Source organism: Salvelinus namaycush, unplaced genomic scaffold (assembly GCF_016432855.1).
Source record: "Salvelinus namaycush isolate Seneca unplaced genomic scaffold, SaNama_1.0 Scaffold1808, whole genome shotgun sequence".
In the NCBI taxonomy this organism is placed as follows: Eukaryota; Metazoa; Chordata; class Actinopteri; order Salmoniformes; family Salmonidae; genus Salvelinus; species Salvelinus namaycush.
Genome location: NW_024058573.1, coordinates 1 through 51,903, shown reverse-complemented (window position 1 = coordinate 51,903; position 51,903 = coordinate 1). Strand labels below are relative to the sequence as shown.

At 47.1% G+C, this 51,903-nt stretch overlaps 3 protein-coding genes across 4 annotated transcripts; 1 reads left to right on the top strand and 2 right to left on the bottom strand.

The window, feature by feature from the left end:
- Positions 1 to 13,644: 13,644 nt before the first annotated feature.
- On the bottom strand, positions 13,645 to 15,786 carry LOC120037665 (CCAAT/enhancer-binding protein alpha-like). Its single transcript, XM_038983661.1, has one exon. The coding sequence runs from the start codon at positions 15,492 to 15,494 to the stop codon at positions 14,523 to 14,525; it is 972 nt and encodes a 323-aa protein (XP_038839589.1). The 5' UTR covers positions 15,495 to 15,786; the 3' UTR covers positions 13,645 to 14,522.
- An 8,323-nt stretch (positions 15,787 to 24,109) lies between these two features.
- Positions 24,110 to 27,699, bottom strand: LOC120037664 (CCAAT/enhancer-binding protein gamma-like). 2 transcript variants are annotated; one of them, XM_038983660.1, is made up of 2 exons: positions 27,521 to 27,699; positions 24,110 to 24,894 (listed from the first exon to the last, which is right to left on the bottom strand). In XM_038983660.1, the coding sequence occupies exon 2, from the start codon at positions 24,765 to 24,767 to the stop codon at positions 24,243 to 24,245; it is 525 nt and encodes a 174-aa protein (XP_038839588.1). In that variant the 5' UTR covers positions 24,768 to 24,894; positions 27,521 to 27,699; the 3' UTR covers positions 24,110 to 24,242. The 2 variants fall into 2 exon arrangements, with proteins under 2 accessions (XP_038839588.1, XP_038839587.1); XM_038983659.1 differs by having other exon boundaries at positions 27,537 to 27,699.
- A 4,162-nt stretch (positions 27,700 to 31,861) lies between these two features.
- Positions 31,862 to 40,730, top strand: LOC120037666 (titin-like). Its single transcript, XM_038983662.1, has 5 exons — positions 31,862 to 35,005; positions 35,117 to 35,413; positions 35,647 to 36,234; positions 38,027 to 38,332; positions 39,823 to 40,730. Exons 1-5 carry the CDS (start codon positions 31,885 to 31,887, stop codon positions 40,134 to 40,136), a joined length of 4,626 nt encoding a protein of 1,541 aa, XP_038839590.1. The 5' UTR covers positions 31,862 to 31,884; the 3' UTR covers positions 40,137 to 40,730.
- The last annotated feature ends 11,173 nt before the right edge of the window (positions 40,731 to 51,903 follow it).

The window sequence follows — 51,903 nt, the reverse complement described above, 5'->3', positions numbered from 1 at the left end:
TCTCTCTCTACAACAGGCTAATGCCTCCATCCGGTGAGAGCCTCTCTCTACAACAGGCTAATGTCATTCCATCCGGTTGAGGAGCCTCTCTCTCTACAACAGGCTAATGTCCTTCCATCCGGTGAGAGCTCTCTCTCTACAACAGGCTAATGTCTTCCATCCGGTGAGAGCCTCTCTCTCTACAACAGGCTAATGTCTTCCATCCGGTGAGAGCTTCTCTCTCTACAACAGGCTAATGTCTTCCATCCGGTGAGAGCCTCTCTCTCTACAACAGGCTAATGTCTTCCATCCGGTGAGAGCCTCTCTCTCTACAACAGGCTAATGTCTTCCATCCGGTGAGAGCCTCTCTCTCTACAACAGGCTAATGTCTTCCATCCGGTGAGAGCCTCTCTCTCTACAACAGGCTAATGTCTTCCATCCGGTGAGAGCCTCTCTCTCTACAACAGGCTAATGTCTTCCATCCGGTGAGAGCCTCTCTCTCTACAACAGGCTAATGTCCTTCCATCCGGTGAGAGCCTCTCTCTCTACAACAGGCTAATGTCTTCCATCGGTGAGAGCCTCTCTCTCTACAACAGGCTAATGTCTTCCATCCGGTGAGAGCCTCTCTCTCTACAACAGGCTAATGTCTTCCATCCGGTGAGAGCCTCTCTCTCTACAACAGGCTAATGTCTTCCATCCGGTGAGAGGCTCTCTCTCTACAACAGGCTAATGTCTTCCATCCGGTGAGAGCCTCTCTCTCTACAACAGGCTAATGTCCTCCATCCGGTGAGAGCTCTCTCTACAACAGGCTAATGTCTTCCATCCGGTGAGAGCCTCTCTCTCTACAACAGGGCTAATGTCTTCCATCCGGTGAGAGCCTCTCTCTCTACAACAGGCTAATGTCTCCATCCGGTGAGAGCCTCTCTCTCTACAACAGGCTAATGTCTTCCATCCGGTGAGAGCCTCTCTCTCTACAACAGGCTAATGTCTTCCATCCGGTGAGAGCCTCTCTCTCTACAACAGGCTAATGTCTCCATCCGGTGAGAGCCTCTCTCTCTACAACAGGCTAATGTCTTCCATCCGGTGAGAGCCTCTCTCTCTACAACAGGCTAATGTCTTCCATCCGGTGAGAGCCTCTCTCTCTACAACAGGCTAATGTCCTTCCATCCGGTGAGAGCCTCTCTCTCTACAACAGGCTAATGTCTTCCATCCGGTGAGAGCCTCTCTCTCTACAACAGGCTAATGTCTTCCATCCGGTGAGAGCCTCTCTCTCTACAACAGGCTAATGTCTTCCATCCGGTGAGAGCCTCTCTCTCTACAACAGGCTAATGTCTTCCATCCGGTGAGAGCCTCTCTCTCTACAACAGGCTAATGTCTTCCATCCGGTGAGAGCCTCTCTCTCTACAACAGGCTAATGTCTTCCATCCGGTGAGAGCCTCTCTCTCTACAACAGGCTAATGTCTTCCATCCGGTGAGAGCCTCTCTCTCTACAACAGGCTAATGTCTTCCATCCGGTGAGAGCCTCTCTCTCTACAACAGGCTAATGTCTTCCATCCGGTGAGAGCCTCTCTCTCTACAACAGGCTAATGTCCTCCATCCGGTGAGAGCCTCTCTCTCTACAACAGGCTAATGTCTTCCATCCGGTGAGAGCCTCTCTCTCTACAACAGGCTAATGTCTTCCATCCGGTGAGAGCCTCTCTCTCTACAACAGGCTAATGTCCTCCATCCGGTGAGAGCCTCTCCTCTCTCTACAACAGGCTAATGTCTTCCATCCGGTGAGAGCCTCTCTCTCTACAACAGGCTAATGTCTTCCATCCGGTGAGAGCCTCTCTCTCTACAACAGGCTAATGTCTTCCATCCGGTGAGAGCCTCTCTCTCTACAACAGGCTAATGTCTTCCATCCGGTGAGAGCCTCTCTCTCTACAACAGGCTAATGTCCTCCATCCGGTGAGAGCCTCTCTCTCTACAACAGGCTAATGTCTTCCATCCGGTGAGAGCCTCTCTCTCTACAACAGGCTAATGTCTTCCATCCGGTGAGAGCTTCTCTCTCTACAACAGGCTAATGTCTTCCATCCGGTGAGAGCCTCTCTCTCTACAACAGGCTAATGTCTTCCATCCGGTGAGAGCTTCTCTCTCTACAACAGGCTAATGTCTTCCATCCGGTGAGAGCCTCTCTCTCTACAACAGGCTAATGTCTTCCATCCGGTGAGAGCTCTCTCTCTACAACAGGCTAATGTCTTCCATCCGGTGAGAGCCTCTCTCTCTACAACAGGCTAATGTCTTCCATCCGGTGAGAGCCTCTCTCTCTACAACAGGCTAATGTCTTCCATCCGGTGAGAGCCTCTCTCTCTACAACAGGCTAATGTCCTCCATCCGGTGAGAGCCTCTCTCTCTACAACAGGCTAATGTCTTCCATCCGGTGAGAGCCTCTCTCTCTACAACAGGCTAATGTCTTCCATCCGGTGAGAGCTTCTCTCTCTACAACAGGCTAATGTCTTCCATCCGGTGAGAGCCTCTCTCTCTACAACAGGCTAATGTCTTCCATCCGGTGAGAGCTTCTCTCTCTACAACAGGCTAATGTCTTCCATCCGGTGAGAGCCTCTCTCTCTACAACAGGCTAATGTCTTCCATCCGGTGAGAGCCTCTCTCTCTACAACAGGCTAATGTCTTCCATCCGGTGAGAGCCTCTCTCTCTACAACAGGCTAATGTCTTCCATCCGGTGAGAGCCTCTCTCTCTACAACAGGCTAATGTCTTCCATCCGGTGAGAGCTTCTCTCTCTACAACAGGCTAATGTCTTCCATCCGGTGAGAGCCTCTCTCTCTCTACAACAGGCTAATGTCTTCCATCCGGTGAGAGCCTCTCTCTCTACAACAGGCTAATGTCTTCCATCCGGTGAGAGCCTCTCTCTCTACAACAGGCTAATGTCCTCCATCCGGTGAGAGCCTCTCTCTCTACAACAGGCTAATGTCTTCCATCCGGTGAGAGCCTCTCTCTACAACAGGCTAATGTCTTCCATCCAGTGAGAGCTTCTCTCTCTACAACAGGCTAATGTCTTCCATCCGGTGAGAGCTTCTCTCTCTACAACAGGCTAATGTCTTCCATCCGGTGAGAGCCTCTCTCTCTACAACAGGCTAATGTCCTCCATCCGGTGAGAGCCTCTCTCTCTACAACAGGCTAATGTCTTCCATCCGGTGAGAGCCTCTCTCTCTACAACAGGCTAATGTCTTCCATCCGGTGAGAGCCTCTCTCTCTACAACAGGCTAATGTCCTCCATCCGGTGAGAGCCTCTCTCTCTACAACAGGCTAATGTCTTCCATCCGGTGAGAGCCTCTCTCTCTACAACAGGCTAATGTCTTCCATCCGGTGAGAGCTTCTCTCTCTACAACAGGCTAATGTCTTCCATCCGGTGAGAGCTTCTCTCTCTACAACAGGCTAATGTCTTCCATCCGGTGAGAGCCTCTCTCTCTACAACAGGCTAATGTCCTCCATCCGGTGAGAGCCTCTCTCTCTACAACAGGCTAATGTCTTCCATCCGGTGAGAGCCTCTCTCTCTACAACAGGCTAATGTCTTCCATCCGGTGAGAGCCTCTCTCTCTACAACAGGCTAATGTCCTCCATCCGGTGAGAGCCTCTCTCTCTACAACAGGCTAATGTCTTCCATCCGGTGAGAGCCTCTCTCTCTACAACAGGCTAATGTCTTCCATCCGGTGAGAGCTTCTCTCTCTACAACAGGCTAATGTCTTCCATCCGGTGAGAGCCTCTCTCTCTACAACAGGCTAATGTCTTCCATCCGGTGAGAGCTTCTCTCTCTACAACAGGCTAATGTCTTCCATCCGGTGAGAGCCTCTCTCTCTACAACAGGCTAATGTCTTCCATCCGGTGAGAGCCTCTCTCTCTACAACAGGCTAATGTCTTCCATCCGGTGAGAGCCTCTCTCTCTACAACAGGCTAATGTCTTCCATCCGGTGAGAGCCTCTCTCTCTACAACAGGCTAATGTCTTCCATCCGGTGAGAGCTTCTCTCTCTACAACAGGCTAATGTCTTCCATCCGTTGAGAGCCTCTCTCTCTCTACAACAGGCTAATGTCTTCCATCCGGTGAGAGCCTCTCTCTCTACAACAGGCTAATGTCTTCCATCCGGTGAGAGCCTCTCTCTCTACAACAGGCTAATGTCCTCCATCCGGTGAGAGCCTCTCTCTCTACAACAGGCTAATGTCTTCCATCCGGTGAGAGCCTTTCTCTACAACAGGCTAATGTCTTCCATCCGGTGAGAGCTTCTCTCTCTACAACAGGCTAATGTCTTCCATCCGGTGAGAGCTTCTCTCTCTACAACAGGCTAATGTCTTCCATCCGGTGAGAGCCTCTCTCTCTACAACAGGCTAATGTCTTCCATCCGGTGAGAGCCTCTCTCTCTACAACAGGCTAATGTCTTCCATCCGGTGAGAGCTTCTCTCTCTACAACAGGCTAATGTCTTCCATCCGGTGAGAGCTTCTCTCTCTCTACAACATGCTAATGTCTTCCATCCGGTGAGAGCCTCTCTCTCTACAACAGGCTAATGTCTTCCATCCGGTGAGAGCCTCTCTCTCTACAACAGGCTAATGTCTTCCATCCGGTGAGAGCCTCTCTCTCTACAACAGGCTAATGTCTTCCATCCGGTGAGAGCCTCTCTCTCTACAACAGGCTAATGTCTTCCATCCGGTGAGAGCCTCTCTCTCTACAACAGGCTAATGTCCTCCATCCGGTGAGAGCCTCTCCCTCTACAACAGGCTAATGTCCTCCATCCGGTGAGAGCCTCTCTCTCTACAACAGGCTAATGTCTTCCATCCGGTGAGAGCCTCTCTCTCTACAACAGGCTAATGTCTTCCATCCTGTGAGAGCCTCTCTCTCTACAACAGGCTAATGTCTTCCATCCGGTGAGAGCCTCTCTCTCTACAACAGGCTAATGTCCTCCACCCGGTGAGAGCCTCTCTCTCTACAACAGGCTAATGTCCTCCATCCGGTGAGAGCTTCTCTCTCTACAACAGGCTAATGTCTTCCATCCGGTGAGAGCTTCTCTCTCTACAACAGGCTAATGTCTTCCATCCGGTGAGAGCCTCTCTCTCTACAACAGGCTAATGTCTTCCATCCGGTGAGAGCCTCTTTCTCTACAACAGGCTAATGTCCTCCATCCGGTGAGAGCCTCTCTCTCTACAACAGGCTAATGTCTTCCATCCGGTGAGAGCCTCTCTCTCTACAACAGGCTAATGTCTTCCATCTGGTGAGAGCTTCTCTCTCTACAACAGGCTAATGTCTTCCATCCGGTGAGAGCTTCTCTCTCTACAACAGACTAATGTCTTCCATCCGGTGAGAGCTTCTCTCTCTACAACAGGCTAATGTCCTCCATCCGGTGAGAGCTTCTCTCTCTACAACAGGCTAATGTCTTCCATCCGGTGAGAGCTTCTCTCTCTACAACAGACTAATGTCTTCCATCCGGTGAGAGCCTCTCTCTCTACAACAGGCTAATGTCCTCCATCCGGTGAGAGCTTCTCTCTCTACAACAGGCTAATGTCTTCCATCCGGTGAGAGCTTCTCTCTCTACAACAGGCTAATGTCTTCCATCCGGTGAGAGCCTCTCTCTCTACAACAGGCTAATGTCTTCCATCCGGTGAGAGCCTCTCTCTCTACAACAGGCTAATGTCTTCCATCCGGTGAGAGCCTCTCTCTATACAACAGGCTAATGTCTTCCATCCGGTGAGAGCCTCTCTCTCTACAACAGGCTAATGTCTTCCATCCGGTGAGAGCCTCTCTCTCTACAACAGGCTAATGTCTTCCATCCGGTGAGAGCTTCTCTCTCTACAACAGGCTAATGTCTTCCATCCGGTGAGAGCCTCTCTCTCTACAACAGGCTAATGTCTTCCATCCGGTGAGAGCTTCTCTCTCTACAACAGTCTAATGACTTCCATCCGGTGAGAGCTTCTCTCTCTACAACAGGCTAATGTCTTCCATCCGGTGAGAGCTTCTCTCTCTAGAACAGGCTAATGTCCTCCATCCGGTGAGAGCTTCTCTCTCTACAACAGTCTAATGTCTTCCATCCGGTGAGAGCTTCTCTCTCTACAACAGGCTAATGTCTTCCATCCGGTGAGTGCTTCTCTCTCTAGAACCATCTAATGTCTTCCATCCGGTGAGAGCTTCTCTCTCTACAACAGTCTAATGTCTTCCATCCGGTGAGAGTCTCTCTCTCTACAACAGGCTAATGTCTTCCATCCGGTGAGAGCTTCTCTCTCTACAACAGGCTAATGTCCTCCATCCGGTGAGAGCCTCTCTCTCTCTCTACAACAGGCTAATGTCTTCCATCCGGTGAAAGCGTCTCTCTCTGTCCAAAAACTCCTCTGAAATCCTTGGCCTCCTCTCACAGATTCACTCATGCCAGATGAAAACAGACACAGAGTATTATGGATGCAACTGTTGTGATGGGTGATCTGTATATTAAAGGGAGTCTCGAGGTTCTCCTGAGTTAGAATCGGGCTGTTCACCCGTGATACAAGTCAGTATTCCACATCCGTCTATGTCTGAGGACGTCGGGATACGGCACGGAAACCGACCACTAGGGGCAACGGTGAGCGATGTTACCTTGATGTAGGTTTCGGTTTTGCGTTGTGGACGGGGATGGCAGAGAGACGTGAGCATCCAAAGGTATGTTGGAATCCAGCTTTAAAAAGTTTTTTTTTAGTTTTAAGCCTATCCTAACCCTTAACTTAATCATTCGGGAATTAATGGCTAACCTTAAGAATTCAGAGTTAATGCCTAAACTTAACCTTAAACACACAAATTCAACGTTTGGAACAACGTAAAAAATGTTACGTACGAGAAACATGGGTAAACGTCTAATTGTGATGTGAGACTGTGAGAGCTGGTTGGTTAAAATACCTCATGATAAGCTGTAGACAGAAACTATTTACCAAGAGAATTTTAATTTATATTTTTCATAGTTGTCTATTTACCACCAAAAACCCATGCTGACACTAAGACCTCACTCAACAGGCTGTACAAGGACATAAGCAAACAAGAACATGGTTATCTGATCTGACACTTGTCGGATGTGGCAGGGCTTGCAAACCAACAACGACGAGCTAAATGCCTTATGTCCTCGCTTCGAGTCAAGCAATACTGAACCATGAATGAGAGCACCAGATGTTCCGGACGACAGTGTGATCTCGCACTCTGTAGCCGATTTAAGTAAGATCTATAAACAGGTTAACGTTCACAAGGCCGCAGGGCCAGACCTATTACCAGGACGCGTAATCAGAGCATGAGCTGACCAACTGGCAAGTGTCTTCACTGACATTTTCAACCTCTCCCTGACCCAGTCTCTAATACCTACATGTTTCAAGCAGACCCCCGTAGTCCCTGGGCCCAAGAACGCCAAGGTAACCTCTGTAGCCATGAAATTCGCATCAACACCATTACCCCAGAAACCCTAGACCCACTCCAATTTGCATACCGCCCCAACAGATCCACAGATGACGCAATCTCAATTGCACTCCACACTACCCTTTCCCAACTGGACAAGAGGAATACCTATGTGAGAATGCTGTTCATTGACTACAGCTCAGCGTTCAACACCATAGTGCCCTCAAAGCTCATCACTAAGCTAAGGAGCTAAGGACCCTGGGACTAAACACTTCCCTCTGCAGCTGGATCCTGGACTTCCTGAACGGGCCGCTCTCAGGTGGTGAGGGTAGTCAACAACACATCCGCCACGCTGACCCTCAACACAGGGGCCCCTCAGGGGTGCGTGCTTAGTCCCCTCCTGTACTCCCTGTTCACCTACGACTGCGTGGCTGTGCACGACTCCAACGCCATCGTCAAGTTTACTGACGATATGACGGTGGTAGGCCTGATCACGACGACGATGAGTGTACTGCCAGGACAACAACCTGTCCTTCAACGTCGGCGAAGACAAAGGAGTTGATCGTGGACTACAGGAAATGGAGGGCGATTGACATTCGACGAGGCTGTAGTGGAGCGGGTCATGAGCTTCAAGTTCCTCAGTGTCACTTAGGATCTATCATGGTCCAAACACATCAACACAGTCGTGAAGAGGGCACGACCTATGACCCCTCAGGATGCTGAAAAGGATTTGGTCCTCAGATCCTCAAAATGTTCTACAGCTGCACCATTGAGAGCATCCAGACTGGCTGCGTTGGTACGGCAACAGCTCGGCATCTGACCACAAGGCGCTACAAGAGGGTAGTGCGTACAGCCCAGTACATCACTGGGGCCGAGCTCCCTGCCATCCAGGACCTCTATACCAGGTGGTGTCAGAAGAAGTCCCTAAAAATTGTCTCCCAAGTTATAGACTGTTTTCTCTGCTACCGCACGGCAAGCAATACCGATGCGCCAGGTCTGGAACCAACAGGACCCTGAACAGCTTCTTCCCCCAAGCCGTCAGACTGATAAATAGTTAGTCCGGGTAGCTATTGGTTAACTATTTAACTATCTGCACTGACCCATTTTTGACTCATCACATACGCTGATGCTACTGCTTATTACCTATCCTGTTGCTTAGTCACTTTATTTTTAGTTATATGTATATATGATATGTACATATCTATCTCAACTACCTCGTATCCCTGTACATTGACTCAGTGCTGGTACTTCCTGTATATAGCCATGTTATTACCTGGTACCCCTGCACATTCACTTAGTACTGGTACTTCCTGTATATAGCCATGTTATTACCTGGTACTTCCTGTATATAGCCATGTTATTACCTTGTACCCCTGCACATTGACTCAGTACTGGTACTCCAGTATATGGCCATGTTATTACCTCGTACCCCTGAACATTGACTCAGTACTGGTACTTCCTGTATATAGCCATGTTATTACCTTGTACCACTGCACATTGACTCAGTACTGGTACTTCCTGTATATAGCCATGTTATTACCTCGTACCCCTGCACATTGACTCAGTACTGGTACTTCCTGTATGTAGCCATGTTATTACCTCAGTACTGGTACTTCCTGTATGTAGCCATGTTATTACCTCAGTACTGGTACTTCCTGTATGTAGCCATGTTATTACCTCAGTACTGGTACTTCCTGTATATAGCCATGTTATTACCTCAGTACTGGTACTTCCTGTATATAGCCATGTTATTAACTCAGTACTGGTACTTCCTGTATATAGCCATGTTATTACCTCAGTACTGGTACTTCCTGTATATAGCCATGTTTTTACCTCAGTACTGGTACTTCCTGTATATAGCCATGTTATTACCTCAGTACTGGTACTTCCTGTATATAGCCATGTTATTACCTGGTACTTCCTGTATATAGCCATGTTATTACCTGGTACTTCCTGTATATAGCCATGTTATTACCTGGTACTTCCTGTATATAGCCATGTTATTACCTGGTACTTCCTGTATATAGCCATGTTATTACCTGGTATTTCCTGTATATAGCCATGTTATGACCTGGTACTTCCTGTATATAGCCATGTTATGACCTGGTACTTCCTGTATATAGCCATGTTATTACCTCAGTACTGGTACTTCCTGTATATAGCCATGTTATTATCTGGTACTTCCTGTATATAGCCATGGTATTACCTGGTACTTCCTGTATATAGCCATGTTATTATCTGCTACTTCCTGTATATAGCCATGTTATTACCTGGTACTTCCTGTATATAGCCATGTTATGACCTGGTACTTCCTGTATATAGCCATGTTATGACCTGGTACTTCCTGTATATAGCCATGTTATTACCTCAGTACTGGTACTTCCTGTATATAGCCATGTTATTATCTGGTACTCCCTGTATATAGCCATGTCATTACCTGGTTCTTCCTGTATATAGCCATGTTATTACCTGGTACTTCCTGTATATAACCATGTTATTACCTCAGTACTGGTACTTCCTGTATATAGCCATGTTATTATCTGGTACTCCCTGTATATAGCCATGTTATTACCTGGTACTTCCTGTATATAGCCATGTTATTGTTACTCATTGTGTATTTATTATGACTTTATTATTAAGTGTTATTACTTTTCTATTATTTCTCTGTTTTCTTTCTCTCTGCGTTGTTGGGAACGGCCTGTAATTAAGCATTCCACCGTTAGTGTACATCTGTTGTTCATGAAGCATATGAAAAATAAACTTGTATTTGATTTAGTAATCTACTGTGGTGGACGTGAATGGATACCAGCACAGACGGCTGACATTTTGGCTCAAAATGTGTCAGTTTCACCCACCATATATCAGAGATCACAGTCCAGTATTCAACTCAGTTCTACACATTTTCTTTTAGGAGCCGTCGTCACTAGAGAGCTCTTCACATGAATCACAGGAGAACTGAATGGGGAGGAATATTGGCGCGGCACACTGAATGGGGAAGAATATTGGCGCGGCACATACTGTTGGCTGACCGTGGATCTATCTCCCAGATGTGTATGGGCCAGGTCAGGGCAGATACATCACACACACACACACACACACACACACACACACACACACACACACACACACACACACACACACACACACACACACACACACACACACACACACACACACACACAAGCATACACACATACACACAGACACACACACACACATACACAAGCATACACACACACACACACACACACACACACATACACACACACACACATACACATACACATAAACACACACACACACACAAGCATACACCCACCCACACACAGACACACACACACATACACAAGCATACACACACACATACACACACACACATACACATACACATACACACACACACACACACACACACACACACACACACACACACACTTACACACACACACACACACACACACACACACACACACACACACACACACACACACACACACACACACACACACACACACACACACACACACACACACACACATAGGCCCTCCCTAGCAGTTTGGAAACAGTAATGATTTATAGAGTGAATCACAGAGCAACTGATTGTGTGAAAACAGTCACAGAGTAAGAAAGACAACACTGATTCTAACTAGGTGGACTTCACTTCTCCAGGCCCAGTTTTAGATATACCCGGCACATTCTTCTGGACTTTATTTGGTCAGTGATTTTGTGACGCGACAAAGGCCACGGTATCTTATAGCTGGTCTGTTTACCACAAGGTCCTGAAGAAGAACCAACTCTGGGAGAATTTAAAAAGTATACAAAGAAACAAAGCAGTGTTTCCATGTTGTTTCTCTAGTGTTGTTTAATCTAAATACCCCGGTGGCGCAGCGGTCTGAAACATCTCAGTGCCAAGAGGCGTCTCCGTAGTCGCTGGTTCGAATCCAGGCTGTATCACATCCGGCCAGTGATTAGGAGTCCTGCAGGGTGGAGCACAATGGGCCCAGCGCTGGCCGGGGTAGGCCGTCAATGTAAATAAGAATTTGTTCTTAAATGACTTAACTGGTTAAAAAAAGGATTAAAATAACAACAAGAAAATTATCCAGAACCTGGGACGGAGGGTTCTTAGCATGTGAACTTTATTAACATCCTGGGACGGAGGGTTCTTAGCATGTGAACTTTATTAACAACCTGGGACGGAGGGTTCTTAGCATGTGATTTGCCAGGTAGAAGAAGACATGAGAGATCGGTTATCAATATGGTGAGCTGGACTAGCAGGCCAATAGTTATCAGTACGGACTAACAGGCCAATGGTTATCAGTATGGTGAGCTGGACTAACAGGCCAATACAAAGGCCCTTCACACAGATACATGACATTGTATTGTAATTTACATCAAGATGAATACTGGTGTTATTCTCAATGAGTGACTGATTGAGAAGGATGGACTGTATCTCTCCAACTCTCTTAATGAGTGTTGTATTCAGGGATCGGACTGATGACCTGGCTGATTGATTAGGGGTGATTGATGTGGTTGTACACTGATTAATTGCACCGATGGAGGCTTGAACTGAAAGGAACTGTTTATAAAGATTTGCCAGTGTTTAGAAAGTGAGCATCTCCATTAATGTACAAGACGGTTTCACTAACTGGTACTTTCATTGGGATTAAAAAAAAGTCATCTATATTTCTTCCTGTGTGTGTCTTACTGCCTAATCTAACACATATATAATGTATTACTCTAGATAGGCCCAATTGAAATAGTTATATTTGTTATTTTATGTCGTGTTATATTATTTGTCACTTCAAATGTTTGCTGCTGTAGATTTGTATTTGTTTCGTTTGGGGGGTTATTTTACAGGGGTTATTTTTTGCCTATTCAAAACGGAATGTGAAAATCATAAAGTTTAACGATTTAATAGGACTATCCGTAGTGCTTGATAAGCGCCATCTACCGACGTTAATCTACCGATGAGTGTAATCTACCGACGGTAATCTACCGATGAGTGTAATCTTTCATGGAGCTAAATGACGTGCTGAGAGGTAAGTGAGACAGTGAGATCTGTAGTCAAAAGTGGTATTCTAGCTTCTTATCGTATCCAATCGTTTTACCCTAACTTGATAATAACCTACATTCAATCATTAACTCCAGGGGTCCAAGGTCCAGCGAGTGTCCTGAATGAATCCTGTGCGGAATGCTGTGGTCTGTGGAATGTAGACTGGTATCCAATGAACTATACAGCCTTATCCTAAATGCAGATTCAAAGAAAATGTGGAAAATTTAAACCCCTTTGTGTAAAACACATCAAACCAAGACGAAATGTTCATATGAGACGATGCTCTTTTATTAAAATTCATACTTTTTTTTGGCATTTATCATATAGGTTCATTTTACAATTTAAACATTTTTCTATAACATTGGCAATAGCAGTTTGTAAAAAATAAACTACAAAAAAGTGCTTCCTTTTCCTTAATGTAAAGTCTCTATATCGTGGCATTTGATGAATAGAATCCAATAAGAGTCTAGAACATTCTAGAACATGTATAGAATCCAAAAAGAGTCTAGAACATTCTAGAACATGTATATAATCCAATAAGAGTCTAGAACATGTATAGAATCCAATAAGAGTCTAGAACATTCTAGAACATGTATATAATCCAATAAGAGTCTAGAACATGTATAGAATCCAATAAGAGTCTAGAACATTCTAGAACATGTATAGAATCCAAGAAGTCTCAGCCAGTGGTAAAGTCCAAAGTCTTACTTCACAGAGAGAGAGAAGTCAAAAGGCACTGAAGGATGACATCAGGCTTGTAGGAAGGCTGCTCGGGGGAAAGAACAGTGACAGGCGAGTTGACACTGTGGAGAAGCAAGCTTCAAACAGTATTTCACAGCTCAACCAGTGAGAAAACAGGTCAAAGGGTTGATCTTCTTCGTGTGAAACCATCAGACAGAAGACGAGGGCAACAAACATTGCATAGTTATACTTTCTTTGAAAGAAAAAAAAAGGTGCAATCTAGAACCTTTTTGAAGAACCCTTGTTGATTCCAGGTAGAACCCTTTTGGTTCCAAGTAGAACCGTTTTGGGTTCCATGTAGAACTCTTTCCACAGAGGGTTCTACAGTACATGGAACACAAAAGGGTTTTACCTGGAACCAAAAACTGTTCTCCTATGGAGACAGCCGAAGAACCCTTTTGGAACCCTTTTTTCTAAGAGTGAAGAGGAACCCTTTTCACATTTTATTTTTTTAATCAATAATACATAAATACAAAGCTATACTTTGAGTTTATAAAGAGTTTTATTTACACTGAGAGGCGTGTTCAGATTAGTACCCAAACATATGGAAGAAATACAATGTGCCTCATTCGGTTGTATTTTGAAGACATTTATAGCGCACACAACAAAACGGCTCGTGAAGAAGCAGGTACCACAGTAGAACACATTTGCAGTCGTTTGCTGTGGCATTTAATTCAGTCCATAGATCTCCCCGATGTGTGAATGCTGAACACAGCAGACAGCAGCAGGATATATAATGCTATCTCTGTACCTTATATGGGCTTCCTGTCTGAACACCAAGAAATGGGAAACATTCTGATCACCGCTCAGATTTTTTTATATATTTTTTTGCTTTGCAAAAAAAAAATTACTTATTTGGAAAGCTGTGTGCACTTTACAGTTTAATAATATACTGTAAGCTCTATAAGTCAAATGCACAAATGTTTAGTTTAGTAAGACAAGAACACGGTATTGAGATGTTAACGTTAAAACATGAACATCGAGCAGGCTAGTGATTATTGTTCCTTTGCGCCTTCAGCTGCACTGATATGTGGTTGTTGCGTGGCTAAACACACAATGTTATATAATAAAAGGCACACACACACACACACACAAACACACAGGTCCACTGTTCAAACGTGGAGAAATGAGCTTATTGTTTAAGTACAGAAGGCATGTGTACCTCAGCTGCCCTGTCTCTCCTTAATGTTTAAGTACAGTAGGCATGAATACCTCAGCTGCCCTGTCTCTCCTTAAAGAAACAAACTGTTGCAGTCACAATCTGTCAGATGAATCTATAGCGCGGCAGGCTATACCCAGGAGACGTGTACAAGTAGGTGTTTAAAAGTCATAATGTAAAAAGCCACTATAGTCCGTGTTCACTGGCAGTTGGCCATGGGTTTGAAAGATCCATCGGGAAGTTGTCTGAAGATGCCCCTTAATGTGTCCAGTTCTCGGGTAAGATGTTCCACTCTCTTCCGTAGTCTTTCGTTGTCCGACGCCAGCTCTACCACTTTATGCTGCGTCTCTACATTGCGCATTTTCGCCTTGTCTCTACTCTTCCTCACCGCGACGTTGTTCCTCTCACGCCTCAACCGGTACTCCGTGCTGGCCTTGTCGACACGCTTTTTGGATTTACCCCGGTCTCGGTCCCGGTCTCGTTCGTCGCGTCCCATCATCTTCATGGATCCAACGGAGGACATGCTGCCATCCCTGTGGTGTGGGCTCGGAACGGGAGTCGGTGGAGGCGTCGGGTGTCCCGGTTGGAGAAGCATGGTCGTCTGAGCGCAGTGCGCAATCTGGTACTGGAGATGGGATAGGTGCTGTGGGAGATGCTGGTGGGAATGGTGGTAGGTGGGGGGCATAGAATGGCTAATTTCGTCTTCTTCTCTGGGCTCTTGCTTTATCGCCACAGGTCTGATTCTCGTCGACTGGGTGTCGTAAATGGGTTCAAGTTTAGATGTGTCCATATACCCGGGCATACAACCATAGCCCTGCTGCTGCTGCTGGTGCTGCTGCTGGTGCTGTTGGTGGTGCGCCCCCGGGCCAGAGCTCACCCCGTGGGGGTAGGATTCGTACTCACTGTTCGCCAGCTTGAGTTTCTCTTGCTTCGAGCTGTTGTGGAATAGATCAGCCAGGAACTCGTCGTTGAAGGCTGCGGGGTCGATGTAGGCGCTGATGTCAATGGAGTTTTCGTTCTCACACATCTCGCCGAGGTCTCCTCCTGCTCCGGCGACGGGTCCAGCAGCGGAGGGGTCTTTGTAGCAGTAGGCGCTTTGCTGACTCTGACTCTGGACTTGGCTGGTCATTATGGATCGTGGGGCGACCTCATAGAGGTTTGGTTGCTCCATGGAATATCTATAACCCGCCAGACATGGTGAGGAGCTGCGGGAATCCAGCTTGCTCACAGTACCGGAGGAAGCCGCACTGGCTAGACGAATAAAACAGGACAGCTCCTTCACAGGTAGGAAGTAAATCCCTAACTCGCCACGAGAAGCTATAAACTAAAAGTCTTGAATAAAGCCTGGTGACTTTCCCTGGTACGACTGGTTTCTCGAGAATATAGTTCAAACGTACACTGTTTGAGCTGCAGGTTGAACTACTCCACGCTGCTGAACCTCACAACTGTCAAACGACTCTCCTCTCTCCTATATATACCGAGTGAAGGGGGCGGGACGCGCGATATGCAGGGTCCTATTGCGCGCCTTTACGCAGCAGTAGGGTTATAGTACGCTAGACTGGAGATCCAAGGCTCAAATCACTTTAGACCTGGAGAATATGTATTGAATTTAATAAATGGGATCACTTAAAAAATGCTTTTGAAATATTAATACTATATAATTACAAACACATTTGATTTGACATTATTTAAATATATTTTTTAACTTGTATAACAAATTTGATTTATTTTCTAATATATAATCTCATCCGAACAGTTTCACCGTTACATTTGAGCACCAAACGTCCCCAGCAGAGCCATGGCAACAGCATAATTTCAATATAAAACAAGTTATTTTAATAATTAAGTCCCAAATATTTTACATATTTCACATGACATATTATTTGGTTATCTAACATGCTGTTCCATCGACGTTTCTACTAACGGTAAAGCAGATATAAATGACGTGTATAATATATCTACTATTTAAGCATAAGCTATTTCATAATGTATTCATAAAAAAATATGTTTTATTTTCTTTTATCTACATATTCTCTTTTCTCTTTCATATGTATCAATACGATGGAGGTGGAGGACTAACGCCAGTTTTCACAACAGATTTGGTAGAAACACAATAAATATTGGTCAAATAATAAGGTTGGCCTAATAGTCAAACTAAATAGGACAATATGCAAATACATGTGCACAGTGCCACACATTTATCAATTCACAACATTTAAATCAATACTTAAATTTGATTCTATGTGCAAAAAAAAAAGGTGCGCCGATGAGAATCATGTATGAAAGTACACGGAGCAGTAATCTCTCTAATACACGGAGCAGTAATCTCTCTCAGTTGTAATTGACTAGATACCTGAGACATCAACTGACAGTGTCCGCAGCACGGCACGCAGTTTGCGACTGGCTGCTTCCTCTGCGGAAGAGCAGGCTCGGCTACCTGTTGCGCGCTTTTCGATAGACGAGGGGATTAGCCAACACACCGGATCGGGGGGGGGGGGGGGGGGGGGGGGGCGCTCGTCACCCAGCGTCGTGAGTTTACTATCTGGGGGGGGGCTTGCCTCGCTCCGTAACGGATAAATACCTGATCAAATGTGAGAGACAGATAGATCGCCCTGGTTTAACTGACGCACGACTCTCTTTACTCAGATCGTTAACATTTCAAAAGTAAAGAGACGCAAACGGCTCGAGTCCAGTGGAGGCTGGTGAGGGGAGGACGGCTCATAATAATGGCTGGAACGCAATAAATGAAAATGGCATGTTTGATACCATTCCACCAAATTCTGCCGCAGCCGTTACCACGAGCACGTCCTCCCCAATTAAGGTGTTAGCAGCCCCCCGTGTGATTGGAGTCAGATCTGAACCTCGTCAAAACGTTAACAATAAAGACAGCCGCATTAGTTTATTAGTAAGGTTACACGACATATAGGAGCATACAATACTTTGGTGTTTTACACGTTTTTTATTTTTTATTATTTTCGATTAAAATGGTTTATGTGCATACTTTCATGTTCATCATAAACTTGTTCTTGCAATGTAAAGTTAATGAGGAATGAAGTAGGCTACTCTAGCGAGAGAACCCGTGTAATAACGTGACATGGGGTTGTGTGAGCGTAACCAAGGCACAGAGGAACCAGGCACCAGCCAGACTCATGTCAACGGGCAGGGAGCTCCCTCTGTTGTTACAGCAAGGGAAACCCCTTCCAACCGAGCACAAATGGAGAGAGGTATTTCTTAGCTCTCGTCCAGGGGCGTTACGAGCAGCTCGCTTAGCGGCGACAGCACGCCGCACGTAACACCCTGGACCAGAGCTAGGTATTTCTCGCAGTCGCATATAACGAATCAAAGGCAACGGGCCTATTCAATACGTCTAGCCGACTTGGAACGTCTTAGCTTACTATTATATACCTTCTACACATTAAAATGTTTTTCTAAAATAACCTACATCTTTAGTACTGGTGAAAAACTTAAATTAGACCAATAAAGACTGATTGAAGGCCAGGCAGAGCAGGGCCGATGTTAACACGCTGATCACAGCGCACTGACCCCTTTATCAGATCTACGTAGATGTTATTACACGTCTCAATCTACAGACTCCACATGGAAGATACACGTCATCTCTCTGAGCAGGAACATGGAGGGAAGACCCTTCCCAGTGGACACTGGAAGGCTGCAGGCAGGTTCTCTCTAACACCGCTGTTGTAATAGACCCTATTGAACCATATCTCAGGTCTATTTAGGGTCTGAATAACACTGCGTCAATGATTCAATACGTTATCTTGACTGAGAGCTAAAGATTTATCCTCCAATCCTTAAACATGATTTATAAGTTTAGGCAGGGGGGCGGGGGCACCGAGAGGGAAGGGTGAAGGGTGATTATTGGCAGGTAGAATCTTGACAGGGCTCACCATGAAGAGATACAGAGTGAGGTAGAGGACTGAGAGGTGAACCGCTGCGATGAAATGTTTGCTTTGTGTCGAAGGCTGTTTAATAAGGTAGATGGTGTACTATTGTCCCTCCCCATGCCCCAGAGTGGTGGCTCCACCCTGTTCTCTGCCTGGGTGTTTGCACAGGTCTTAAATAAGCTGTGTTCATTGACTCAGCGTTCAGAGCCAAACAGAAATAGAACTTGGCTCTGTGCTCACCTAGTGACAGAATGACGAGCTAGCTAATCAAAGGCCTCACTGAACAAAGCTGGCTTGCTCCCTTCTCTGTACAGAGCTGTTTACTGAGCTCTGGTTGGAACAGTGAGTCAGGAGTGTGAGTTAGATAACCAAGTCCCCCTGGATAAGTACCAAATGGAACCCTATTCCCTATATAGTGCACTATTTTAGACCAGAGCCCTATGGCACCCTATTCCCTATATAGTGCACTATTTTTGACCAAAGCACATAGGGAGACCCATAGGGTTCTGGTCAACAGTAGTGCACTACATAGGGAATAGGGTGCCATAGGGCTCTGGTCAAAAGTAGTGCACTATATAGGGAATAGGGTGTCATTTGAGTGTGTGATGAGTCCAGTTGAACACCTTGTTCTGTATTTGGGGGGGGGGGGGAGTACATGGTCATATTGGTAACCAGGTTTATCCGTCATTTCTCATCCATTTCCTGCTTTGTAATAGTTTGGAATCAGACAGTCCATTAAATGGATCATAGATCGTCTAGAAGCTGAGCTACTGAACCAGCAGTTCTAATGTGAAGGGACACGTAGTTAAATCCTTTATATCTAGATCTGTAGAATGACCATCCATATCACTCAGACTGTCCACACTGAAATCAACCTGGTTGGCACCAAGGGGGGTTTTATTTTGCCCCCCCTCCCCCCCCAAGTTCTCTGAGCAAAAAAAAAAAAGGGGATTTTTTGTTGTTGTTGGACATAAAAGACTAAAAACACCAGCCAATCAGCTCCAAGTGATTTAAATGTTGTAAATCTGTTCCCACGTATAATAGAGATATGTGATCATATAGCGCCTTGCAAAAGTATTCATCCCTCTAGGTGTTTTTCCTATTTGGTTGCATTTACAACCTGTAATGTAAATCGATTTTTATTTGGATTTTATGTAATGGACAAACACAAAATAGTCCAAATTGCTGAAGTGAAATGAAAAAAAATTAAAACTGAAAACTGGTGTGTGCATATGTATTCACCCCTTTTGCTATGAAGCCCCTAAATAAGATCTGGTGCAACCAATTACCTTCAGAAGTCACATAATTAGCTAAATAAATTCCACCTGTGTGCAATCTAACTGTCACATGATCTGTCACATGATCTCAGTATATATACACCTGTTCTGAAGGGACCCAGAGTCTGCAACACCACTAAGCAAGCGGCACCATGAAGACCAAGGAGCTCTCCAAACAGGTCAGGGACAAAGACGTGGAGAAGTACATATCAGGGTTGGGTTATAAAATTATATCCGGAACTTTGAACATCCCACTGAGCACCATTAAATCCATTATAAAAAAATGGAAAGAATATGGCACCACAACAAACCTGCCAAGAGAGAGTCGCCCACCAAAACTCACAGACCAGGCAAGGAGGGCATTAATCAGAGAGGCAACAAAGGGAACAAAGATAACCCTGAAGGAGCTGCAAAGCTCCACAGCGGAGATTGGAGTATCTGTCCATAGGACCACTTTAAGCCGTACACTCCACAGAGCTGGGCTTTACGGAAGACTGGCCAGAAAAAAGCCATTGCTTAAAGAAAAAAAATAAGAAAACACGTTTGGTGTTCGCCAAAAGATATATGGGAGACTCCCCAAACATATGGAAGAAGGTACTCTGGTCAGATGAGACTAAAATAATTTTTTTTGGCCTTCAAGGAAAACGCTATGTCTGGCGCAAACCCAACACCTCTCATCACCCTTAGAACACCTCTCATCACCCTTAGAACACCATCCCCACAGTGAAGCATGGTGGTGGCAGCATCATGCTGTGGGGATATTTTTCATCGGCAGGGACTGGGAAACTGGTCAGAATTGAAGGAATGATGGATGGCGCTAAATACAGGGAAATTCTTGAGGGAAACCTGTTTCAGTCTTAGAGATTTGAGACTGGGACGGAGGTTCACCTTCCAGCAGGACAATGACCCTAAGCATACAGCTAAAGCAACACTCGAGTGGTTTAAGGGGAAACATTTAAATGTCTTGGAATGGCCTAGTCAAAGCCCAGACCCCAATCCAATTGAGAATCTGTGGTTTGACTTAAAGATTGCTGTACACCAGCAGAACCCATCCAACTTGAAGGAGCTGGAGCGTGTATTACCTTGAAGAATGGGCGAAAATCCCAGTAGCTAGATGTGCCAAGCTTATAGAGACATACACCAAGAGACTTGCAGCTGTAATTGCTGCAAAAGGTGGCTCTACAAAGTATTGACTTTGGGGGTTGAAACGTTATGCACACTCAAATTGTTTTGTCTTATTTTTTGTTTGTTTCATAATAAAAAAATATTTTGCATCTTCAAAGTGGTAGACATGTTGTGTAAATCAAATGATACAAACCCCCCCATAAAATCTATTTTAATTCCAGGTTGTAAGGCAACAAAATAGGAAAAATGCCAAGGGGGGGTGAATACTTTCGCAAGCCACTGTATACAAATGTAAGCAAGGTCTGAAATGATTATGTTTTAGTGAAATATTATCTGTTTGGGCTTCTTGCGGTTAATTTGCACAAATGATTTGTAATTATGTTCAATTAATGCAAATTAATTACTTAAAAATCATACAATGTGATTTTCTGGATTTTTGTTTTAGATTCCGTCTCTCACAGTTGAAGTGTACCTATGATAAAAAATTACAGACCTCTACATGCTTTGTAAGTAGGAAAACCTGCAAAATCGGCAGTGTGTCAAATACTTGTTTTCCCCACTGTATATGTATATATATGTATATATATAAAATGCTAAATTCAATTGAGATGCAGCCTAGCGTATGTGTTTACAATTCCCATAAAACATTGATTACACACACACACAAAAACAAAATGCTTGGTTGGAAAGTTTGTACTCAATTTTAATTTACAATGCACGTTACCCCAATATAATCTTATAAAAAAAGAGCAAGTCTAGCTAAGAGAAAAATGCTGCCCAGCAACATTCAAACCAACACAAATATTCACGGAAATATTTTCATCAAATTTGTCACAATCTTTTTTACAAAATATTTTTCTATCTTGAATTCAGACATTATTTTAAATTTCGTGTGATCTCTTCTGTTCCACAACAACAGCAACCCAGCACATGTTGAAGACAACGGTTTCAATATGCCCAGATCTGCTATCGTTTCTCTTTTTTTTGTAGTGCAAAACAAATGACATATTTGAACAGTGCCCCCCCCATGCAAACCACTTCCATCATGCTGCTTTCTAAAATCCAAGTTGTAGAAAAACGAAGAATACAAACAAACAAAAAACAATTTGAAAAAAGGCCCCTGTTTGGTGTGGCTAATACTGGTAGCCTGAGGTACGGAAGTCTACAACAGTACTCCAAAAGGCCCCCTGGATGTTATATAGTGCACTGCCTGTTGACAAGGCTCTACTCAAAAAGTAGTGCACTATAATAGGGAACAGTGTGCCATTGGGGACGCACACCCTATAAAATCACAGACACTCAATGTTGACTCCTCTGGCCAAATACACATCATCATCATCATCATCACAACATCAGAATATGCCGTTGTTTCAGAGAAGACAATCCTATGGTAAGACAATTCCCCACGGAGCTGGATAATTACTCAAGTCTGACAACAGAAACAAACACAAAAATCAGTCTTGCCTTTTCTTTCTGTACATTCTGATGGAAAGATTCTTTCTGTACATTCTGATGGAAAGATTCTTTCTATACATTCTGATGGAAAGATTCTTTCTGTACATTCTGATGGAAAGATTCTTTCTATACATTCTGATGGAAAGATTCTTTCTGTACATTCTGATGGAAAGATTCTTTCTATACATTCTGATGGAAAGATTCTTTCTATACATTCTGATGGAAAGATTCTTTCTATACATTCTGATGGAAAGATTCTTTCTATACATTCTGATGGAAAGATTCTTTCTATACATTCTGATGGAAAGATTCTTTCTATACATTCTGATGGAAAGATTCTTTCTGTACATTCTGATGGAAAGATTCTTTCTATACATTCTGATGGAAAGATTCTTTCTATACATTCTGATGGAAAGATTCTTTCTATACATTCTGATGGAAAGATTCTTTCTATACATTCTGATGGAAAGATTCTTTCTATACATTCTGATGGAAAGATTCTTTCTATACATTCTGATGGAAAGATTCTTTCTATACATTCTGATGGAAAGATTCTTTCTGTACATTCTGATGGAAAGATTCTTTCTGTACATTCTGATAGCCGCTGACTGAGCCTGACACCACTGGAGACGGGAGCCAACGTGCATCGCTCTGTTCTAGCTAGCCCCGTGGGCTAATTAGGAGTTAATTTAGCATCCCCAACGCCCAGAACAGAACAACAGGACAATGAGCCATTCTATCTTTCTCTCCAGGTTTTAGGGAGAAAGGCTTAACTTGGGTTTAGCAGTGGTCTGTGACGCCATGCGAAACGTCTGGAGTTTAAACCCACGGAGGTGCATGATAGTCTGGGCTGTCTAGTCTGGGACACTCCTTAAAAACGTGAACACACCTCTGTCCCGTCTGCATCCCAACTGGAACCTTATTCCTTATTTAGTCAACTACCTTTCCTTTTTGTTGAGACGAGCGACACATAGGGGTCAAAACTAGTGTACCGTCTAGGGAACAGGGCTGCTATTTGAGACGCCGCCCCGGTCTAGGGAACAGGGCTGCTATTTGAGACGCCGCCCTCGGGTCTTATCTGGGTCTCTGACTGAACGGGCTGTGTCTGAAGCCTGTGGAACTACGGGGGTAAATAAATACAGTGACTGACTGTATCTCACACAGGCCTGAAAAACCTAACTTGACATCATGCACAGCTCCCGTTTGACGTCAACAACTACACGTCTTGCGCAACAACAACAACAACAACAACAACAACAAATAAAAGGTTTAAGCGTTCTGATCTTAAGTTAGGTTTTGGGTCCAATCCGATCCTACCTCTTTGTATTTGACTCTTAATATTTACAGTCCCCTTCTACCCAAAAGAGCTCAAAGCACAAGTAAAGCGCATTCGATTAGGACACAAAGAAATATATATTTTTAAAAAATATTTAAAAAAAAATGTACAACGTGTCTGACGCCGCCGGACATCCAAAATAGACATACATCATTCTGATTAACTTCAGACGTAGTGAAAGTACTGACAATACTAAATGCCAGACGAATGTTAGCTAGTTCACCAAACATTCTTTAAAAAAAGGAACAAGAAACCAAAGGGAAAAAAAGCTATACTCCCCCACCCCCGCCCCCCCCACATCATCTTAACTAGTGAATAGTTTATCTTGTGACACAACACAACAGGGTCTCTTTAGAAATGTATCCAAATAGTCAACAACAACAAAAAAAAAGGTGGACAATTCCTGACCTGAAACTCTTTAAAAAATCTCATTATTGTGAACCAATCTGAAAGCACAGAGAAAGACAACAGTGAAATCTCTCTGCCAGTATATATCATCTCTGGGAGGAGAGAGAGGAAGAAACTCCAGTACGGTTAAGAAGCAGTGGCGAGCTGTCTATCTACCATCACCATGGTGACTCAAAAATGGCACCCTATTCCCCATGTAGTGCACTACTTTAGACCAGAGCCCTATGGCACCCTATTCACTATGTAGTGCACTACTTTAGACCAGAGCCCTATGGCACCCTATTCCCTATGTAGTGCACTACTTTAGACCAGAGCCCTATGGCACCCTATTCCCTATGTAGTGCACTACTTTAGACCAGAGCCCTATGGGGAATAGGGTGCCATGAGGTATCCTATTTCATGTCCCTGCCCTCTTCTCACTGGCTGTTGTTATTGTTGTTACAAGCCCCATTGTTGTTGTTGTTGTTGTGGGCGGGGCTGGCCCCCTCCGCGCCAGGCGCTTGGACGTTGTCGGCCAGGTTGTGGGCGTGTTCCAGGAAGAGGTCCTTGAGGACAGACAGCTCTTTGCCGAGCAGCTTGATCTTAGCTTCCAGCCTCTCGTTCTCCTCTTTCAGCTCGTTGACACGTTGCTGCGTGTCCTGCGCCTTCTGCTTAGATCTCATCCGGCTCTTCTTAACCGCCAGGTTGTTCCGTTCCCGCCGCTGACGGTACTCGTCGCTGTCCTTGTCCCCCGACGTCTTCTTCATCTTGCTGGGTGGTGGGGTGGCCTTGCCTCCTCCTCCTCCTCCTCCGGCTGGGGTCACAGGGACTAGCTGGGGTACCCGCTGTAAGCTTCCTCCTGGTGGTCCTGATGTTGTTGCTCCACTAGCCTGGCCCTGGATCACACTAACAGTCCCCCTGTTCTGCTCCGTGTTTATCTTCTGCTGCGACCGCTTGCTCATTTGGTTTGGATCTGACGACCACTGGTCTCACCGTCCGTCTGCTATGACTGGCGTGCTGGTTGGGCGACACTCTGGATGAATGGGCTTGGTGTCTGGATGCACTCCTGTCGACTGGAGTTACTGGGGTCTGGAAGGACAATGGAAATGAGTTAAGAAGAAAAGTGTAAGAAACACATGTTGAAATGAGGCTACACACAGGTGACAGCTAAGAACATTCTAGAATATGAGCTTTTAGTCAGAGATACTTGAGTCAGGGTAGTCATGGAAACAGCACTTTTAGTTAGACCTACTTGAGTCAGGGTAGTCATGGAAACAGCACTTTTAGTCAGACCTACTTGAGTCAGGGTAGTCATGGAAACAGCACTTTTAGTCAGACCTACTTGAGTCAGGGTAGTCATGGAAACATCACTTTTAGTTAGACCTACTTGAGTCAGGGTAGTCATGGAAACAGCACTTTTAGTTAGACCTACTTGAGTCAGGGTAGTCGTGGTAACAACACTTTTAGTCAGACCTACTTGAGTCAGGGTAGTCATGGAAACAGCACTTTTAGTTAGACCTACTTGAGTCAGGGTAGTCATGGAAACAGCACTTTTAGTCAGATCTACTTGAGTCAGGGTAGTCATGGAAACAGCACTTTTAGTCAGACCTACTTGAGTCAGGGTAGTCATGGAAACAGCACTTTTAGTTAGACCTACTTGAGTCAGGGTAGTCATGGAAACAGCACTTTTAGTCAGACCTACTTGAGTCAGGGTAGTCATGGAAACAGCACTTAGTTAGACCTACTTGAGTCAGGGTAGTCATGGAAACAGCACTTTTAGTTAGACCTACTTGAGTCAGGGTAGTCATGGAAACAGCACTTTTAGTCAGACCTACTTGAGTCAGGGTAGTCATGGAAACAGCACTTTTAGTCAGACCTACTTGAGTCAGGGTAGTCATGGAAACAGCACTTTTAGTTAGACCTACTTGAGTCAGGGTAGTCATGGAAACAGCACTTTTAGTCAGACCTACTTGAGTCAGGGTAGTCATGGAAACAGCACTTTTAGTCAGACCTACTTGAGTCAGGGTAGTCGTGGTAACAACACTTTTAGTCAGACCTACTTGAGTCAGGGTAGTCATGGAAACAGCACTTTTAGTTAGATCTACTTGAGTCAGGGTAGTCATGGAAACAGCACTTTTAGTTAGACCTACTTGAGTCAGGGTAGTCAGGGAAAGAGCAGGACTCAACCTCAGTAGCACAATTGGTATTTATTTAACCAGGCAAGTCAGTTAAGAACAAACTATTATTTACAATGATGGCCTACCCTGGCCATACAGCCTGGAATCGAACCAGGGTCTGTAGTGACGTCTCTAGCACTGAGATGCAGTGCCTTAGACCGCTCCGCTACTCAGGAGCCCCATATAATTTCTTGTCATCTTGATTTCACCAGAAATAAAGTCCTTTGTGTAATTGGTCAGCTGCTCAATTAAGATCTGGGTCCATATGAGTTATGAGAAGAGATGCTGGAACGAGGAACTCCACCCTCTCTATTTACAAGTTAAGGGCAAGTCTATGGGTCAAATGCCCTTCCCATAAGAAATTCAAAATATTCTATCCATCTGTGAAATCATGATTTGTCCAAATAACCAGCAAGGAAAAAATCCAAGCACTGGAACTATTGGTGCCCGTATTGGTGCCCGTATTGGTGCCCGCATTGGTGCCCGCATTGGTGCCCGCATTGGTGCCCGCATTGGTGCCCGTATTGGTGCCCGTATTGGTGCCCGTATTGGTGCCCGTAGTATGAAGACAGATCTACAGTTCCATTTATGTTCAGTCTGCCCCGCCAGAGATGACTTTTATTGTAAAACACATGATGGGATTTATGAAAACAAGCTCCATTGTTGCGAAAAACTTATCTAGAATATATAGCTAAATAATATTGCGCATTTCATATTGACATTAAAATGTTGATGGATTTTTTGTTGTTGTTGTGTAAACAGATCTGAGACAAAGTGGTGGGTATCTGGTTAAGTCCCGACCATTGTTATTCTCCTTGAGGGAATTCACCCACCAAAACATTTAGCTATATCATCACGAACATATGTTATTCTCCTTGAGGGAAAGTGAAAATCCTAGCTAACGTTAGTCTGGTCACACAGGGAGTTGTGTGTATGTGACATCTCCCTCGGTCAGTTCAGCTGTCTGCTAGTTAGTGTTGCCTGTGATTGCATCATCGCATACCTCCCTCCGTACATGGCAGATATTCTTTGTGCCACCGGAGAGGGGAACTCCGTAGCCATGCAGTGGTAAGCAAAAAAACGGACGTTTTGGGATAAAAATTGTGCCGGTGAATTCACTAAACACTAACACACAACGTTTTGACGTGAGACTAACTAGTTAACTAACTAGAATGTTTATGGAAATACACAAAAAAAGCTAGAGAGTGAAGTGATTTGGCAATAGCAGGAGGCGTGGAGGTTGGCTAACGCGTTAGTTTGTTAGCTAGCTCGACAACTGGCTAACACTAGCTAGCAGCATTTCCCACAACCCAAAATAACATCACCTAACGTCAAAACCACACTTTGGACGCCCATCACTATATACTTTTAAAATGGTTTACTAAACAGCGGTGTGATAAACCAAACTAAAGTTTTATTTTAAGCATGCCTGGCCACAGTTGTTGTGTGACTTAGCACGATTGACTTACAGCTTGTGGATTCCATTTAGCCTAGCTAGCTATACCCTTTTCCATAGAAGATGACTTGGAAAAACATACCAAATCAACGACGTACCTTGTCTGCTTTTTTAAGGTGTCGTCAATTGCCCATCAAAGTATAAAAAGTTGGGAGTAAATGTCCGTTTTTTCGTTGACCATATAAGTTAGTTGATGAAGTCTGTGTTTTTTTTTGTTTAGTACAATGTACCTAAGAGCTGCTCGAAGTATTGCGAAATCGTTTTGACCATGTAGGGGCATCTACCAGCTGAGCCAATGAGCTTCGGCGGTGAGGATGGGTGACGCAATAAACTGCTTGAGTGATAGGTTGAACAGCCAATGGGAGAACGGTGTTTGCACTTAGCTAGTGTTATTTATGTCATATGAAGAAAATATATGTCATGAGTTCACACAATTAATTAGTTCATTGCGAATGACCTGTTTCGGGAAGAGGCGCAAAATTCCAACAGTTGACATAATTTTTTTTATTAGTTCAATTATTTTTTAAATACTTAAATATACAACATTGCTCTTGATATATCATGTAATAACACAGTTGTGCATGTAAATAGCCTGCCATGTGTGATCTCCCCATCTTTGGTGTAGTAGCATCATCTTGGATCATCCACATGGTGCAGCCTATCACACAGACACAGATTCTTATTAAAGTAGCCTTCAACTAAAACACTGTCCTCTTTTGGCAAAACAAATCATTTTCAAAACATAGATTCTAGCTTTTTCATTACACACATCTCTCTCTCTCTCTTTCTCTCTCTCTCTCTCCTTCCCTCTCTCCTTCCTCTTCAGTATATTCCTGTGAACAACAGACCATAAAAGTATATCGTTTTAATACACGTATCAGAGGGAGTGATTCGTTTGGCTAATATGATTGGTCAGAAGTGGTTAACCCACTGTTCCTAGGCTGTCATTGAAAATAAGAATTTGTTCTTAACTGACCTGCCTAGTTAATGTGGAAATATTGCCATCTTCACCTGTAAAATCCTTGTAAATCAATCCTATAGCATATCTCGACATTATAGAATATTTCTGTGTGACAGACCACTAGGTGGTGCTAGACTATGCCACCACTTGAATTGATGGGGAGCCATGGGGAACTCCAAAACATATAAGCCTTCAATTCAATGAAGATAATCAATCAATATGGGGCGGCAGGGTAGCCTAGTGGTTAGAGTGGAGGGGCGGCAGGGTAGCCTAGTGGTTAGAGTGGAGGGGCGGCAGGGTAGCCTAGTGGTTAGAGTGGAGGGGCGGCAGGGTAGCCTAGTGGTTAGAGTGGAGGGGCGGCAGGGTAGCCTAGTGGTTAGAGTGGAGGGGCGGCAGGTAGCCTAGTGGTTAGAGTGGAGGGGCGGCAGGTAGCCTAGTGGTTAGAGTGGAGGGGCGGCAGGGTAGCCTAGTGGTTAGAGTGGAGGGGCGGCAGGTAGCCTAGTGGTTAGAGTGGAGGGGCGGCAGGTAGCCTAGTGGTTAGAGTGGATGGGTGGCAGGTAGCCTAGTGGTTAGAGTGGAGGGGCGGCAGGTAGCCTAGTGGTTAGAGTGGAGGGGTGGCAGGTAGCCTAGTGGTTAGAGTGGAGGGGTGGCAGGTAGCCTAGTGGTTAGAGTGGAGGGGCGGCAGGTAGCCTTGTGGTTAGAGTGGAGGGGTGGCAGGTAGCCTAGTGGTTAGAGTGGAGGGGCGGCAGGTAGCCTAGTGGTTAGAGTGGAGGGGTGGCAGGTAGCCTAGTGGTTAGAGTGGAGGGGCGGCAGGTAGCCTAGTGGTTAGAGTGGAGGGGTGGCAGGTAGCCTAGTGGTTAGAGTGGAGGGGTGGCAGGTAGCCTAGTGGTTAGAGTGGAGGGGCGGCAGGTAGCCTTGTGGTTAGAGTGGAGGGGTGGCAGGTAGCCTAGTGGTTAGAGTGGAGGGGCGGCAGGTAGCCTAGTGGTTAGAGTGGAGGGGGGGCAGGGTAGCCTAGTGGTTAGAGTGGAGGGGTGGCAGGTAGCCTAGTGGTTAGAGTGGAGGGGCGGCAGGTAGCCTAGTGGTTAGAGTGGAGGGGCGGCAGGTAGCCTAGTGGTTAGATTGGAGGGGCGGCAGGGTAGCCTAGTGGTTAGAGTGGAGGGGAGGCAGGTAGACTAGTGGTTAGAGTGGAGGGGAGGCAGGTAGACTAGTGGTTAGAGTGGAGGGGGGACAGGTAGACTAGTGGTTAGAGTGGAGGGTGGCAGGGTAGCCTAGTGGTTAGAGCGATGGACTAGCAACCGAAAGGTTGCAAGATCGAATCCCTGAGCTGACGAGGTAAAAATCTGTCGTTCTGCCCCTGAACAGTTAACCCACTGTTCCTAGGCTGTCATTGAAAATAAGAATTTGTTCTTAACTGACCTGCCTAGTTAAATAAAGGTAAAATATCACTTCTGATTATACATATTTATCTTTCTCCCTCCATTTCTCCCACCTGCTCTCCCATTTTCTCTCTCTGTCTCTCTCTCTCTCTCAGTGAACCTTTTGCACCTGGTATTCCGTTTGTGTCATCAGTAACAAGAGCGACCATGGAAATCGAGGCACCGACAGCATCAATGGATCCGAAGTTTAAGGATGGCATCGTCGTCCATGCTGGTGAAACGTTTGTTATCGGAGCAGATATTCTGGGGACGCCACTCCCCAGAGTCAAGTGGTTAAAAGACGGAAAAGAAATTGATAAAACTGCGCCAAGAACGGAAGTCGTAAAAACGTTTGAACGCACCGTTCTAACAGTTTTAGATTGCATCAGAATAGATGGCGGACAGTTCGTCCTGAGTCTCAGCAATGTGGCTGGAAAGAAAGAGATACCTGTCAATGTTAAGGTTCTTGATAGACCTGGTCCGCCTTCTGGTCCAATGAAGATAACTGGTGTGACTGCAGAGAAAGCCACGCTTCACTGGTGTCATCCATTACAAGATGGCGGTGCCAGTGTTTCCCATTATATCATTGAAAAGAGGGTAACCAACCGCGTGTCATGGACTGTAGTCCAACCGGAAACCCAAGCAGTCAGCTACAAAGTGACTAAACTTGTACCTGGCACTGAGTACGTCTTCAGAGTTAAAGCGGTGAATAGGTTTGGCACCGGTGAACCTCTTGAATCAGACCCGGTTACCGCATGTTGTCCTTTCAAGCCGCCCAGCGCTCCTTCCACACCCGAAGCAAGTGCTATAACAAGCGACTCAATGGTCCTTACATGGAATCGGCCAGAAAACGACGGTGGCTCAGAAATAGATGGCTACATCGTTGAAAAACGTGATAAAGACGGTGTTCGATGGACAAAGTGTAACAAGAGAAGACTTAACGATATCCGGTTCAGATGCACCGGACTCACCGAGGGACATTCCTACGAGTTCAGAGTATGTGCTGAGAATTCTGCTGGTGTCGGAGCGTCAAGTGAACCAACAGGATATATCAAAGCTTGTGACCCCTTGTACCCACCAGGTCCTCCTTACAACCCCAGGGTGACAGACCAGTCAACCACAACCGTGTCCATCTCATGGACAAAACCCATCTCTGATGGTGGAGCAGCCGTCAAAGGATATGTTGTTGAGAGGAAGGAAGTAGCGGAGGAAGAGTGGACAACCTGTACACCACCGACTGGTGTTGAAGAAACACACTTCACCGTGAAAACACTGAAGGAAAATGGAGAATATAACTTCCGCATCTGTGCAATTAACACTGAAGGAGTTGGCGAACCAGCTGATGTCCCAGGGACTGTCGTGACGTCTGAGAGATTTGAGGCCCCTGAGATTGAACTAGATTCAGACCTTAGGAAAATGGTGTCAGTTCGGGCGTGTGCAACACTACGTCTGTTTGTCCCATTCAGAGGAAGACCTGAACCTGTAGTCAAGTGGTCCAAGATGGAAGGTCCTCTTACTGAGCGTGCACACATTGAGGTCACAAGCACCTACACAGTCCTCGTCATCCACACTGTCGACAGACTTGACACCGGCAAGTATACGTTGACTCTTGAGAACGTCAGCGGTATAAAGTCTGTTTTCGTTAATGTCACAGTGTTGGATTCACCAAGTGCCCCTGAGCACATTGAAGTCAAGGACATTACTAGAGATTCTGTATCACTGTCCTGGGATCCTCCACTGATTGACGGCGGAGCTAAGATCACACATTACATTGTGGAGAAGAGAGAAGCTCAAAGACGGGCCTTTACCAGTATTTCAGATAACTGTGGACGAAATAGAATGAAGATTGACAACCTTATAGAAGGGGGACTTTACTATTTCCGTGTACTAGCTGTTAATGAGCTCGGTGTGGGTTTGCCAGCGGAAACACCAGAACCGATCAAGGTATCCCAAGCTCCTTTGCCTCCCGGTCAAGTTACTGTTGTAGATGTTACCCGCGACAGTGTGAGTCTCGCATGGGAAAAGCCTGACGATGACGGTGGTAGCAGAATCAAATGCTACATAGTGGAAATGCAAACCAAGAGCGATGGCAAATGGACTTTGTGTTCTGAGATAAGGGGATTGAGATCAACTATCGATGGGCTCTTAACAGGTGAGGAATATTCATTTAGGATTAGTGCGGTCAATGAAACAGGCAAGAGTGAACCTAAGCTACTGGGAGAGGCTGTTGTAGTAAACGACGACACAATGGAACCCATCATAGATCTGATATGCAACTCATTCAGTGTCAAGGCAGGAGACGATCTGAAGATCGATGTTCCATTTAGAAGCAGACCTGAACCTGAGGTTTCATGGAACAAAGATGGTGTTGAATTGAAGGAGACAGCCAGGGTTAGCTTTCTGACATCTAATAACTCATCAAAAATCACTATCAGAAACACAACCCGGGAAGAATCGGGGAACTATGAGATCACCTTAACCAACACAGTTGGTAGAAAATCAGCCATAATAGCTGTTACCATCTTGGATAAACCTGGCCCACCTGGTGCAATCAAGGTAGATGAAGTCTACGCTGACTATATTTCACTGTCTTGGGATGCCCCACTCTACGATGGAGGATGTCCAATCAGCAACTACTTAGTAGAGAAGAGAGATATTATCACTACAACATGGAAGACTGTTTCAGCCACAGTTGCCAGAACGTCTATTAAAGTTCCTCGTTTGACACAAGGCACTGAATATCAGTTCCGAATTGCAGCTGAAAACCGCTACGGCATGAGCCATGCTGTGGAGTCCGCTTCAGTTGTTGCACAGTACCCCTTCGAGACACCTGGCCCTCCCACTACCCTCCATGTTGCCCAAGCTACAAAGTCCTTCATGTTGGTTACATGGAATGAACCAGCCAGTGACGGTGGAAGTCCAATCATCGGTTATCACCTGGAAATGAAGGACTATAGCAGTATTCGCTGGACGAAGACTAACAGAGGACGTCTCATTGCTGAAACAGAATTTAAAGTGAATGGCGTTGAAGAAAGCTTACAGTATGAATTCCGTGTTTCTGCTGAGAATATTGCTGGCATTGGACCGTACAGCAAAGCCACTGAGCCAATAGCTGCAAGAGATCCATGTGATCCTCCTGCTAACCTCACAGTCACGGACATCACAAGAACTTCAATTTCTCTTACTTGGTCCAAGCCAGAGAATGACGGTGGAGCCAAGGTGACTGGCTACATTGTCGAACGCAGGGAACTTCCAGATGGTTGTTGGCTGAAGTGCAATTTCACCAATCTCCAGGAAACCTGCTATGACATCGAAGGCCTTACGGAGGACATTCAATATGACTTCCGTGTTATTGCAAAGAACTCTGCTGCAGTACTCAGTGAGCCATCACAATGTACAGGTGCCATCACAGTCAAGGATAACGTTGTTCTACCTTGCATTGTCTTGGATAACAAGTATAAGAAATTAGTCATTGTCAAAGCTGGAGATGTTTTGAGAATCGATGCAGATGTTTCTGGGTGCCCACGTCCAGTCATTTCATGGTCAAAGGATGGTCAAAGTATTGAGACCAAGGCAAGAATAGAGATCACTTCAACACACACTACCACCACATTACTAGTCAGAGACACTATCCGAAGAGACTCGGGTCAGTACACTGTAACAGTGCAGAACATTGCTGGTACAAGGTCCCTGTCTGTAAACTGTAAGGTTCTGGACCGCCCTGGACCATCCTCTGGGCCGTTGGATATCACTGGTCTGACCGCAGAGAAATGCACTTTGACCTGGGGACCACCTCAAGAAAACGGTGGTGCAGAAATTCTGCGCTATATAGTTGAGAAATGTGAAACCAGCCGTGTCACCTGGACTTCGGTACATGAAGACGTGAAGGCGACAACATGCAAGGTCACCAGTCTGCGTAAAGGAAACGAATATATCTTCAGAGTAAAGGCAGTGAATGAATATGGAGAAGGAGAAGCCTTGGAGAGTGAGCCAACCAAGGCCACAGATCCATTCACTGTCCCTGCTGCACCAACAGATGTTGAAATCACCAGCATATCAAGTGAGACAATGACAATCTGCTGGAAAAGACCTGAGTCCGACGGAGGAAGCAGCATTTCTGGCTATGTTATTGAGAAACGAGAGAAATCTGGATTGCGCTGGGTACAGGTGAACACGAAGCCTGTGAATGACCTTAGGGTCAAGGCATCCAATCTCTGTGAGGGATGTGAGTATGAGTACAGAGTCTATGCAGAAAATGTTGCAGGCTTGAGTCCCCCAAGTATTCCTTGCAAACTGACAAAAGCGGAGGATCCACAATTCCTGCCATCCGCACCAGCTAAACCCAAAGTCATTGACTCAACCAAGACTTCTGTAACTCTTTCATGGAATAAGCCGTTGTTCGATGGGGGAGCTGCTGTAACGGGATACTGTGTTGAGTATAAGAGAACGGATGAAGAGGACTGGTGCGTCAGTGTTTCAAACACAGAGAACACTGAATTCACTGTCGTTGGATTGACATCTGGAGCAGAATATGTATTTGTTGTCAAATCCATCAACAGGATTGGTGTCAGTGAGCCAAGCCCTCCTACTGATCCACAAGCAGCCGAGGACAGAGAAGAGGAACCACAGTTTAATATCAGCAATGAGATGCGAAAGACTCTTCTTGTAAAGGACGGCACTTCATTCACCTTAACTGTGCCGTTCAGCGGCAAGCCTGTTCCTAACGTTATGTGGGACAAGGCAGATGTTGACCTGACAGCGAGGGCCAGTATCCATACCACTGATACCGTCACGTCTATCACAGTGGAACAAGCAACAAGAGATGACTCTGGAAAATATACGGTGACTTTACAAAACGTTGCTGGAAAAGTCACATGTACATTAAACGTCAGGGTTCTTGACTCTCCTGGTCCACCGTGCCGTGTTGCGGTCAAGGATGTTACCAAGAGCTCTGCAACAGTTGCCTGGGATACCCCAGAAAACGAAGGTGGTGCTGCTGTCACCAACTACCTTGTTGATATTCGTGAGGTGAGCAACAAGGGATGGACCAGAGTCACAGATTCATGTCCTCGTCTGACCTACAGAGTGTCAGATCTACAAGAGGGAGGAGTGTACTACTTCAGAGTCACTGGTGAAAACCAGTATGGAATCGGCTTGCCGGCTGAGACCAAATATGGAGCAATGATTACAGGTATGCTAGACCTGAAAATCCAAATGTAAGCTTTACAATATGTATATTTTTAAATTTCATTTTAGTATGTTATTTTCAAAAAACTGTAGTTTTTTTTCTTCTTGATTTCAGAAAAACCCAGCCCACCACAAACCATCGAAGTCACCGAGATCACCAAGGAAAGTGTGTCCCTGTCATGGATCAAGCCTGAGAATGACGGAGGTAGCAGAATCACCAGTTATCGAGTCGATGCTCTCGAGAACGGTCAGGATAAATGGGTGAAGTGTGGCGTCACCAAGACCGTCCACTTTGTGGTGTACGACCTGAAGGAAGCTACTCAATACTTTTTCAGAGTTCGTGCTGAAAACCACGCTGGATTCAGTGACCCTACAGAAATGGCTCTCCCTGTGTTAGTTAAAGGGCAACTTGGTGAGTTGTTGCCCAGACCTACATTTACAGTTACTAAGGGTAGAGAATTGCTGAGCATAACCCACGATAGGTAGGTTACTACATTCATAACCCACGATAGGTAGGTTACTACATTCATAACCCACGATAGGTAGTTTACTACATTCTGGAAAACTAATTCTTACATGTGGACTGTTTCATTTTAAATCTGATATCCTCAATGAAATAACAAGTCTTCGTCTATCTTTCAACAGAACCTCCTGAGATGAACATGAACAAGTTCCCTGACAATATAGTTTACGTCCGAGCGGGATCAAACCTGAAATGCCAGATCCCACTTACTGGGAAACCTGCGCCAAAGATATCTCTTTCGAAGGACGACGTGGTGTTGAAGTCAACGATGAGATTCAACTCTGAAGTAACTCCTGAATATCTGATCATCAGTCTTCGTGAGAGCGCTGCTACTGATTCAGGAAGGTACGACATATGTGCCTCCAACACCAGCGGAGCCTCCAGGTCTTTTGTGACCATTGTGGTCCTGGATAGACCCGGCGCCCCAGTTGGTCCAATTGGAATGTCTGAGGTGACAGAGGACAGTGTGAGTCTGACGTGGCTTCCTCCTCGTTATGACGGCGGAAGCCCCGTCACAAACTACATAATAATGAAACGAGAAACGACAAACGCCGACTGGACTGAAGTCTCCTCGGTCGTTGTGAAATGCGCGATGAAAATCATGAAGCTCATAACAGGACTGGTGTACCAGTTCAGAATCAGGGCTGAAAATCGCTATGGCATCAGTGAGTACGTCGACTCTGCAACCGTCAAAGTGGATCTCAACTACAGTAAGTTTTATACTCTATTCATGTTTTATGTTTGTATTTTATATACATATATACATGTGTACAGTCATGGCCAAAAGTTTTGAGAATGACACAAATATTAATTTCCCCAAAGTTTGCTGCTTCAGTGTCTTTAGATATTTTTGTCAGATGTTACTATGGAATACTGAAGTATAATTACAAGCATTTCATGAGTGTCAAAGGCTTTTATTGACAATTACATGAAGTTGATGCAAAGAGTCAATATTTGCAGTGTCGACCCTCTTTTTCAAGACCTCTGCAATCTGCCCTGGCATGCTGTCAATTAACTTCTCGGCCACATCCTGACTGATGGCAGCCCATTCTTGCATAATCAATGCTTGGAGTTTGTCAGAATTTGTGGGTTTTTGTTTGTCCACCCGCCTCTTGAGGTTTGACCACAAGTTCTCAATTGGATTAAGGTCTGGGGAGTTTCCTGGCCATGGACCCAAAAGATCGATGTTTTGTTCCCCGAGCCACTTAGTTATCACTTTTGCCTTATGGCAAGGTGCTCCATCATGCTGGAAAAGGCATTGTTCGTCACCAAACGTTTCCTGGATTGTTGGGAAAAGTTGCTCTCGGAGGATGTGTTGGTAGCATTCTTTATTCATGGCTGTGTTCTTAGGCAAAATTGTGAGTGAGCCCTCTCCCTTGGCTGAGAAGCAACCCCACACATGAATGGTCTCAGGATGCTTTACTGTTGGCATGACACAGGACTGATGGTAGCGCTCACCTTGTCTTCTCCGGACAAGCTTTTTTCCGGATGCCCCAAACAATCGGAATAGGGATTCATCAGAGAAAATGACTTTACCCCAGTCCTCAGCAGTCCAATCCCTGTACCTTTTGCAGAATATCAGTCTGTCCCTGATGTTTTTCCTGGAGAGAAGGGGCTTCTTTGCTGCCCTTCTTGACACCAGGCCATCCTCCAAAAGTCTTCGCCTCACTGTGCGTGCAGATGCACTCACACCTGCCTGCTGCCATTCCTGAGCAAGCTCTGTACTGGTGGTGCCCCGATCCCGCAGCTCAATCAACTTTAGGAGACGGTCCTGGTGCTTGCTGGACTTTCTTGGGCGCCCTGAAGCCTTCTTCACAACAATTGAACCGCTCTCCTTGACGTTCTTGATGATTCGATAAATGGTTGATTTAGGTGCAATCTTACTGGCAGCAATATCCTTGCCTGTGAAGCCCTTTTTGTGCAACGCAATGATGACGGCACGTGTTTCCTTGCAGGTAACCATGGTTGACAGAGGAAGAACAATGATTCCAAGCACCACCCTCCTTTTGAAGCTTCCAGTCTGTTATTCGAACTCAATCAGCATGACAGAGTGATCTCCAGCCTTGTCCTCGTCAACACTCACACCTGTGTTAACGAGAGAATCACTGACATGATGTCAGCTGGTCCTTTTGTGGCAGGGCTGAAATGCAGTGGACATTTTGGGGGGGGATTCAGTTTATTTGCATGGCAAAGAGGGACTTTGCAATTCTTTTGCAATTCATCTGATCACTCTTCATAACATTCTGGAGTATATGCAAATTGCCATCATACAAACTGAGGCAGCAGACTTTGTAAAAATGTATATTTGTGTCATCCTCAAAACTTTTGGCCACGACTGTATATGTAACATATATACTTGTGACAGACCACTAGGGGGCGCTGTACTATGACACCCCTTGAACTGATAAAGAATACCTGACAACGTGTTATTGTACAGGGTAAAAGATACGCCCCCTGTATCATACCGATTTAATACTAAATGTTATTTTCTTTCGTCTCTAGCCGTCCCCGAATCTCCGTCACCCCCTATCGTTACGTCTGTAACCAGAGAAAGCATCGCCGTCGCCTGGACGGAGCCGGACTGGAATGGAGGAAGACCACTAATTGGATATCACCTTCAGATGAAGGACAAGAACAGCATCCTGTGGCAGACGGTCAACAAAACCGTTATCCGTGCCACACACTTCAAAGTGACAAACGTCATCATTGCTGGTCTCATCTACGAGTTCAAGGTAGCAGCAGAAAACTCAGCTGGATGCAGTCCCCTTAGCAAGATCTCAGACGCTGTCCTGGCAATTGATGCTTGTGGTAAGGCGACTTGGTTACTTTCAGTAGTGGTTGGTCCATCACATTTCTTTATCACCTAGTGGTTGGTCCATCACATTTCTTTATCACCTAGTGGTTGGTCCATCACATTTCTTTATCACCTAGTGGTGGTCCATCACATTTCTTTATCACCTAGTGGTTGGTCCATCACATTTCTTTATCACCTAGTGGTTGGTCCATCACATTTCTTTATCACCTAGTGGTTGGTCCATCACATTTCTTTATCACCTAGTGGTGGTCCATCACATTTCTTTATCACCTAGTGGTCGTCCATCACATTTCTTGATCACCTAGTGGTTGGTCCATCACATTTCTTTATCACCTAGTGGTTGGTCCATCACATTTCTTTATCACCTAGTGGTTGGTCCATCACATTTCTTTATCACCTAGTGGTTGGTCCATCACATTTCTTTATCACCTAGTGGTTGGTCCATCACATTTCTTTATCACCTAGTGGTTGGTCCATCACATTACTTTATCACCTAGTGGTCGTCCATCACATTTCTTGATCACCTAGTGGTTGGTCCATCACATTTCTTTATCACCTAGTGGTCGTCCATCACATTTCTTTATCACCTAGTGGTGGTCCATCACATTTCTTTATCACCTAGTGGTTGGTCCATCACATTTCTTTATCACCTAGTGGTTGGTCCATCACATTTTATCACCTAGTGGTTGGTCCATCACATTTCTTGATCACCTAGTGGTTGGTCCATCACATTTCTTTATCACCTAGTGGTTGGTCCATCACATTTTATCACCTAGTGGTTGGTCCATCACATTACTTTATCACCTAGTGGTCGTCCATCACATTTCTTGATCACCTAGTGGTTGGTCCATCACATTTCTTTATCACCTAGTGGTCGTCCATCACATTTCTTTATCACCTAGTGGTGGTCCATCACATTTCTTTATCACCTAGTGGTTGGTCCATCACATTTCTTTATCACCTAGTGGTTGGTCCATCACATTTTATCACCTAGTGGTTGGTCCATCACATTTCTTGATCACCTAGTGGTTGGTCCATCACATTTCTTTATCACCTAGTGGTTGGTCCATCACATTTTATCACCTAGTGGTTGGTCCATCACATTACTTTATCACCTAGTGGTTGGTCCATCACATTTTATCACCTAGTGGTTGGTCCATCACATTTCTTGATCACCTAGTGGTTGGTCCATCACATTTCTTTATCACCTAGTGGTTGGTCCATCACATTTTATCACCTAGTGGTTGGTCCATCACATTACTTTATCACCTAGTGGTTGGTCCATCACATTTCTTGATCACCTAGTGGTTGGTCCATCACAGTGTGGCGTAGTCAGCAGGATTGAGTTATATCTGTTTATCATTAAAACCTCACGTTACACTTGCTTTAATTAATTTTTTTTTCAATATCACTGTGTACTTCCTTTAAACTTTCTATATATTAACAACTGTATTTTAACCTCTAAATCTTTTTGTTGTTGCAGAGCCTCCAACCAACGTCCGGATCACCCACATCAGAAAGACTTCCATCAGACTGGAATGGCTGAAGCCTTCATACGATGGTGGAAGCAAGGTCACAGGATACCTGATTGAGAAGAAAGAGGGCGAAAGAGACAGGTGGACCAAGGCCAACTTAACCAACGTTTCTGACACACACTATACGGTGACAGACCTGGACGAGTGTGCGGTTTATGAATTCAGAGTCGTGGCCAAGAACGCAGCCGGGTCAGTCAGCGATCCGTCCGCCACTGCCGGCCCGGCGATGTGCGTGGACACGGACGCTTACGAAGAAGATTAGATGGGTTTTATTTTTGAGATAGTTGATTTTGTTTTAATTGTCAGATGCTATGCTAGTATTGTTGTGAAAGTGGTGGAAGTTGTTAAAATTGCAGTTGTTTTTTTCTTGATGTGAAATTGATGTGGTTACTGAAATAGCTATATATTTTGATTGGTAGAAGATATTTCTGTTTTGATAGCTGATTTTAATAGCAGAGTAGGTTTGATATGCTCCTATAATTGTCTTGACTTGTTGGTGTCAAAATAGTTGATTTGTGTGTGAAATCACAGTGTTTACAGTGGATAGAAGGTTGGGTGTCATCGCTTGTTTATTCATGTTTTTTGGAGTTTTAGAACGTTGAAGAAATCCCATGAAAACATATTGATCAGCCCGTGTGGACTGTTTGCACATTTTTACATTTGATTGGTGTTGATAGCTTTAACGGTTTAAGAGAAGAAATCAAAAAGGCAGAAGTGTGTGTGTGTCAGATAACGGTAGTGGTGTTACCTCTACTCTCTCGGCAGGTAGCCTAGTGGTTAGAGTGGAGGGGAGGCAGGTAGCCTAGTGGTTAGAGTGGAGGGGTGGTAGGTAGCCTAGTGGTTAGAGTGGAGGGGTGGCAGGTAGACTAGTGGTTAGAGTGGAGGGGTGGCAGGTAGCCTAGTGGTTAGAGTGGAGGGGTGGCAGGTAGCCTAGTGGTTAGAGTGGAGGGGTGGCAGGTAGCCTAGTGGTTAGAGTGGAGGGGTGGCAGGTAGCCTAGTGGTTATAGTGAAGGGGTGGCAGGTAGACTAGTGGTTAGAGCGTTGGACTAGTAACCGGCAGGTAGCCTAGTGGTTAGAGCGTTGGACTAGTAACCAGCAGGTAGCCTAGTGGTTAGAGCGTTGGACTAGTAACCAACAGGTAGCCTAGTGGTTAGAGTGGAGGGGTGGCAGGTAGCCTAGTGGTTATAGTGAAGGGGTGGCAGGTAGACTAGTGGTTAGAGCGTTGGACTAGTAACCAGCAGGTAGCCTAGTGGTTAGAGCGTTGGACTAGTAACCAGCAGGTAGCCTAGTGGTTAGAGCGTTGGACTAGTAACCAGCAGGTAGCCTAGTGGTTAGAGCGTTGGACTAGTAACCAGCAGGTAGCCTAGTGGTTAGAGCGTTGGACTAGTAACCAACAGGTAGCCTAGTGGTTAGAGTGGAGGGGTGGCAGGTAGCCTAGTGGTTATAGTGAAGGGGTGGCAGGTAGACTAGTGGTTAGAGCGTTGGACTAGTAACCAGCAGGTAGCCTAGTGGTTAGAGCGTTGGACTAGTAACCAGCAGGTAGCCTAGTGGTTAGAGCGTTGGACTAGTAACCAGCAGGTAGCCTAGTGGTTAGAGCGTTGGACTAGTAACCAGCAGGTAGTCTAGTGGTTAGAGTGTTGGACTAGTAACCAGCAGGTAGCCTAGTGGTTAGAGCGTTGGGCTAGTAACCAGCAGGTAGCCTAGTGGTTAGAGCGTTGGGCCAGTAACCAGCAGGTAGCCTAGTGGTTAGAGCGTTGGACTAGTAACCAGCAGGTAGCCTAGTGGTTAGAGCGTTGGACTAGCAACCAGCAGGTAGCCTAGTGGTTAGAGCGTTGGGCTAGTAACCAGCAGGTAGCCTAGTGGATAGAGTGGAGGGCCAGTAACCGAAAGGTTGCTGGATCGAATCCCAAGGTAAAAATCTGTCGTTCTGCCCCCTGAACAAAGCAGTTAACCCACTATTCCCCCGGTAGGCCGTCATTATAAATAATATTTTTTTCTTAACTGACTTGCCTAGTTAAATAAAGGTTTAATAAAAAATTTAAAAAACTCTCTGCCTCTGTCGGTCTCTGTCTTTCAATTCAAAGGGTCTTTCTCTCTCTTGCTCTCTCTCCTCTACTACCCTTTCTCTCTCTTGCTCTCTCTCCTCTACTACCCATTCCACTATCGTTTTTGAATAATAATCAAGATAATTTTAATAATAACAACAACAGTAATACTAATAATAGTAAGTAAATGACTGCCTAATATGCATCTGTTGTTATTCAGTGTAACTCAGGCTACGGCAGGCAAATAATTATCTGGCTTCAAGAGGAGCCATTGCTCCTTCGTCCATTACTATTTTATAGTTTTTCCTCTGGGTTTATTTTAATTTTACATATTTATTTTGCGTTTTCATTACCACTGGAAAGGTCTTCTTCTGTGTTTGGTGATAGAAGAACCAAGTCATCAGCATATAGCAGGTATTTCACCTATGTGGTTAAATAGTGTGAGTCCTGGGGCTGCAGAATGGTCCAACATGTCTGATAGTTCATTGATGTAAATGTTGAAAAGGTTTGGACTCAAACTGCAGCCTTGTCTCACACCTCAATGTTGCGAAAATAATTATAATCTTTGGTTTTTTATTTTTATTTGCACACATGTTTTCTGTGTACATACATTTTATTAAGTCATACACCTTACCACCAAGCCCACTTTGGAGAATTGTGTAGAATAGACCTTTGTGCCAAATAAAATCGAATGCTTTTTAAAGTCAATAAAGCAAGCAAATATGTTTCACTCTTTTTTTTGTTGGACGTGTTTATTAATTAGGGTGTGTAAGGTGTACAGTGCATTCGGAAACTGTTCAGACCCCTTCACTTTTTCCACATTTTGTTACGTTACAGCCTTATTCTAAAATTGATTAAATAGTTTTTTCCCCTCATTAATCTTCACACAATACCCCATAATCACAAAGCAAAAACATTTAAAAAAATATATATATATTTTGAAAATGTATAAAAAATTAAATATCACTTTTATGTACACTTCCGGTCAAAAGTTTGGACACACCTACTCATTCAAGGGTTTTTCTTTATTTGTACTATTTTCTACATTGTAGAATAATAGTGAAGACATCAAACTATGAGATAACACATATTTCATGTAGGGTGTTGGAGCTGGTGGGGCTGTTGGAGCTGGTGGGGGTGTTGGGGGTGTTGGGGGTGTTGGGGATGTTGGGGGTGTTGGGGCTGTTGAGGGTGTTGAGGGTGTTGGGGGTGTTGGGGGTGTTGGGGGTGTTCAGGGTGTTGGGGTGTTGGGGGTGTTGAGGGTGTTGAGGGTGTTGAGGGTGTTGAGGGTGTTGAGGGTGTTGGGGATGTTGGGGGTGTTGAGGGTGATGGGGGTGTGGGGGGTGTTGGGGGTGTTGAGGGTGTTGGGGGTGTTGGGGGTGGTGAGGGTGTTGGGGGTGTTGAGGGTGTTGGGGATGTTGAGGGTGTTGAGGGTGTTGGGGGTGTTGGGGGTGTTGGGGATGTTGGGGGTGTTGGGGGTGTTGGGGGTGTTGAGGGTGTTGGGGATGTTGAGGGTGTTGAGGGTGTTGAGGGTGTTGGGGGTGTTGAGGGTGTTGAGGGTGTTGGGGGTGTTGAGGGTGTTGAGGGTGTTGAGGGTGTTGAGGGTGTTGAGGGTGTTGGGGATGTTGAGGGTGTTGGGGATGTTGAGGATGTTGAGGATGTTGAGGGTGTTGGGGGTGTTGAGGGTGTTGGGGGTGTTGGGGATGTTGGGGATGTTGAGGGTGTTGGGGATGTTGAGGGTGTTGAGGGTGTTGGGGGTGTTGAGGGTGTTGGGGATGTTGAGGGTGTTGGGGATGTTGAGGGTGTTGGGGGTGTTGAGGGTGTTGGGGGTGTTGGGGGTGTTGGGGGTGTTGGGGGTGTTGAGGGTGTTGGGGGTGTTGAGGGTGTTGAGGATGTTGAGGGTGTTGGGGGTGTTGAGGGTGTTGAGGGTGTTGGGGATGTTGAGGGTGTTGAGGGTGTTGGGGGTGTTGAGGGTGTTGGGGATGTTGAGGGTGTTGAGGGTGTTGAGGGTGTTGAGGGTGTTGAGGGTGTTGGGGGTGTTGAGGGTGTTGAGGGTGTTGGGGGTGTTGGGGGTGTTGAGGATGTTGAGGGTGTTGGGGGTGTTGGGGGTGTTGGGGGTGTTGAGGGTGTTGAGGGTGTTGGGGGTGTTGAGGGTGTTGGGGGTGTTGGGGCTGTTGAGGGTGTTGGGGCTGTTGGGGGTGTTGGGGGTGTTGGGGGTGTTGAGGGTGTTGAGGATGTTGAGGGTGTTGGGGGTGTTGGGGGTGTTGGGGCTGTTGAGGGTGTTGGGGATGTTGAGGGTGTTGGGGATGTTGGGGGTGTTGGGGCTGTTGGGGGTGTTGAGGATGTTGAGGGTGTTGGGGGTGTTGAGGGTGTTGAGGGTGTTGAGGGTGTTGGGGGTGTTGAGGGTGTTGAGGGTGTTGGGGATGTTGAGGGTGTTGAGGGTGTTGGGGGTGTTGAGGGTGTTGGGGATGTTGGGGATGTTGAGGGTGTTGGGGGTGTTGGGGGTGTTGGGGATGTTGAGGGTGTTGGGGATGTTGGGGATGTTGGGGGTGTTGGGGGTGTTGAGGGTGTTGGGGGTGTTGGGGGTGTTGAGGGTGTTGGGGATGTTGGGGGTGTTGAGGGTGTTGGGGGTGTTGAGGGTGTTGAGGGTGTTGGGGGTGTTGAGGGTGTTGAGGGTGTTGGGGGTGGTGGGGGTGTTGAGGGTGTTGGGGGTGTTGGGGATGTTGAGGGTGTTGAGGGTGTTGGGGGTGTTGAGGGTGTTGGGGGTGGTGGGGGTGTTGAGGGTGTTGGGGGTGTTGGGGATGTTGAGGGTGTTGGGGGTGTTGGGGATGTTGAGGGTGTTGGGGATGTTGAGGGTGTTGAGGGTGTTGAGGGTGTTGGGGGTGTTGAGGGTGTTGGGGGTGTTGGGGGTGTTGAGGGTGTTGAGGGTGTTGGGGGTGTTGAGGGTGTTGGGGGTGTTGGGGGTGTTGGGGGTGTTGAGGGTGTTGAGGGTGTTGGGGATGTTGAGGGTGTTGAGGGTGTTGGGGGTGTTGAGGGTGTTGGGGATGTTGAGGGTGTTGAGGGTGTTGGGGATGTTGAGGGTGTTGAGGGTGTTGGGGGTGTTGAGGGTGTTGAGGGTGTTGGGGGTGTTGGGGGTGTTGAGGATGTTGAGGGTGTTGGGGGTGTTGGGGGTGTTGAGGGTGTTGAGGGTGTTGGGGATGTTGAGGGTGTTGGGGGTGTTGGGGCTGTTGAGGGTGTTGGGGCTGTTGGGGGTGTTGGGGGTGTTGGGGGTGTTGAGGGTGTTGAGGATGTTGAGGGTGTTGGGGGTGTTGGGGGTGTTGGGGCTGTTGAGGGTGTTGGGGATGTTGAGGGTGTTGGGGATGTTGGGGGTGTTGGGGCTGTTGGGGGTGTTGAGGATGTTGAGGGTGTTGGGGGTGTTGAGGGTGTTGAGGGTGTTGAGGGTGTTGGGGGTGTTGAGGGTGTTGAGGGTGTTGGGGATGTTGAGGGTGTTGAGGGTGTTGGGGGTGTTGAGGGTGTTGGGGATGTTGGGGATGTTGAGGGTGTTGGGGGTGTTGGGGGTGTTGGGGATGTTGAGGGTGTTGGGGATGTTGGGGATGTTGGGGGTGTTGGGGGTGTTGAGGGTGTTGGGGGTGTTGGGGGTGTTGAGGGTGTTGGGGATGTTGGGGGTGTTGAGGGTGTTGGGGGTGTTGAGGGTGTTGAGGGTGTTGGGGGTGTTGAGGGTGTTGAGGGTGTTGGGGGTGTTGGGGGTGGTGGGGGTGTTGAGGGTGTTGGGGGTGTTGGGGATGTTGAGGGTGTTGAGGGTGTTGGGGGTGTTGAGGGTGTTGGGGGTGTTGAGGGTGTTGAGGGTGTTGGGGGTGGTGGGGGTGTTGAGGGTGTTGGGGGTGTTGGGGATGTTGAGGGTGTTGGGGGTGTTGGGGATGTTGAGGGTGTTGGGGATGTTGAGGGTGTTGAGGGTGTTGAGGGTGTTGGGGGTGTTGGGGGTGTTGGGGGTGTTGGGGGTGTTGGGGGTGTTGAGGGTGTTGAGGGTGTTGGGGGTGTTGAGGGTGTTGGGGGTGTTGGGGGTGGTGGGGGTGTTGAGGGTGTTGGGGATGTTGGGGATGTTGAGGGTGTTGAGGGTGTTGGGGGTGTTGGGGGTGGTGGGGGTGGTGGGGGTGTTGAGGGTGTTGGGGGTGTTGAGGGTGTTGGGGGTGTTGGGGGTGGTGGGGGTGTTGGGGATGTTGGGGGTGTTGAGGGTGTTGGGGGTGTTGAGGGTGTTGAGGGTGTTGGGGGTGTTGAGGGTGTTGGGGGTGTTGGGGATGTTGGGGGTGTTGAGGGTGTTGGGGGTGTTGAGGGTGTTGAGGGTGTTGGGGGTGTTGAGGGTGTTGAGGGTGTTGGGGGTGTTGGGGGTGGTGGGGGTGTTGAGGGTGTTGGGGGTGTTGGGGATGTTGAGGGTGTTGAGGGTGTTGAGGGTGTTGGGGGTGTTGAGGGTGTTGGGGGTGTTGAGGGTGTTGAGGGTGTTGGGGGTGTTGGGGGTGGTGGGGGTGTTGAGGGTGTTGGGGGTGTTGGGGATGTTGAGGGTGTTGGGGATGTTGGGGGTGTTGAGGGTGTTGGGGATGTTGAGGGTGTTGGGGGTGTTGAGGGTGTTGGGGATGTTGGGGGTGTTGAGGGTGTTGAGGGTGTTGGGGGTGTTGAGGGTGTTGGGGGTGTTGGGGGTGGTGGGGGTGTTGAGGGTGTTGGGGATGTTGGGGATGTTGAGGGTGTTGAGGGTGTTGGGGGTGGTGGGGGTGTTGGGGGTGGTGGGGGTGGTGGGGGTGTTGAGGGTGTTGGGGGTGTTGGGGATGTTGAGGGTGTTGGGGGTGTTGGGGGTGGTGGGGGTGTTGGGGATGTTGGGGGTGTTGAGGGTGTTGGGGGTGTTGAGGGTGTTGAGGGTGTTGGGGGTGTTGGGGGTGTTGAGGGTGTTGGGGGTGTTGGGGATGTTGAGGGTGTTGGGGGTGTTGGGGGTGTTGGGGGTGGTGGGGGTGTTGAGGGTGTTGGGGATGTTGGGGGTGTTGAGGGTGTTGGGGGTGTTGAGGGTGTTGAGGGTGTTGGGGGTGTTGGGGGTGGTGGGGGTGTTGAGGGTGTTGGGGGTGTTGCGGATGTTGAGGGTGTTGAGGGTGTTGAGGGTGTTGGGGATGTTGAGGGTGTTGAGGGTGTTGGGGGTGTTGAGGGTGTTGGGGGTGTTGGGGGTGTTGAGGGTGTTGGGGATGTTGGGGGTGTTGGGGGTGTTGAGGGTGTTGGGGGTGTTGGGGGTGTTGAGGGTGTTGGGGGTGTTGAGGGTGTTGGGGGTGTTGAGGGTGTTGAGGGTGTTGGGGATGTTGGGGGTGTTGGGGATGTTGGGGGTGTTGAGGGTGTTGGGGGTGTTGAGGATGTTGGGGGTGTTGAGGGTGTTGGGGGTGTTGAGGGTGTTGGGGGTGTTGAGGATGTTGGGGGTGTTGAGGGTGTTGGGGATGTTGGGGGTGTTGGGGATGTTGGGGGTGTTGAGGGTGTTGGGGGTGTTGAGGATGTTGGGGGTGTTGAGGGTGTTGGGGGTGTTGAGGGTGTTGGGGGTGTTGAGGATGTTGGGGGTGTTGAGGGTGTTGGGGGTGTTGGGGATGTTGAGGGTGTTGGGGGTGTTGGGGGTGTTGAGGATGTTGGGGGTGTTGAGGATGTTGGGGGTGTTGAGGGTGTTGGGGGTGTTGAGGATGTTGGGGGTGTTGAGGGTGTTGGGGGTGTTGAGGATGTTGAGGGTGTTGAGGGTGTTGGGGGTGTTGAGGATGTTGGGGGTGTTGAGGGTGTTGGGGGTGTTGGGGGTGGTGGGGGTGTTGAGGGTGTTGGGGGTGTTGGGGATGTTGGGGGTGTTGAGGGTGTTGAGGGTGTTGAGGATGTTGGGGGTGTTGAGGGTGTTGGGGGTGTTGGGGGTGTTGAGGGTGTTGAGGGTGTTGGGGGTGTTGGGGGTGTTGAGGATGTTGGGGGTGTTGAGGGTGTTGGGGGTGTTGAGGGTGGTGGGGATGTTGGGGGTGTTGGGGATGTTGGGGGTGTTGAGGGTGTTGAGGGTGTTGGGGGTGTTGAGGATGTTGGGGGTGTTGAGGGTGTTGGGGGTGTTGGGGGTGTTGAGGATGTTGGGGGTGTTGAGGGTGTTGGGGGTGTTGGGGATGTTGAGGGTGTTGGGGGTGTTGGGGGTGTTGGGGGTGTTGAGGATGTTGGGGGTGTTGAGGGTGTTGGGGATGTTGGGGGTGTTGAGGGTGTTGAGGGTGTTGGGGGTGGTGGGGGTGTTGAGGCTGTTGGGGGTGTTGAGGCTGTTGGGGGTGGTGGGGATGTTGAGGGTGTTGGGGGTGTTGGGGGTGTTGAGGGTGGTGGGGATGTTGAGGCTGTTGGGGGTGGTGGGGGTGTTGAGGCTGTTGGGGGTGTTGAGGCTGTTGGGGGTGGTGAGGCTGTTGGGGGTGTTGAGGCTGTTGGGGGTGGTGGGGGTGTTGAGGCTGTTGGGGGTGTTGGGGGTGGTGAGGCTGTTGGGGGTGTTGAGGCTGTTGGGGGTGGTGGGGGTGTTGAGGCTGGTGGGGATGTTGAGGCTGTTGGGGGTGGTGGGGGTAGTAGGGCTGGTGGGGCCTGCTCTTCTCCATCATTCCCTCTACTTTCTCCTCAGCTTCTGAGATGAGTTCAGCTTCTACTTTTAGGGTAGCAAACACATTCTCTAAAACCTGGAGCCTTGAATCATTGCCTTGTATCAATACAGTTCCATTACTGTAGAAGTTGACAGCCTGGAGCCTTGAATCATTGCCTTGTATCAATACAGTTCCATTATTGTAGAAGTTGACAGCCTGGAGGCTTGAATCATTGCCTTGTATCAATACAGTTCCATTACTGTAGAAGTTGACAGCCTGGAGCCTTGAATCATTGCCTTGTATTAATACAGTTCCATTATTGTAGAAGAAGACTGCTTGATACGTGTTGATCTGGTCAGCTTCTTCTTCATGCTGATCTGACAGCCTTGGCTTCCTCTTGTTGTGAAAGGGAAATGGTTAGAAATCACCCTTTTCCCTACGTTCCCTCGTTTGGTATTAAATATTAAATGACGCCTCCAGCGTCACCCTCTAACCCTCTAGTCCGGAGCCTCCAGCGACGCCCTCTAGTCCGGAGCCTCCAGCGTCGCCCTCTAGTCCGGAGCCTCCAGCGTCGCCCTCTAGCCCGGAGCCTCCAGCGACGCCCTCTAGTCCGGAGCCTCCAGTGACGCCCTCTAGTCCGGAGCCTCCAGCGACGCCCTCTAGTCCGGAGCAGCCAGTCTGGAGGCTCCGGGCTAGAGGGCGACGCTGGAGGCTCCGGACTAGAGGGCGACGCTGGAGGCTCCGGACTAGAGAGCGTTGCTGGAGGCTCCGGACTGACGTCCTTCGTTGGAGGCCTCGTGCCATAACTCCTCACTGGAGGCTTCGTGCCATGGATCCTCACTGGAGGCTTCATGCCATGGATCATCACTGGAGGCCTCGTGCCATGGATCATCACAGGAGGCTTCATGCCATGGATCATCACTGGAGGCTTCGTGCCATGGATCATCACTGGAGGCTTCGTGCCATGGATCATCACTGGAGGCTTCTTGCCATGGATCATCACTGGAGGTTTCGTGCCATGGATCATCACTGGAGGCTTCGTGCCATGGATCATCACTGGAAGCTTCTTGCCATGGATCATCACTGGAAGCTTCGTGCCATGGATCATCACTGGAGGCTTCTTGCCATGGATCATCACTGGAGGCTTCTTGCCATGGATCATCACTGGAGGCTTCGTGCCATGGATCATCACTGGAGGCTTCGTGCCATGGATCATCACTGGAGGCTTCGTGCCATGGATCATCACTGGAGGCTTTGTGCCATGGATCATCACCGGAGGCTTCGTGCCATGGATCATCACCGGAGGCTTCGTGCCATGGATCATCACTGGAGGCTTCGTGCCATGGATCATCACCGGAGGCTTCGTGCCATGGATCATCACTGGAGGCTTCTTGCCATGGATCATCACTGGAGTCTTCTTGCCATGGATCATCACTGGAGGCTTCGTGCCATGGATTATCACTGGAGGCTTCGTGCCATGGATCATCACTTGAGGCTTCTTGCTATGGATCATCACTGGAGGCTTCGTGCCATGGATCATCACTGGAGGCTTCTTGCCATGGATCATCACTGGAGGCTTCTTGCCATGGATCATCACTGGAGGCTTCTTGCCATGGATCATCACTGGAGGCTTCGTGCCATGGATCATCACTGGAGGCTTCGTGCCATGGATCAGCACTGGATGCTTTGCTCTGGGAGAAGGCACATGACTCACCAGGCTGGGGAGACATGCAGGAGGGTTAGAGTTTAGCACAGGCATATGACTCACCAGGCTGGGGAGACATGCAGGAGGCCTTGGCCGTGGCACCGGATACACTGGGAGGCACACTGGAGGTCTCAAGCAAAGAGCCTGCACAACCCGTCCTGGCTGGATAGTAACTCTAGCTCGGCACGTGCGGGACGCAGGCACAGGACGCACTGGAGACACAGTGTGCAGAGCTGGCGCAGGATAACCCGGGCGGAGGAGACGCACTAGAGGCCTGGAGAGCAGGGCTGGCACACTCCTTCCTGGCTCGATGCCCACTCTCGCCCGGCAGATGCGAGGAGCTGCGATGTAACGTACCGGGCTATGAACACGTACTGGAGACACCGTGCGCTCCACCGCATAGCACGGTGCCTGACCAGTAAGACGCTCGCCACGGTAAGCACGGGGAGTTAGCTCAGGTCTCCTACCTGACTCCGCCAATCTCCCCCGTGTTCCCCTCCCCCAAACAATTCTGGGGCTGCCTCTCGGGTTTCCTTGCCAACCGTGTTCCCTCATTCCGCCGGTTCCGCTCTCCTGGCTGCCTTCACCTGTTCCCATGGAAGGCGATCCCTTCCAGCCAGAATCTCCTCCCATGTGTAAGATCCCTTCCCGTCCAGAATGTCCTCCCATGTCCATTCCTCCTTTTTACCACGCTGCTTGGTCCATTATTGGTGGGTGGTTCTGTAACGATTGTCGTCTGGAGAAGGAGAGGAGGACCAAGGTGCAGCGTGGTAAGTGGTCATATTTTTTTATAAAATACAAAAACACTTGACAAACAACAAAAACGACAAACGAACGGTCCTGAAAGGTGAAACAAAACACTAAACAGGAAACAACCACCCACAAACAAAAGTGGGAAAACAGGCTACCTAAATATGGCTCCCAATCAGAGACAACGATAGACAGCTGCCTCTGATTGGGAACCACACCAGGCCAAACACACAGAAACAGAAAACCTAGACCTACAACATAGAATACCCACCCGCATCACACCCTGACCAAACTAAAAATAGAAACATACAAAGCAATCTACGGTCAGGGTGTGACACAGGTAGCTGAACAATTGGGCGTGTCCAACCATGGTATTTCCTGTTCCAGGTAGTTGTACCACTGGACATGTCCAACCATGGTATTTCCTGTCCCAGGTAGTTGGGCGTGTCCAACCATGGTATTTCCTGTCCCAGGTAGTTGGGCATGTCCAACCATGGTATTTCCTGTTCCAGGTAGTTGTACCACTGGGCGTGTCCAACCATGGTATTTCCTGTTCCAGGTAGTTGTACCACTGGGCGTGTCCAACCATGGTATTTCCTGTTCCAGGTAGTTGTACCACTGGACATGTCCAACCATGGTATTTCCTGTCCCAGGTAGTTGTACCACTGGGCGTGTCCAACCATGGTATTTCCTGTTCCAGGTAGTTGTACCACTGGACATGTCCAACCATGGTATTTCCTGTCCCAGGTAGTTGTACCACTGGGCGTGTCCAACCATGGTATTTCCTGTCCCAGGTAGTTGTACCACTGGACATGTCCAACCATGGTATTTCCTGTTCCAGGTAGTTGTACCACTGGACATGTCCAACCATGGTATTTCCTGTCCCAGGTAGTTGGGCGTGTCCAACCATGGTATTTCCTGTCCCAGGTAGTT

Coding starts and splice junctions, on each gene's coding strand:
- LOC120037665 (XM_038983661.1), bottom strand. CDS start 15,494: ATGGAGCAACCAAACCTCTATGAGGTCGCCCCACGATCCATAATGACC.
- LOC120037664 (XM_038983660.1), bottom strand. CDS start 24,767: ATGAGCAAGCGGTCGCAGCAGAAGATAAACACGGAGCAGAACAGGGGG.
- LOC120037666 (XM_038983662.1), top strand. CDS start 31,885: ATGCAAACCAAGAGCGATGGCAAATGGACTTTGTGTTCTGAGATAAGG. Junction 35,006..35,116: donor ATATGGAGCAATGATTACAG/GTATGCTAGACC, acceptor TCTTGATTTCAG/AAAAACCCAGCCCACCACAA. Junction 36,235..38,026: donor CAAAGTGGATCTCAACTACA/GTAAGTTTTATA, acceptor TTTCGTCTCTAG/CCGTCCCCGAATCTCCGTCA.